This window comes from Rattus rattus, chromosome 4 (genome assembly GCF_011064425.1).
Source record: "Rattus rattus isolate New Zealand chromosome 4, Rrattus_CSIRO_v1, whole genome shotgun sequence".
In the NCBI taxonomy this organism is placed as follows: domain Eukaryota; kingdom Metazoa; phylum Chordata; class Mammalia; order Rodentia; family Muridae; genus Rattus; species Rattus rattus.
In genome coordinates, this window is record NC_046157.1 from 50,987,418 (window position 1) to 51,058,074 (window position 70,657).

Here is a 70,657-nt window from a genome sequence, read left to right on the forward strand (position 1 = left end):
TAGCAGGATCTGTCAGCAGGAATCAGGGTCCAGGTCAGGGATGGTGGGTTAGACAAGACTGCAAACTCATCCTTTTACAATTTTTTTTTTGTGGATAAAATCAGATTTTATATTGCACAGCATAAGTGTGAGGCCACATGAACTGTGGTGGGTGTTTTTGGCTTGTTTGTTCCGGTTTTTGGTTTTGTCTTTTGGGGATTGTCCAGGATGACCTGAGCCACCTTCCTTCATTTTTACCCTAAACTCTGTGGCATCTCTAAAGGTTTGGAGAATTCAACTTTGAATCCATGTGTTCTTGGTCTTTGCCTTGTTGGAGGTTTTTGTGAAAAATTACTTTCTTACCTTGTTGATGGGCTAAACTGTTTAAATCATTTTGATTTACCGTTGGAGGATCATGGGTGTTAAGGCCTAGGTAAAATGTTAAGGCCAAGGGAACTATTACCTGAATAGCCTGCCATTATAGAGAAATTTTCTCATATGTCTTTGCTGTTACTAGGAACCTTTCTAATGCCAAGATTGATTACATATTCAGTTCTGTCCTGTGCCCCTGGAGACCAATCACAGTACAAGTCAGTAGAATAGTCCTGTCTAGTTCCTCACAATAAGATGGATGCAAGCCAACCAGCAGCACAGCACTACCTGTGCCTGTGTAAAAGCTTTTATGGTATAAGCTGTCCCTGGGTTGGACCCCAACATAAGAGAGAGATAAACTATTTGGAATAAGACTTCCAATTTGAGTAGTAAAGTTCAGGTTCCCAAGACCTTTCTGGAACTGACATCCTACTTGGCAGAAAGAGACATGGACGTGTGTACCTGACATCCTAGTTGGCAAGTTAAGACATGAACGTTAGACAAGTCCTAGTCTGTTATATAAGTTAGGACACAAATATTATTAGACAAGGTAAGTCCCCTGTTCACCTTTGATTACCCCAACCAAAGAGAGCAAGGTAAGTGTACAACTAAGTCACTTTCCTAAGGAAATCCCCTATCCCTAAATCCTGATTGGTGGAATAACTAGGCACAGATATGTGTGAAGTTTGGGCTTAAAAACTTTGTAGGATCTTAACTCAGGGTCATGGTTCAGTTTCTGAGTCTGGACCATGGCCCTGATTGGTCAGTCCTGGAGTGGATGCTCAACAAACTCTCTCTGTCTGACTCAGATCTGTGCCCATGGGGTTTGGGAGGCAACTCCTGGACTCCGACAATGGTACTGGGATTTGTCTATTTCATCTGGATTTTCTAGTGTTAGGGAGTACATGTTGTTATAGCATCCCATAATAAGTCTTTGTATTTAATTGGAATCTATAGTAATACTTCTTCTTTGATCCCTGTTTTTTTTTTAAATTTGTTTGAGATTTACTGACTTATGGGTGGGTGTTTGCCGACATGCATGTCTGTGCACCATGTTCCCGCGATGCCCAAGCTGGTGCGAGCCATCTCGTGGGTGCCAGGGATAGAACCTGGGTCCTCTGGAACATCATTCAGTGCTCTTGTCTACGGAGCTATCCCCAGCTCCTTACATCTAATCTTACTGTGCCATCTCTCTTTCTCTGGGAGCTGGCTTGCGTTTTCTCAGTTGTTTAGTTTCTTCATGAACCAAACCTTTGATTGATCCTATCTCTTGTCCTTTTAGTCTTCATTAATTAACTTCTGCTGAAGCAAGTGGTTGTTTTTTTATTTTGGGTTTGCATTGTTCTGGTCTTTATAGGGTCTTGTGGCACACCATTAGGTTATTAATTTGACATCTGTATAATTTTAGTGCCACTTATATATATTTATTTCTCTTCGGACTTCCTTAGCTTTATTTCAAAGGTTTTTACAAGTCCTGATTTCATTCTCATTTGATTCTGTAAGTTTAAGAATTTCCTCCCTCTTTCCTCCTCCTCTTCTTTCTCCTCCTTTTCTTCCTTCTCCACCTCCTCCTCCCTTCTTCTCTTTAACATTGAGTTAGTGCTGCTCGTATGGGCACAAATACGGGGTCATACACTGAGGCATGATCAACACCTCTAAAGAACCCCGACTCCCCTCCCTCAGTAGCTATCCCCTGTCAGCAGCGCCTTGGCTAGGGGTAGGGCTTCAGTCTCAGGATGGCATATTCTCACATGTCTGTTAAGTCCATTTGTTCAGTGCTAGAGTTTAACTCTGAGGTTTCTTGGATCCTTATCAGGCTCATTCAGAGTGGTGACTTTCCCAGGAAGATCTCACAGCACTGCACTTCGATCTGATTCAGTTTGCGACTGCTTCTGACAAGACATGTAAATGCTGCCCTAAGTGCTAGAAATTTATCACTTTGTCTACACCATGGACACACTGATTTTTCTAATGGTTCATACTTTAACTCAGTGTGCCTTTATTCCATGTAAACTTGAACCTTTAATCTATATTTTGACCCACTTCCACATCTGTCTGGAACCCCTTATCATACAAATAATCGTACATGTGTTTAATAGAAGCTCAATCTTGTATGCATGAGTCATAATTTTACGCTTTTCCAAAACTCTCATTTTAGCATTGTGTACCTTACCCTCCGGCCTAAGAAACAGACCTTTAGGAATATTGAATAATTAAACTCCAAGATGAGATGGTTAGTCAAGGATATCCACTTGGAATCCATTCTTTAAAACCTTTGCAATACTAGCTGTTATTAAGGGATGAAGGAAAAATATCTCTGGATCAGAGTATACATTTTCAAACTATCACTAGGAACTCTATGACCATGAGTTTGATCTTGATGTTCTGGTGTCTGTTTACAAAAACCAAAATAACTAAGAGGAAACGAACATCCCTGTTGGAAGAGAAGCCTTGGGCAGTGAACTCCTATGAAAGGCTTTGCTTTCCATTCAGGGATGATCATCCCCCTGCCAGCCTGGAAATCACTGGTCCACAGGGAGATCATGTCGAGGCCTTGAGCAATATGAAGTGTTCCTGACAGAGGGCAGCTCATGGGCAGTTCTTGATGCTCACGGAAGCTTAGACGTTAGTGAATATGTGCTTTTCTTAATACTAGGGATTGTGTCATCCCCAATGGAATCGTGGGATGCCAGCACAGACTATGCATGTCCACACACCTGGCTTGGTTTCTGCACCTAAATGGCGATGTGTATCTTGCTATTACACTGAATTGATAGTCAGTGTGATAGAGATACAGTGACACTTAGCCATCCTGTTTCAGATCATTAAGTAGGTAGGGCCAAGAATTTCTTCCTGCTCATCTTTGTTCTAGGGACTCAAACCCAGGGCTTCAGGCATGCTGGCAGGCACTTTAGGGCTGAGCCCTTTGCCATGGTTGGAAATCTTTCAACAGATTAAAAAGTTAAATATAAAATTAGTAGCTGCCTCCTATCCTGTCCCATGGTTGGAAAGATTTCAGCAGGTTTAAAAATGAAAGGAAAATGTAGTTTAGAAGGTGTCCTGCAGACTGAGAAGTGGGTTAGGTCAGTCAGCGAAGTACTTGCCTTATGAGCTTGAGTCAGAGCCCAGGACTCATGGCATAGGCTTTAACCCCCTGTCTTATTAGGGTTTTACTGCTGTGAACAGACACCATGACCATGGCAAGTTTTACAAAGACAATATTTAATAGGGGCTGGGTCACGGATTTAGAGGTTCAGTCCATTATCATCAAGGTGGGAGCAGGGCAGCATCCAGGCAGGCATGGTGCAGGAGGAGCTGAGAGTTCTACATCTTCATCTGAAGGCAGCTAGTGGAAGACTCACTTCCAGGCAACTAGGACTGGGGTATTAAAGCCCACACCCACAGTGACACACCTATTCCAAAAAGGATACACCTTCTAAAAGTGCCACTGCCTGGCCCATGCATACAAACAATCACACCTAAACTCTGGAGAGGCAGAGACCGCAGATCCCTGGAGCTGGCTCGCTGGCTAGTCTAGCAAGAAACCTATCTTTGAAACAAAATAAAAAACCCAAAATCGATCAGAGCAGGGTCCAGCACCCAAGCAATGACCATTGAGGCTGTCATGTATGTGTACATAAAAGCACACATACACATACACATCATGTATGTGCCCATGAAAGCATACACACAAATCATGTATGTGAACATGAAAACACACACATCATGTATGTAAACATAAAACCACATATACACATCTGCATATGCACATAAAGTCACATACAGATCATATGTGTACATGAAAATACAAATGTATATTTGTATATGCACATGACAGCACACATACACATCACGCAAAAGAAAAACCGTCACACACACACTGTGTGTTTGCTTCCTGTGTGAGCTCACTCTCTTTTCAATCCTTGTGTGGCTTTTCATTGTGAACAAAAATTCGTGACAAGCAGCTGTATCTGGCTGTGAACCAGACTCCTGTAGGAGTCTGTCCCTGAAGGGACTGAAGGACAGGCTGCTGTGGAGAGACTGGAATTCTCTAAGTTCAGAGGTTAATGACTTTATGTTGGACTAGGTTTAACTGGAACAGCTCCCCCTTGCCAAACTCTGAAGTAATGAAAAAACTTCTCAGAAGCAACTAACTCAGCGGACAACTAGCTTCCATCAACCCCTTGATCTAAAAGATTGTCATGAGGCAGTATCTTGGGTCTACAGAACAACTCCATCTCGTTGTACCTGCCTCTGCTGTGCCCATCAGTGGATTTCAAAGTTGCCTTCCTTTACGATGTTCTTAGCTCTGGAAGACTAGAACACTTTCCTGGAAGTGCTTCTGAGTTGGAACACGGGATCGAGGTAACCTGATTCTGTATTCTTGCACCACAGCCACTCAGAATGGCTTCAGAATAAATTATCTTATTCTCTTGAAGATGAGAGCTGTGTCTTTTACGTAGACCATCATGGCACCACAACCTGGGGCTCCAAGAAAGATCTGTTTTGAATGGAGGAATCAAGTCTGGCTGCCAGATGCCTGCTTGGAGGCACTGAGTCCGGGCCATTGGGTGTTGTTTCTTCTGTCTGGGGCTCCCCATAGTCTTTGGTTCCGATATAGCACATTGGGTTTATTATGAGCTTGCTAAGAAGGATCCTACTTCAGTAGACACCATTTCTGTCTGTTTTCGAAGCATTTGGATTTAGTATCTGGTTTGCATGTTGGCTTTGAAAGAGCTTTGGTCTAGGCGTTTGTTTTGTTTGCTGGCTTGCTTTTGGATCTCTAAAGGCATTGAGGAGGAATCTGGCTGGTAGCTGTTTTCAGTGCATTGTGCTTTGAAACTTTGAAGACATTTGGGTTTGGTTTTGTTCGTTTTGGTTTTCCTCGTCTTTATAATGTTTTAATCTACTCTCATTTGGTTTTGTCTCCTGACTTCCCTCCTCAAATGCTTGATTCTACGTTTTTATGTTGCTTGTCTTATGACCCTGCCAAGCCTTTAGCCAAGGAGTTTTAGGAACACCGGATGATAACTAAAAACACCTTTAAGCCCAGCACTCATGAGGCAGAGGCAGAAGGGCACCTAGAATTCACAGCCAGCCTGTTTTTAAAGTGCATGAAGGTAGTTAGTGCAGTTAGTATAACAAAAGTTACATTTTTGCTATGCTGAGGGTCATCACGGGCTGTTCAGACTCTAAGCTCCTAACTACAGTCCTAAGCCTATCTCCCCAGGCCGCTCCTCAGTGTGATGTGTCTTAGCTGAGGGTTGGGTTTTATCCCTGACAGAAGTCTCTGCTTCCAGGGCAGAGATCCTGGGGGAGACTCTGCATTCTAAATGATTAAAAAAATACTATGTTGGTTTTAATGAAGGGACAAATGAATACAGAATGTACTTTCGGAGCCCATGCCCTTTTCTTTTGATTATTTGCTTCAAACAGATGTTGGAAAGATTCAAGTGTTTTACATTGTCTTTACAGACATGTTCGTATATCTCACTATCCAGTATAATTTGGGTAAAACAAAGTTTTTAAATTCAACTTTAACTCTATGGGACAGCTATTGTTGGTGGTCAACTTGACTACATCTGGAATCGACCAAACCCCCAATGGCTAGGCACACCCGTGAGAGTTTTACTTGAACTCTCTGACGTGGGAAGGAAGATCCACTTCTAGTCCAGGTCCTTGTGATGGGAAGACACACCTCCAACCTGAGCCAAGCCTTCTGCTGCTGGAGGCCTCAGAGAGACATGGAAGAGGGAGGCTTCCTCCCAGCTTCACTAGGAAGTGCATTTGTTTCCTGGCATTTTAGCCTCCTTCCTTGGGATTTTGGCATATACTGAACATTAGCTAAGACATCAACGACTTGGACTGAACAGTTAGGATTCTTGGAGTAGGCTCAGGCCCTCTGCCTGCAGCTGCTACACTACTGGCGGCTCCTCTGGTAGTTCTGTACTGTGAGCACCAGGTCCCGGGAGAATTTCCTACACAGGTCACAAGTGATTGCCAAGCCGATACTTTGTTACTTCCGGTTACCAGGGCCACGTGGCTGTAGGATTATATGTCTGTGTGTGCGTAGGGAGGCCTTCAGAGAGCACTGAACCTGGGGCAAACTGCAGTTGGAAGCAGTTGGACAGCAGGTCTAAGACAGCGCTTTTCTAGGTGCCTGGAGTTGAAAAGGGGGAGTGGTGGGGAGGGCAGCACGCATGCGCAATCCAAACCAGGCCAACAAGTGGGCCAGACTGTCTCCCGCTGGCTGTTGTCCTTACAAGCTTTTGTGGAAATTGTGTATTTATGAGGTGGTGGCTCATACCCCCATCCCACCCCTGCAGAACTTTGGCTGTTTTATAAAAATTTACCGTGAAAAGAAAGGTGTCAGATGGTCTGTTATTTCTGAGTATGTAGGCCGGTGATTGGGGTTAAAAACCAGCCAGGAAAATGGCAAGGTCCTAAGACTGACATACCAGTCTTTTTTGTTACGGAGTTTTGAAGCCAGCAGTCAGCAAGACTGCAGGAGAAGACTGGTAGGAGGGTGCTCAGCTGTCTGCCTGGCAATCACGCATCCAGCTTGCCCATGCGACTCAGTCTTCTTCAGTGTTTGTATAAATTTTTCATTGTATTCTCATATTTTCAAATTATACCTGTGTACATATTCTTTTTTTTTTTTTTTAAAGATTTATTTATTATTTTTACCGCGTTCTACCTGCATGCACGCCTGCAAGCCAGAAGAGGGCACCAGATCCCATTATAGATGGTTGTGAGCCACCATGTGGTTGCTGGGAATTGAACTCAGGACCTCTGGAAGAGCAGTCAGTGCTCTTAACCTCTGAGTCATCTCTCCAGCCCCCTGTGTACATGTTCTTTATGGTGTTGAAAAAAAATGATGCTTTTGAACCTGAATTGTTGGAGGAGCTGACAGAAAATGACAAGGAATTGAAATTCATGTTGGATTTCACATTAGGATTCTAACACAACTTTATTGCTTGATCCTTGGGCAAGAAACGATCTTTGCTAGTGTGGGGTGTCCCTTTGGATGCTTCTAAGAGCTTTGCTCATTCTCAGGAGGTCAAGCAAGCGCCCTTCCATCTCACTGATCTCTTACAGAGAACCCTTGAGATTTTAAAGCCCCATGGGTAATGGAGCCAGATGCTCTTTCTAAAACAGGGAAGAGAAGTGTATACACGGAGTTAAAGATCTCTGTGTAAGAACCGTCAGTTCTCTCTCCATCCTTCCCTTCCCCAACCTCTCTTAGCATGCTTTCTTTTCCTTTGTTCTTTTGTTTCTCTCCTTTCCTCTCCAGGTTGGGAAAGCCCTGAGCAGCTTTTGGGAGCACAGAGTGCTGTGGGCTCTTGGGCTGGGGTGAGGCTTGGCCTGGCTCTTCTATCCCGCTGCTGTCCAGGAGATGGCAGGGCTGGGCTTTGCTCCAATAGGGATCTCTCTCCTTCCTACCCTGAGTTCTGACATCCCTGAGGAGACCTGAGTCTCATTCCTCTTTGCAATACCAGTGTGTAGGACAGGGCCTGACACACAGTTGGTATTTAATACATACTTACTGACGGATATATTATACAGAGTGTGTGGAAAAAAGAGTTTGGATGATGGTTGAAGAATCCTCCCTCGGGAGACGGCCAGCAGCCACTTCCTAGCCTTTCTGGTAGGGCTTGCACAGGGAGTGTATTTGCAGGATAGGTTAGGGGGTAGGACTCCTTTGGAGAGCAGAGAAAAATTCATTTGTCACCTGGTTCTGAAACACCCTTAGGGTATGCAATGAAGGAGACACAGAATCTAAGCCTGTTTTGTCACACCAGACTCTCCATGGCATGGCATCTTGGGAATTTTGGTGCTGCCTTGTTAGCCCACAGGATGCTGGGAGAAGAGCCTAGACCAGCCTTGCTGTGTCTTCTGTGCTTGAGGTCATTCCTTGCCTCCCCCAGTCCCAACCCCGTGTGTGTGTGTGTGTGTGTGTGTGTGTGTGTGTGTGTGTGTGTGTGTCTGTGTCTGTGTCTGTGTGTCTGCCTGTCTGTCTGTCTCTGGACAGGTGTCTCGACACCTCTAAAGATCCTCGAATCCTCTCCCTCAGCAGCTATCCCCGGTCGTCAGCTCCTTGCTAGGGGTAGGGCTTCTGTCTCTGGATGGCATATTCTCACACATGATCTGTGCTCTGAGGTCTCTTGGTTGATTTTTAGTTCAGATGTCCTAGGTAGAGGTGAGGGTGGACATTAACCTTATCTGCTGTGATGGTATCAGGACCCCTCTGTCCCTGTGTACTCATCAGTTTTGTTTCATTAGATTTAGAGACTCAACAATCCATACACATACGTTTGCAATCATTATTTCATCTTGAAGAGCTTCCTTGATTAATACGTAGTGCTCTTGATCTCCTCTGGCTAGTTTGGGCTGAAGTCTAGGTCATTTGATGAAAAGATATCTATGTTGCCCTGTTCTCTGCCTCCAGTTATTGGTGGATCCTTTGATTCCCTGCTGTGTCTTTACCGGTGATGTGTGCTTCTTGTTGTCAATGCATACTTATGCCTTGTGGGTTTTGCTTGTTTTGTTTTTCTAACCTATCATTCGGCCTGCATCCTTTACAGATGAGCTAACACAGTTACATTAGGGCTGTTGCTGAGTGATGCTCCCCAGCTCCTAGACTTTTGTCTGTGGGGTGGATCATTGTTTGCTCTTTATCTTTATCTTTCCCCTCATTAGTTTCAGGAGCTTCCTGTGCTGGACATGATGTGTTCTTTATCCTTCCAGCTATGTGTCTCAGGAAGTCTGTTCTTTCCCATGTTCTCATGCTGGAGATTACTTTGCTTTCTCCTTGAACCCTTTTAAGCTTCTTCCACAGCAGTGTCTCAACTACAGTTAGTGCTTGTGTAGTATGCCATGGAGAGATTCTTTTCTTTTCTTTTTTTTTTTTCAAAGAATGGAAACACTGTGTATTTTATAAACCTGTTGTGTCTTCTCAAAACTATTCCTTCAACCAGCACCACGCAGAAAACAAAATCCTGCTTTCCTGTGAGTTTTCACACTGTAGATAAACTCTTACCAGGCTGTAACTGCTCACAGCCAGGGTTCTGGTAGTCGCTGCTGCTGCATCAAAGCACAGGCAATTAAACTCTGGAGAAATGGGTCAGAGGTTAAGGCTGCTCTTCCAGAGGACCAGTGTCCATGGTCAGCATCTCCATGGTTGCTCACAACCGCCTTTTAAGCCCAGCCATAGGGCTTTTACATCCTTTTCTAGCCCCCATGATGCACAGGGTGCATACGTACAACACGCGTGCAAATACACACATTAAGAATACAACCTTTGAAAAATAATTCTGGGCTTTTTATATTGTCTTAGAGACAAGGTTTTGTGTAGCCTCAAACTTATGCAGCCCAAGATGACCTTGAACTCCTGGTCCTCCTGTTTCTACCACCCAGGCAAATTACAGGTTTACACAGTGACTGGCAGGGTTAAATGCTGACACACTCTACAAAGTACTCCAGAAGACTAGTTCAGGCTGGCCTCAAACTCTGAGCTGTCCTCCTGCCTCAGCTGAGTAGTACTGAGATCACAGACGTGAGGCACCACCTTGAAAGAGTGAAAAGACTTTCTCCCCGTGTGAAAACAGATTCAGTTCATCAGTCGTGTGAATCTAAATAAATCAACGATGGACAAGGAATGTCGAGGTAGCATTCCCCATCTCTGTGAAAAGCTGAGCTCTGGAAGTAGCCCAGGCTGGCCGTAAACTCCCTAGTTTCTTTCTCTCTCTGGAGGGCTTGGCATCATGCCTGACTGGATTCTTTTTTTCTTTTTGAGCCAAGGTTTCACTAAGTCACCCTAGACTGGCCCTGAACTGTCGAGATTCTAACCTGGGCCTCCCAACTAGCTGGGATGATAGCTACCCCCTCACCTGTGACAGGAAGAAGGTTGTACTTTTGTTTGCTGAGATGACAGCTCAGGCCTGTGATCTCACTCTCTGCCCAGTTCCTGTGAAACTGTTTTTGTTTTGCCTTCCACCACCTGCATGGCTCCCACTTTCAAAGTGAGATGAAGGGCTCAGGGCTGCTGTTGGTGGCCCGACGTTGGGCTCAAGTTCTTTCTGATCTCAGGGGGCTCTGAATAGCATGCAGAGTGAGGTCCCCAGTTCTGACATCCCGAAAGTCGCCGGAAAGCCTGTTCATGCCCCTCAGCTGCTACTCTCCTGCATACACTGCACCCTGCCTGGCCAGATGCCCAGCATTGGGGACTGCATGGCTCTTGTAGGGCATCCTGGGACTTCAGGTCCAAGTGGAGCAGGATCTGGGCCACTCTCTGGTCTTCTCAAGTCCAAGGTGAGGAGACTGCGTCCATGTCCCATCATGAGCACAAGCACCAGAAACCTGGACATCAAGCATGCCCACACGATGCCTGGCACTGGGGAGCATGCTGAGGGAGGGCACACTGGTGGTGTGAGAGTCAACCTTCTCTTCACGTTCCATGGGGGCTTTTAACACGCTGTTCGGTGCAAGTTCATTTTAAGCAGTTCAGTTCTGTGGACATGCAGCCATTTCAAAAGGTTTATAGACAGTAGAGCCCCTGCAGTCGAGCTGGGGGGACCCATGGCTGGCTCTGAATAGCAGAGATGATGGTGTCTACTGGGGTTCTCGATGTCTCTTCTGTTTGGAAATCTATCTGGATTTGGGAAATCGTACGGTGTAATTTCTCAGACCAGATTCTGTATGCTTTCAGTGTTCACCCCAGCTCCTTTTTGAATAGAGAGGTTTGAGGTTTTGCTTGCATTCCAGAGAGGTCTAGGGTGTGGCATTTTAATCACTATTCCTCACTGGTGTTGGGGGACAGTGCTCCGCTGACCTTGTCACCTAGTCTTCCGTCTCTACAGTCTTTCTTCTGCTTGGGGACATCCACTGATGACAATTTCCGGTTCTCCAAAGTTTGATTCATTGAGATTTCATGGCTAATATTTTTGTTCGTTTTCTTTCCTGTAGAAGTTCAATTTTATTAGTGAGATTGCCTGTCATGTTGGAGTTCTCCTTGGTACTGCTGACTTCTTTATTCGTCGCTGAGGAGTTCTCCTCTTACTGACTCTTTCATTTTGGGTTCAAGCCAAATTCCCATGGGATTGTTTTTTGGGTCGATCGCCATTTTGACCAGAAACCTTTTAAAAGTATCCTCTAAAAGGTTACCTATGTCAGTAGTTTTAGCTCAGAACCTGAGGGGTTAGGATCTGGAGGTGTCCTGTAGTGTCTTGTGCCTTCATATTGCAATCTGTAGATCTGACTGTTGGGCGTATCTTGTGGTTTTGTTTGGGAATCTTCCCGTTGTGTGCTCCTGTGACAGCGAGCTTTGGGTGTCAAAGTGACACAGTCTAGGATCACCTGGGAAGAGAGTCTCAGTAAGAGAGTGTCCTCACCAGGTTTCCCGGTGAGTGTGTCTGTGGTGGCCTGTCTTCATTGCTACTTGATGTTGGAAGACAGGGCCCATTGTAGGCAGCACCATTACCTGGGCAGGGGACCTTGGACCATGTAGGACAGTGGAAGCCCTGTGACAGCAGACAGGTAGCCTGGGGCATTCATTTCTTTCTGCTCCTGACTGTGGATGTGAGTTGGGCAGCCATATGCACCCTGCCTTGACTTCCCCTGGATGAAGGGCTGTCAGACCAACAAACCTTCCCTCCTGATGCTGCTTTTGGTCAGGGTCCTTCATCTCAGCAGAAGGAACAAACTGACAAGGCCCCTCTTGAAAGCTCAAACCCATGTTGTTCTGGAGGAGGAATAGACTGGTGTAGTGGCTTCAGCCCAGCATACCGGATACACAACAAGGCGTGAACTCTGCCTGCTAACATGGCACTAGTGGCTGTTAACTGAGACTGGAAAACCAGCCGTGGAATATGCCATGAGTCAGTGTAACAGGCAGGGAAGCTCAGCACCGAGCACTTCCTGGTCGTCCAGAGGACCTGGGCTCGGTTCCCAGCACTCATTTTGGAAGGCACACAACCACCTGAAACTCCAGATCCAGAGAACTCAGTGCTCGCTTCTGGTCTGCTCTCTCCCTCACACAAATATGGTATTTTCACATACACATAAGCAGAAATTAACTCATAACTATTTAGGGCAAGTGTGAAGATAATAAAGGAGAAAGAGGCATGGAGGAGGAAGAAGGGAGATAAAAGAGAAAAAACAAGGAAGGGAAAACACGGAGGGACAGGAGTACCATGGAGAAAGAGGTAGAGGTTAGAAAGAGTATAAGGAAAAGAAACCAGGGAAGGGTTTCCAGGAACAAAACAGCTCAAGGACAAAAGTACAGAAAACAAGAAGTAGAAACATGAGGGTGGTCTTGTTTCTAAACCAATTAGGTAAATCCACAATACTAATGAATGGAGAGGACTGGGTGAGGAGGAAACACAGGAAGTGAAAGAGAGAAGAGGGCCGACGAGAGGGCTCAGCAGGTGCAAGAGCTTGCTGCCAAGTCTGAAGAGCCGAGTTTGATTCCTGGGACCCACATGGTGGAAGGAGAAAAGCAAACTCTTGCAGGTTGACCTCAGAGTTCAACATGGGACCCACGTGCACGTGCACACACATGCAAACAAAATAAAGCATGTGTAATTAAACCTTTTCTTAAAACAAAGAAACTGGAAAAGTCCATCTGAAGAACATTCACCAACACTGAAGAGAAATAACAAATAAAACATTTTAAAAAATACACTAAAGTTTAAAAAGTATTGCTAAGATCAAAATCAAGTGCAAATAAATGGGGAAAAAAAGAGACTTAGGCATAAAAAATCCAGAAGATATTGAGGCAACTTCTGCACAGAGGAGGGAAGGGCCAGATGGAGAGCCCTAGGATTCCTATTGGTGAAATGTCTGCTGCCCCTGGAAGTTTTTCTTCCTGTCCCTGTGCCCTCTGCTGGCCACCCTTAGCGCTGTCATCGGACTGGGCAGGTCCTCTCAGCCTTCTGAGGAGAGTTCCAGATCTGTTTCCCTTGGGTAGCTAATGGCTCACATCACCCAAAAGCATTGGGAGTGGGGAGCGACCTCAGCACTGGGATCTGCAGAATCAAATAGTCTTCATCGAAATCAAACTACATTCCGTGGACAGGACACATTTCTTGGCGTGATTCCCAGCATTCTTCTGCGGGGAGAGTGTGTTTACCAAGTTTCACCTGTGTGAAGGCGTTTTCTGGACTGTGGTGGGTAATCGTGTTTGCCCAAGTTCAGTTAATAAGTTATGTATGGGGTTCTCCCATGCATCCTGTGTCCACCAATCAAATCCCTACTGGATAGGACCTCCCAAAGATGTTTCCAGGAGTCTGGGTGCAATTAGACTCCTCCACCCATTCTGAGGTTTAAGCCAAGGGTGTGTCCCAAGGACAACTTCAGTGTCACCGTGACTCAGGCTTTTCCAAAGGAGTTTGTCCACCTGCCTCTGCTTGTGTCATCCTGTAAAATCAAGTCAATGGTGAGATGAGGAAGGCGAGCAAATGTGTGTGGCTGCCTTTATTTTAATATTTATTATTATGAGAATTTCTTATATGAGTACCGTGTTTATACCATTTCTGCCCCAACTGCTCCCTATTTCTCCTGCTGCCCCATTCTTTCTCAGGTTTATCATCTCTCCTTCTATAATTATCATTTTACACACACACACACACACACACACACACACACACACCAGACACAAGTAACATACATGCACAGACTACTGACCTCTTACTGGTGTTGTGCACGTGCACATATGTTTAGGGCTGATGACTTTGGGTTGGGTATCCCATCATGGCATTGTCCCTGAGGCAGACAAGCCTGTTTCTGTCCATTGAATGCCTGTAGCTCTTTATCCAGATGTTGGACCTTGTGAAATTTCCACATCTGTGTTGACATGTCAACTGATGCTTACCTCAGGCAGGGGTCATTTAGACAATCATTTGTTGAGATGTTGCATGTTCAGTACCCATGTCCTGGTCTACATGTTACATCTGGTTGCAGGCACTCTGGACCTCCGGCTGGAACAGTCTGCCTCCTAGGAGTACAGATGGTGCTGTAATCTATGCTTGGGGCTGGTACCACACGCCCACTTATTCTTTGAATAGCTGTGACTCTCTGCTCATCTTGCTTCAGTGCAAGAAGCAGTTCATTTTAGAGGAGAGTCCTTATGCTTGTCCGTTTTCTTGAGTGTTGTTCAAGGTTTTGGCGTCTCCCTTAGATGCTCCTCCTGTGAGGTGAAGTTGCTCACACAATGCCTTCCTCGTCCTCCATGACTTGTAGAGCTGCGGTCTCTGTAGTGTTGGTATTGAGAATGTCTGCCTTTGCTGTATTTCCCTGACAACCTGGCTGCAGGTCACCTATGTTTTCTGAAGGAATAGGCTCTTGGTTTCATAGGTGTTCTCTCTGTGTTCTCCTGTAGTTGTGTTGGGTTCTTTTCCAAACATGGCGATGTCCTTTCTCTTCCCTTCTCCTCTGTTGTTACTATTGCTGGGAGATCACTGGTGCTTGATTTGAGGTGGTTCTCTCTTCCTCCTAAGAGGTATCAGGTTGTGTAAGTTTGTAATTACTTCTCCAGTGCCATCCCTGGATTTACTGTGAAATGATGTAGCTAAAAAAATACTTCATTTTCCCTGCTTATTAAGGATTTATTTCAAGAGGTGTGTGTGTGTGTGTGTGTGTGTGTGTGTGTGTGTGTGTGTTTGTGGTGTAGTGTGTGTGGTGTCTGTGTTTGTGTACATGCACACATGTGGTCATATATGTGTCCCCTGCATGCCCACATGTATATGTGTGTGTCCGCATGTGTGTAGGTGTGCTGTGTGCATGCCTGCTTGTATTCCGTTGTAGCATGCATAGGCCTACGAAGTTCAGAAGGAAGTTGAAGTCCTCAGTTAGAGGAATTACCTTAGGGAATCTTAGGAAGTGACTTTGTGAAGTAGTTAGCAATGGAGAGCAGGCCAACTGGGACTGTAATTCTCCAGTCCCCCCTCCCCCTCCCCTTTTCCCCAAACCCTGTGTGAGTTTCCTTCCTCCTGGTCTGTACTGGGCATGGTGGATCCTTATCAGGCTCATTCAAGGGTGGTGACTGTTTCCCAGGAAGATCGCAGCACTGCACCTTGACCCTATTCATTCTGTTTGCAACTGCTTCTGGGTTGTAGGGCCTGACAGACATGTAAATGCTGTCCTATTTACGAGGGATTTAAGCTACATTCTCTACACCATGGACACACTGGATTTTGTCCCTGTTTATTCTTTAATAGTGCCTTTATTCCACATCTGTCTGGAACCCCTTATCATACAAATAATCGTACATGTGTTTAATAGAAGCTCAATCCTGTATCATTGAGTCATAATTTTACGCTTTTCCAAAACTCTCATTTTAGCATTGTGTACCTTACCCCCCGGCCTAAGAAACAGACCTTTAGGGATATTGAATAATTAAACTCCAAGATGAGATGGTTAGTGAAGGATATCCACTTGGAATCCATTCTTTAAAACCTTTGCAATGCTAGCTGTTATTAAGGTGTGAAGGAAAAATATCTCTGGATCGGAGTATATATTTTCAGACTATCACTTGGAACTCTATGGCCATGAGTTTGATCTTGATGTTCTGGTGTCTGTTTACAAAAACCAAAATAACTAAGAGGAAATGAACATCCCTGTTGGGAGGGAAGCCTTGTGCAATGCACTATGAAAGGCCTGGCTTTCTGTTCAGGGGTGATCATCCCTCCTCCAGCCCAGAAGTCACTGGTCCACAGGGAGATCATATCAGAGGCCTTGAGTAATATTCAGGGTTCCTGAGAGAGGAAGGGTCATGGATGGTTCCAGATATTGCAAGCTCCCTTGAGCAAGAAAGTGAGCTTGCACTTTTCTTCATTGTGTGGGATGACAGCATAGACTATGCATGTCCACACACCTGGTGAGGTTTGCACACCCACATGTCGACGTGTATCTTATCACGATGACTTGATAGTCAGTGTGAAAGACGCACAGTGAGGCTTACTCATTCAGTTTCATCTCATGCATTACGTTGGTAAAGCTGAGAATTTCTTCCTGCCCCTCTTTGTTCTAGAAACCCAAGCCCGGGGCCTCAGGCATGCTGGCAGACACTTCAGAGCTGAGCAGGATCCAAGCCTTTTGCCCTGGTTGGAAAGTTTTCAAGAGATAAAAGGTAAATATAAAATTAGTAGCTGCCTCCTAGCCTCTCCATGGTTGCAAAGATTTCAGTAGGTTTAAAAGTGAAAGAATAAAAGTAATGTAGAAGGCGTCCTGCAGGCTGAGGAGTGGGTTAGGTCAGCCAGCGAAGTGCTTGCCTTACGAGCGTGAGTTAAGAGCCCAGGACCCATGGCATAGGCTTTAACCCCCACACTAAGGAGGCAGAGACCGCAGATCCCTGGATCTGGTTGGCCAGCTAGTCCAGCAACTAACCTATCTTTGAAAAAGAATGAGAAGCCGAAAGGGATCAGAGCAGGGTCCAGCACCGGAGGGGTGACCCCTGAGGCTGTCATGTATGTGTGCATGAAAGCACACATACATATCATGTATATGAGCATCAAAACACATACACACTGTACATGCACATGACAGCACACATACACATTACAAAAAAGAAAAACCGTCACACACACATATCATGTATGTAAACATAAAATCACATATACACCTCTGCATATGCACATAAAGTCACATACAGATCATATGTGTACATGAATATACAAATGTATATTTGTATATGCACATGACAGCACACATACACATCACGCAAAAGAAAAACCGTCACACACACACTGTGTGTTTGCTTCCTGTGTGAGCTCACTCACTTTTCAATCCTTGTGTGGCTTTTCATTGTGAACAAAAATTCTTGACAAGCAGCTGTGTCTGGCTGTGAACCAGACTCCTGTAGGAGTCTGTCCCTGAAGGGACTGAAGGACAGGCTGCTGTGGAGAGACTGGAATTCTCTAAGTTCAGAGGTTAATGACTTTATGTTGGACTAGGTTTAACTTCTGGAACAGCTCCCCCTTGCCAAACTCTGAAGTAATGAATAAAAACTTCTCAGAAGCAACTAACTCAGCGGACAACTAGCTTCCATCAACCCTTGATCTAAGATTGTCATGAGGCAGCATCTTGGGTCCACAGAACAACTCCATCTCGTTGTACCTGCCTCTGCTGTGCCCATCAGTGGATTTCAAAGTTGCCTTCCTTTACGATGTTCTTAGCTCTGGAAGACTAGAACACTTTCCTGAAAGTGCTTCTGAGTTGGAACACGGGATCGAGGTAACCTGATTCTGTATTCTTGCACCACGGCCACTCAGAATGGCTTCAGAATAAATTATCTTATTCTCTTGAAGATGAGAGCTGTGTCTTTTACGTAGACCATCATGGCACCACAACCTGGGGCTCCAAGAAAGATCCGTTTTGAATGGAGGAATCAAGTCTGGCTGCCAGATGCCTGCTTGGAGGCACTGAGTCCGGGCCATTGGGTGCTGTTTCTTCTGTCTGGGGCTCCCCATTGTCTTTGGTTCCGATATAGCACATTGGGTTTATTTTGAGCTTGCTAAGAAGGATCCTACTTCAGTAGACACCATTTCTGTCTGTTTTCGAAGCATTTGGATTTAGTATCTGGTTTGCATGTTGGCTTTGAAAGAGCTTTGGTCTAGGCGTTTGTTTTGGTTGCTGGCTTGCTTTTGGATCTCTAAAGGCATTGAGGAGGAATCTGGCTGGTAGCTGTTTTCAGTGCATTGTGCTTTGAAACTTTGAAGACATTTGGGTTTGGTTTTGTTCGTTTTGGTTTTCCTCGTCTTTATAATGTTTTAATCTACTCTCATTTGGTTTTGTCTCCCTCCTGACTTCCCTTCTCAAATGCTTGATTGGATGTTTTTATGTTGCTTGTCTTATGACCCTGCCAAGCCTTTAGCCAAGGAGTTTTAGGAACACCGGATGATAACTAAAAACACCTTTAAGCCCAGCACTCATGAGGCAGAGGCAGAAGGGCACCTAGAATTCACAGCCAGCCTGTTTTTAAAGTGCATGAAGGTAGTTAGTGCAGTTAGTATAACAAAAGTTACATTTTTGCTATGCTGAGGGTCATCACGGGCTGTTCAGACTCTAAGCTCCTAACTACAGTCCTAAGCCTATCTCCCCAGGCCGCTCCTCAGTGTGATGTGTCTTAGCTGAGGGTTGGGTCTCATCCCTGACAGAAGTCTCTGCTTCCAGGGCATAGACCCTGGGAGAGACTCTGCAGATCAAGATGGTGTCTCTCCAGATGTGCAGAGCTGAGCATTGCTCATGGTTTCCGCTTATACACTGTCCAGAGGGCATCCTGGGGTTCTAGCACTGTGTCTCATTATCTTGACTGAGTTATGTCAATGAGTTCTAGTTATCAGGAGCAGCCTTGGGTGTACAGGGCATTGTGACTCAGCTATTTTTATGTCTCAGAGGCACCTCTTAATATTCCCGTTACGGCTTCTTAATTATTTTTTGTAACTAGATGTTAAATTCCCCCTTGTATTTTAAGATATATTTATTTATTTTATGTATGTGAGTAGCTTCAGACACACCAGAAGAGGGCATCAGATCTCATTACAGATGGTTGTGAGCCACCATGTGGTTTCTGGGGATTGAACTCAGGACCTCCGGAAGAGCAGTCAGTGCTCTTAACCACTGAGCCATCTCTCCAGGCCCCCCCCCTTGTATTTTAAATGATAAGAAAACACTATTTTGGTTTTAATGAAGGGACAAATAAACCTGATGCACTTTCGGAGCCCATGCCCTTTTCTTTTGACTATTTGCTTCAAACAGATGTTGGAAAGATTCAAGTGTTTTACATTGTCTTTACAGAAATGTTCGTATATCTCACTATCCAGTGTAATTTGGGTGAACAAAGTTTTTAAATTCAACCTTAACTCTATGGGACAGCTACTGTTGGTGGTCAACTTGACTACATCTGGAATCGACCAAACCCCCAATGGCTAGGCACACCCGTGAGAGTTTTACTTGAACTCTCTGACGTGGGGGAAGATCCACTTCTAGTCCAGGTCCTTGTGATGGGAAGACACACCTCCAACCTGAGCCAAGCCTTCTGCTGCTGGAGGCCTCCAGAGAGACATGGAAGAGGGAGGCTTCCTCTGTTGCTGGCTTCCTCCCAGCTTCACTAGGAAGTGCACTAACTTACCGGTATGTTTAGCCTCCTTCCTTGGGATTCCGGCATTTACTGAAGATCAGCTTCTGGATCTTGGAATTTTCATACATAGATAGCCATGGGAACACACACACACACATGTTCATTCTTTCTATAAATTCTGTTACTCAAGAGAACAGTGAATAAAATATTTACTCTGGCTAGAGACACCCAAAGAATTACATAGTAATTCTTACTATGGAAATTGCACAAAAGACATGAATGCATCCTGGCATTCTTGACATTTTATACTTCAAATACTGACGTTTCTCGCTTTAATTACTGTCTAAAAGGTTCTATAGTTCGATTCGCTGGAATTTAAAAAAATGAATTAATCAATGCTTCAGCAGTGAAAGAGCCAACATTAGAGTAACTGAGTTGACAGTTCCATTTCTAACCATTTAAAAAAGTGAGTAAAATTCATCAACTAAAAAGAAAACAGGGATATGCGGTGGGTCCCATAAACTTTGCTCATTTTAGAAATCTATATTCTTGGTTATTTAATTTTAGTAACCTATGCCCCATGTAAATGTAATGTTAGATATAGAGTGTAAATATAACATGTCAGATGTGGCTTTATCAGTATTCCTCTCCTGCAGACTGCTGTCCTGCCCACTACCCAGCCCCGCTCAGTATCAGATCCTAGGAACGAGTCCTAGCTATGAGACTTTAACATCGTCACTGTGGCCTATGCCTGCACGGAACGTGACCCTTGGCCATGAGGGAATCTGTGAATGAGAATTCCTGAAAAGCAGCTGTGTGTGGCCGTGAGCCAGATTCCTGGAAGGAGGTATATACCTGAGAAGACCGAAGGACAGGCTACTGTGGGGAGACTAGAAATCTGTAGGGTCAGAGGTTAATGACTTTGTAATGGACAATGTTTAGCTTCTAGAACAGTTCCTCCTTGTTAACTAACACCTCGTGACAATGAATAAGAACCTCTTAGAAGCTACCGAATCTGTGGAACACTAGCTTCCACCAACCCAGGATCTAAGAGTGTCATGAGGTAGCATTTTGTGCCTACAGGACAGCTCCATCTCATTGTACCTGCCTCTGAGGCGCCCCTCAATGCATTTCAAAGTGGCCTTGATTTATGAATTTCTTAGTTCTGTAAAACTCTAAAACCTTCATCAAAGTGCTTCCAAGTCAGAACATGGAATGGGGTCACCTAAATATGTTTCCCAGGCCGTGGTCCCTTGAATGCCCCCAGGACAAACGATCCCTTACCTTTGAGAGCTTTGTTTTGTGTCCCCACTGTCATGACTCAGGCTTTCCCCACAGTGTCTATCAAGGACACCCCTGAGCTGTTGGCACAGACTGCAAGGTCAATCTGACTTGGCTCCTTTGATGATAACTGACTGGAGTCACACTGTACCTTCCCCTGGCCTGAGATTTACTTTAATTAAATGCCTGGGTAAACCCAGTTTTGCCTGGAAGGTATCTGTAGAAATGAGGACAGAAGGCATGGGTCAGCAGGGAAGAGCACTGGCTGCTCTTATAGAGGACGGGGCTCCGTTTCCAACACCCATCGCCAGGCTTACGACCATCTTTAACTTCAGTTCCTGGAAATCTCTGCCTCTCTTGGCGCCTAAGAGCACTCTATGGGTGTGGTACCCTTCCAGACACATACTCTAAAGACACTCATATGCACACATTAAAGGACAACTTAAAAAACATTTGCAAACACCTGTTGTGTGCTTAAAGACTTAGTTATGTTTATTTTTCCAGAAGTGATGGTATATTATAAATGTCCCTTGGCTTTCACCAAGTCAGGATAGAAGGGGTGGGGGGTGTGAGAGTTGGATTCACCAGGGTTCAACTTTTTTATCTTGAACAAACTGCCCGTGAGGCCCGTCTGCATCTGGAGGCAAAAGGGCCAAGTACACGGGGGTCTCTGCTCCTTCTTCTGGGCTTTTGGGGGCTTTTGGTCCTGCCATGTCGGTTCTGACCCACCCAGGGCAGCAGGCATTCAGGAGGATCTTGTCCCCTCCCCTTTCCTCATTGAGTTTCCTGGCATAGATTCTGGACAGGACTGTCACCCCAATCTTGGTGACCCCATATGCACTATCGGGCCAGCCTTCTTTCGCATGGACTCCTTTCTTTGCATCCTCTACAAACTTGTTCATGAGCCCCACCAGCTCTTCCTCAGTGATGGTCTCACTTCGAAACTTCTGCTGCAGCTCCGGGCTGCAGCTTTTCAGGGACCGGAGACTCACGCTGCTTGATACATTCACCACTCTGCCTGAAAACACATCATCATGTAGAGATGCGGACACAGGAGCAACACTTTACAAACGGTGAGACATTAGATCCCCAAGATTTCAGTTGAGACAGGGATGCACAGAAAAGGACTCAAATAGCCCAGAATCTGCTGTCTCGCCGTCAAGGTTTGGGTGGGTAGCGAAGCCAGATGACCATGAGGTCTGGTCCAGAGGGCATTCTGGAGAGAGGAGTCCTGGAGAGAGCTATACTTAGTCAACTCTGTACCAGAGACTCACATTTCCAAAGCAGCTCACTTGTCTTCACTGGTGTGTATTTAATGAGCAGTGGTTCATATGCTATCCAGAGATTTGGGGGTGTTACAGCACTTCACGATGAAAGTCAGGTGATAGCTTGTTTTGCAGAAAGGTGAAGCTTGTTGATGGGGCGCTAACATGAGCCCAGAGGAAGGAAGGTCAGATTACAGAGTCCTGTGAACCATGCTAAAGACCTGATCTACTTCCTAAAGGATTTTTAGGAGGGGAAGGGTTCTGTAAGAGGTGTAGAAGCCCAGGAAAAAAGGCTGCTCCAGAAAGGAGGCCCCCTCAGGGTTTGCAGGAGTGCAGCTTGACAGCTGAGACCTGCTGTGAGACTGAGCTGATGGAGGCACTTGGGTCCAACCTGGGGACTTGTGGGGACAGGCTATTGTGAGCAGTGTGATGTTAGTATGTATGTGAAGTGTATTGAGATAATTGGAATCCTAAAACCCCCTCAGGGGTGAGGAGGTGGAACCAAGGGACCTTGGAATCATACTGAAAGGTTAAAGAAGAGCTGGGTATGCAAAGATAGAACAGACACCAAGGAGCAGAGCCACACCTCCAAGTGGCAGAGAGGCAGGTGCAGAGAGGGAGAGGAGCTGGGCCAGACTCACCTTGGGGTTTTATTATAGGGAGTAGCTCCTTGCAGACATCTTGGGTACCAAAAAAGTTGGTTTTCATTGTCACCTCTGCTTGAATGTGGAAGGGGGTGGGGTCAACAACTTTCAGGGGGAAAGAGAACAGAGTTAGCTGGGTGGACAGTTCCAGAGCATTAGAAATCCACTTCCAAGTACTTCTGTGTTTAGTTGCAGCACTGCCCCATTGTGTATCTGACAATGTTCTATTGTTTTTGAAACACACCACCACTGGGGGAGGCTGAGTGAAGGTTGTGTATCAGGATCGTAATATAACACTTTTTTCCCTGTCTCTCCCCTCAATCTCTTGTTTATTTACCAGATATAATTCCACTTGAGTATCGCTAAGCCCAATTACTCAACAACCGCTTGAGGGGAACCTGGAAATGATGGCGACCATTAAGGCTCTGCTTTCCTGCAGGCCTGCAGCCGCTACCCTGCCGCGTTTCTCCTAGGGGATCTGTTTCAGAGTCCTACATCATAGTACTTCTGATCCTAGTAATGCTCCCCAGAGAGGCACAGTCCACTCTGGTCCCAGGCTTTGGGCAAGTCACCACACCCTGTGGCTTACCTTTGAAGGCGATGCCCGCATTGTTGACTAGCACGTTCAGTCCTCCGTACTCCTGAAGCAGAAAGTCGCGCAGCGTGTGGATGCTCTGCGGGTTGTCGATGTCCAGTTGGTGGAAGCGTGGGCTCAGGCCCTCCGCCTGCAGCTGCTTCACCGCCTCGTGGCCCCGTGACTCGTCCCGCGCCGTGAGCACCACGTCCCCCGAGAATTTACGACACAGATCACGTACGATCGCGAATCCGATTCCTTTGTTAGCACCAGTCACCAGTGCCACGGGTCTGCCGGAAGACATGGCTGCGTGTGCGTAGAAAGGCCGTCGGAGACCAAAGAACCTGGGGTAAACTCTGCAGCTGGGAGGCAGCGGGACAGCTTTTCTAGTCCGGTTTTCCAGGGGGCCAGGATTTGGAATGGAACCAGCACGCACGCGCAGTCCAAGCCCCTCCCCCCTTGGGCGTGGCTCGGCGGGAGACTGGTTGTGTGGTCTCTTGTCAAATTGATGTATATCTTGGAAGTGGCTCACCTTCCCAGAACTCTGGCTGTTTTTATAAAAGTTTACCATGAAAAGAAAGGTGTCAGATGGTCTGTTATCTCTGAGTACGTAGGCCGGTGATGGTGGTTAAAAACCAGCCAGGAAAATTGCAAGGTCATAAGATTGACATCTCAGGCTTTTTCCCAGGGAGTTCTGAAGCCAGCAGCCAGAAGACTGCAGGAGAAGGCTGGTGGGAGGGTGCTCAGCTGTCTGACGGTAATCATGCATTTAGCTTGCCCATGCAACACGGTCTTCTTCAGTTTTGTATGAATTTTGCACCATTTTCCCCAACTTGCAAATTGGAACTCTTTCTGGTGTTTAAAAAAAGTTCCACTTAAGTCGTAGGAACTTGAATTGTAGGACAAACTGGAAGAAATTGCTGAGGAATCGGAATTTGTATTGAATTTCCCTCTTAGGACACCAAAACGAAGCTATTGGGTGATCTTTGGGCAGGAAACATTCCTTACTAGCCTGGGGTATCCCTTTAGATACTTCTAAGAGCTTTGCCTTACATGAATGTTAGTATTGAAGTGTACAGAGGTGTGGGCCTTCAGAGAAGGCTGCTCTTTTGTGCGCAAAATAGCACCATGATGCACCCTTTAGTCCCTTTTAAAGATAACATGATGCCGCAGGCTCAGAAAATTACATTTGGGAAACAAGTTTTGTCACTGGTTCCTGACACCCTGGAAATAGGCCTCTTGAGGTCAAGTTTCATTTTCTACTGCTATTTGACACAAGTGGCTATTTAGATTAAAATAAGACATATATTAGGAATACAGTAAAATAAAGGAAACAGGTCATTTCTATTTCAAAAGATTCTATCGCCTCATATAGATTGCTTGTAAAGCGCCATTTGAACACCTAGGCAGGTGTCTCACAAGCCTTAATAATCAGGAAGTGCTGCCCAGGGTGGGATGGCTCAGCAGGTGAGGGCAAGCACCTCGACAACCCTGTAACCTGAGTTCAATCCTTGGAACCCATGTAATCACTGGAGGCAAAAACCACGTATGTGTGTTCTGATTGAACGTATGTGCATGCCTAGAGGCCAGAAGAGGGCATCAGGCATCAGATCCCACAGACTGGAGTCACACGAGGTTGTGAGCTGCCATGTAGGTGCTGGGCACCAGAGCATTGCTCCTATCTGTTGAGAAATCCCTAGCATCCCGCCCTTGACATTTTATGAAGGTGCTTGGAGAATCACATGTATTGTAAGAAATAATCCAGAAATTACATGTATTCACAAAGCTATAGCAAAATATCACATATCAACAGCAAGACAAGCTTCCAATTCTATTCGCACTTCCCGTTTGTGATCGCAGGTAATTGTATTTATTCTATATGATTGCATTGGCGTTTTAGGTTTTGTGCCCATCACAGTTAGGACACAAAACACTCCATCAGCACGAGGATCCTTCTTGTTGGTCTTTCTTGAGTAAACAGCCTTCCATTCTCCTCGGTACTCCGCATTGTTACACTGGTGAGGTCAAACCGTGCCTGATTGGATAACTGCTTTGTCATTCAGGATGATTCAGCAGTTTGTGTTTTTCTCTTTTATACCAGTGACTGTTTGGTCTGCAATTTCCATACCTCCAGATACTTTCTCTGTGGCTGCAGTGAGACAGATGCTCATTGAATTATTTCAGTACAAGAGCCACTCAGGGGTAGTTCATGATGTATAAGGAACCTAAAGAGCAGTGAATGATGATTACGGTGCGCCTGGGTCTGGCAGCTGGAAGGCAGGGCAAAGTGGGGACCAGGTAAGCCAGCCAGGCTGGTGGAGGGGGCAGGAAGTCAGAGAAAGAAAGGACACGGTGAGGAAGGAATTCCCGTTGGCTCTTTGGAACAACGGTCAGCAGCTATGCTCATAGCCTTACGGTTTTGGTGTGGAGGCCTTAGAACTGCGCATGCGCGTGGCAGAGGCGCAGGCTCGCCGCACGCAGCCGTTTTCTCCTCCGTTTGGGGAACCGCCTGCATCTGCACTCCTGTTCGCCACGGTACCTAAGTTAAGCAGAGCACTTCCGGTGGGCCTGGCGTTGCCCGGGTAACAGGAGAGGAGTTCCGTTGGCTTTTCTGAGTTCTGTCTGGATCCAGACCCCAATTTCCTGTGCGCGCGAGTAACCTCTCCCTGACCGGAAGTCAGGGCAGGGCGACTACTGCGCAGGCGTGGTGTGTGGCCTGGAGGCCCGGGTTTGCTAGCTGCTGCGGAAGATGTGGAGTGAATGATGTCGGGTTGGTCCTGGGCCGAGACCCTGGGCCGCTCTGTGGCGTGCGGCCATCACTGGGGCCCGGTGGCGAGCAGGGGACAGGGCTGCAGTGGAACTGCGCGTCCTCGTGTGCCACACGTGGGCTCCTGAACGGACTTGGTGTCTCGCTCCAGACTGACTCATAAAGCAAGTCTTTCTGCCGAGGTAGATTAAAACTGCCTGGGCGGCTTGGCAGCGGTCCTTTTCTGCCCTCGATATATATATATATATATATATATATATATATATATGGATTTTTATATATGTGGATTTATATATATGTGGATTTATATATATATGTGGATTTATATATATATATATATGTGTGTGTGTGGATTTTTAAATCATTTCCATTGGTATAGCTCATGTTAAATAGGTGTAAGTTACTTATGTCACTTTAGTATTCGTCTATACGGTACAGGGTAGGATGCAAATAATAAAGGCTCCTTTTATGAATGCTTTCAAATAATGTTTTTTAGGTCGTTTCGTTACAGAGTCATGCCATTCTTTTTTGCTCAGAGACAGGGCCCAAAGGGTTTTATCTTACGTTATGTATATAGGCGTGTTGCCTACCTGTATGTCTGACCACCGCATGCGTGCAGTGGTGGGAGGCTAGAATAAGGCTTTGGATCCCCTGGCAGCGGAGTTACACATGTGGGTGCTAGGAACTGAACCCTGATCTTCCGCAGGAGTCCCATGCGCTCTTAACCACGAAGACATCTCCATCTTTTAAATTTGAATTTTCTTCAACTTTGGTTTTACTCAGTATCTCTTGTATCGTTTTAAATGTTAGCATGTATCTTCCAAGAACGCTCGAATTTGCTTCTGTTAATTTCTACAGTTGGTCTACACTGCTGTGTGTTCTCTGGATCTTTCCTTTTTGGCCTTTGAGAGGCTAACTTGCAATGGAGCAGTCATTTTACATCTTCTGGTCATCTCTGGCTTGCGCTCTCTTTAGTCAACTGCAAATGCTCATTTATACTGACCTTTAGATACTGGTGTCTAAAAATCCAGTTTCACTGGGTGGGGCCTTTTTTTTTTTTATTTCTAGCACTTCTGAGCTGATCGGTGCTTTATAATGACCGTGTATTTTTTGTATTTAAGGTTATTTTATCTGTTTGAATGTTTTGCCTTCATTTTCTTCTGTGTACTGTATGTGTACTGTGGCCTCACCCACTGAGCTGTGTCTCTAGTCCCTGCATGTTCTTAAGCACTGTTAAGTAGCAATGTACTAAATGGTGACTAGCATTGAGCTGTGCAAGTCACCAGAGGATATGTCTAGGAAATCAGCTGTGAGAATTTAGTCAGTAGGGCCTCCAGTTGGTTTTCTTTGGTCTTTTTAGAGCAGTGATTCTCAACTTTCCTGATGATGGGATCCTTAAATACAGTTCCTGATGATATAGTGACCCCATTCATAAAATCATTTTGCTGTTTCATAACTAGTATTTTTGCTACATTATGAATCATAGTGTACATATTTGATAAAAGAATATCTGATAGGTGATCCCAAAGAGGTTGTGACCCACAGGTTGAGAACCACTGTTTTAGAACCCCATCCCTACCCCAATGGGGGACTTGTTACTTCAGGGATCCCGATTGAACACTAGATAAAAAAGTTTAGCATTCAAAGCTTTTAAGAAAGGGATTATTTTTTTTTTCTTCTTAAAAACGAAAACGTGGGGCTGGAGAGATGGCTCAGTGGTTAAGAACACTGACTGCTCTTCCCAGGTCCTGAGTTCAATTCCCAGCAACAACATGGTGGCTCACCACCATCTGTAATGGGATCTGTTGCGTAGAAGAAGGTGTGTCTGAAGACAGTGACAGTGTACATTGTGTGTGTGTGTGTGTGTGTGTGTAAAATAAATATTTTAAAACAACCCTGAAAACATTCACCAAAATAAGTACTTGTGCATTCAAAGGTGCCAAGGTCTTCAATTCTCATCCAGCTGGAAAGTGAGGCAGCTTCTCATTACTCTCTGTTGAGCAGGACACAAGAGGCTCCGTCCTGGGTTAGCATGCAGAGACGGAGAGGAAGAACAGAGAGGGTGAGGAGGCGACGAAGCTCTGGCTCAAGAGGAGGTATAGGCTGCCTGGGAGGGAGCTCTGTGTGAGGGGGGTCTGTTCACACGGTGCTCCTCACAGCAGTTAATGGAGTCCTTGCATGCTGTGAGAGGATGGATGTGTTTGCCTCATTGTTTCTACTATATCCTCTGTGGCTCTTCCCTGGGTTTATGCTTCTGTTTGTCCATCCCTTTGCTCTGTCCTCTCTCTGAGTATAAAGCATCTCCGATTGATGGTCTTGTCCTCGGCCTGGTGGACGCTGCCTTTTATGCCTTGTTTTCTCTGTGTCGAATACCTGCTTTTTGTTCTGGTTCTCCTTTAGTGTTCTCTTTTATATTAAATTGGTATTTTAATTTCTAGTTGTTTTTTCACTATATATTTAATCAATATTAATTAATTAATTTTTATCTTATGTATACTGGTGTTTTGCCTGCATGTATATCTGTATGAGGGTGTTGGGTCCCCTGAAATTGTAGTTATAGACAGTTGTGAGTTGCCCTGTGGGTGCTGGGAATTGAACCTGGAACCTCTAGAAGGGCAGTCAGTGCTCTCAACCACTAAGCCATCTCTCTAACCCGTTCACTGTATATTTTTATATATTTTCTGGAGACAGAGTTTCATTGTGTAGCCTTGGCTGGGCTTCTACTCATTATATAGACCAGGCTAGCCTTAAACTCACAGATGTCTACCTGCCTCTGCCTCCTGAGTGCTGGGGTTAAAGGCGTGTGCTACCACGCCTGTGTTAATAAATATACACGCACACATACCCAATTACTAACATATTGATAGTTTCAAGTCTTTTTTTTTTTTCCGGAGCTGGGCAAGCACTCTACCACTGAGCTAAATCCCCAACCCTGATAGTTTCAAGTCTTAGCTATCCATTCTTTATTAGTTTGAACCATGGTCTCACTATAGCCCAAGCCCTGAATTTACTAGTAGCTGAGGCTAGCCTTGAACTCCTGGTCCTCCTGTCTCCCAAGTGTTGGGGATGAAGGTGTGTGCCACCATGCCGAGTTCATCCATCTTGATCAGAATCTGTTGTTTCGGTTTGAGCTTGGGTTACCTTCACTGAATGGCGTGTACTGACTAGCTTAAATAGAATGACTTGTGGTAGAAAGGTTGAGAAATGTAACATCAAGGTCTGAATAACTTGGTTCCTGGAAGGGGCTGTCTGCCCGGCTTGTGGCTAGCTTGGTTCTCACCCTGTCCTCACGTGGCAAGGAAGTCTCTCTTCTTTCCCCTTTTGTTGGAAAGGGGTGCCAGCAGTCAGGCCTGTGGCCTCATGCACCGTAAGTGCATGCTGCATCACTGAGAAATATCCCCTCCTAAGGCCACCAGTCCCATCATGGAAGGACCACCCTTGTGACTTTAACCCAGGTTATGCACCTCAGGGTCCATTTCCAAATATCCCCAGAGCCTCGACGTATAACGAGAAAACAAAATCTCTATGTCATGTTTATGATATGTCCCTTGTTTTCAGCAGTGCTTATAGCTTTAGATGTATGTATACATTATGGATATACATGCATCATATCCCTAAACATACAAATACATGTTTGGATCTGTGAAGAATTTCACAGTAATAGCATTTTTGGAATTTGAGTTTTTGGTTATTACTAGTATGTGGAAATACAGTTAACTTTTTCCATATTGATTTGTATCTTATTTGCTAAGCCCATTTGTCGTCTTAGTAGCTGTTTTGATGTCTTCTCAGTTCATGATTGTGCTTAACGTCTTCTGAAAATAATTTTGCTTTTCTTCCTATTTGGTGTTTTTATTTATTTCCTGTATTATGCTGGTTAAATAGTTGTTATACCTTGCCCTGCTCTCGATCTTAGGAGGAGGTCACTTAACTTTCACAGTTGATGTGGATTGGAACAGTGCTGGGATTTGAACATAGAGCTACAGACATTCTAGCCCTGGGTTATAGCCCCCCTACCCCGCCCTGCCCCACCCTGCCCCGCCCAACTGCCTTGCCTCACCTCACCTCACCCTGCTCCGCCCACCATGCCCTGCCATTCCCCACCCAACCCCATCCTGCTCCTGTCTGCCATGCCCCCTGGGTTTTCTGTTACATGTTTTTATATGAGTATGGAAGTTTCCTTCTCTGTTCATTTGCTGGTAATGTTTACCAGACCGATATTAGATTTTATCAGATGTTTTGTGCATGCATTGAAGTAATGGTTTAGGGAATGGAGTTTCTGTTTAGCTTGTATCATCTTCAGTTTTATCGAGATTTGTTCCCTTTATGATCTGCCTGTCTGAACCGCTTCAGCAGATCTTTACCTTGAAATGCTGGCCTGCTGATCCAGTGGTGTTAATCGTGCTATACCCTCTTCTCTCCTGATCAGTGAATGAGAGCTGCAGATCTGAATTTATAAAGCTAAGAAAATGGCTGAAAGAGAGGAAGTTTGAAGATACAGGCTTATTAGTACCTGCCTGCTTTCCAGGTGAGAGTCACGGGGAAGGAGGGGCGGGTCATTTCGGGAAACACATCTGTATATTGGGCTTCCTAAGTCACCATTTGTGTGTACTCTACCTGACTGTCTGAAGAGAGGGGGTGCGTGGAAAGACATGGCAAATGAGAAAGAGAAAATCGATGTGAAGAAGGAGGAAGATAAAATAAGGGGAAGCCATGGGCCAGGTGTAGCAGCGGACACCCTTGTCCCCGACACTTGGGAGGCAGAGGCAGGCCAGTCTGTGAGTTTCAGGCAAGCCAGGGCTATGTAAAGAGACCTTGTTTCAAAAAATATAAATAAATATAAAAACAGAGAGGGAAAATATGAGGGAAAGACATAACGTCCTATGCATGGTGGTGTCATCTGAGCCCACACGATCAGCAGGATCGTAACAGTCAGGGAACAGACCTTGGAGAGTGTTCATCTCCATCTGCACTCATCCCGGGTAGGATGGCCACCATCAGCAAAACACCTGGAACGACTGCTAGCGATGACCTGAGGAACAGAGTCCCTGGTTTACGGCTGGCGGGAATGCAGATCCGCCAGCTACTCTGGAAAGCAGCAGGGAGACTCCTCAGAAGTTAACAGTGAGTCCCCATGTCACTGAGCTGTAAATAGCGCTTGGCGTATGTCCAAAGGACTCAACAGAACAGGACTCAGCCTTGTTCACCACTGCTCCATTCACAGTAGCCAGGGAACGAAAACAAATGTCCTTCCCGGATGAGCAGGCAATGAGGTGTGGGCGTGCGTGCGCACAGTGGGGTTCCACTCAGCTGGGAAGGAAATGGAGCGTGTGAAATGTGCAGGACATGGATGACCCTGAAGAGACCCGGTGAGGTGACCCTGACCTGGAAGGATAAACGGTGTGTGCTCTTCTCATCTGTGGACTCCAGCCTCAAATCCTCCCTCATAGAAGAAGCCACTCTTCACAGCAGCCACCACAGAACCCGCAGCCGGACACAGTGCAGAGGTTGACAGATCAGGACAGCCCAGCCCTACAGGAGCATCTACGTCACAGCATCTGCACTCAGGAACATCCCTGAAGGAGGCGTGTAGGAGCTAGTAGACCAGGATATCTGCGGTGAAAGTCTCTCCTAGAGATGGCTGCATAAACAAGACTGGAACAGCAATGCCAGCGTACGTGTTAACAAGGAAGGGGTGGAATGTTGCGGGTCCCACTCTAGACAAAGAACTACAGGCAGCTAAAGATGCTGGGAGGAGACATTGCCTCTCCCAAGGATGTGCTTCCTTACTGCTTAGCCGGTACAAGAGGTAAAGAAGTTACAGAAGCCTGTGTTAACAGCTTAGCAGAAGTTTGGCTATCCCTGGAACCTCGGCCTGAGGGAAAGACCTTGCCTGAGGCCTCCCATGCAAGCGCTGTGTACTGATCGGATGCTCCACCACAGCCCTTGAAGTGGTCGGATTTGGGGGACTGTGCGCACAGTGGGTCTGTCTCAGGCACAGTGTGTAGTTTTCTGAGGATGAGTCACGTGGCAACCAACCAGTTGAGTTACTTTTTCTGTAGAGCATGTGGCTCCAGGAGAGGAACTCGTGGTGGGGGCGTCAGTGAACACTGTCCCTTAGGTAGTTTGGATCTGCTTTTTCATGGAGGAGCAGCTCTGTGGGCTTCCTGGCATCCGCACAGAAGCAGGTTAACATTTCCCTCTGGAATTTGATAGCTTCTTGTGGGGGCTAAATTGAGATTAGTTCTGAATCAGTTTCTTAGGACTCAGGCAGTGTACCAAGGACATGTGTGGCAGACAGGGCCACGGGTGGGTCGAAGGTAACTACAGAACACACCAAGATGCTTTTCCAGAGGACTGGAGCACAGCACGGCATGCCGCATGCAACCATAGCACTAGAAGTACATGCTGTTGGCTCCTCCCTCTGGCCACTCGGTAGCTTCATTTGGAAGACATTAACTTCTTACAGCTCCCAAGGTAAATGGCTTCCCAGTGTCTCTGGCGGCGTGAAATGGTACTCAAGAGGATGAGTTAGTCACACGTGGTGACTGAGCTGCAGGCTGAACATCGATCGACAGAGGGTATTACAGGGGCAGAATGTTTGGCCAGCGTGAACTGTGGATGCATTCGGAGAGGCAGAGGGCTTGCAGGTGACATGGAAGAGTTGCACCGTTGCTCTGGACAGTATCCCCAGGACAAGAGGAAGAGTGTGCACCTAGAGCTCGGCAGATGACTGCTGGGCGGGCATCCTCCCATGATGATTCTGAGGAGTGTTCCGTGTTTGTTCCTATCGTAAGACAGTTACCATGAAGAATCTCCCCTTCCCTGGCTCCCCTTGTCAGGCCCAACACCCATTTTGTTTCTGAGGACATTCACAGGAATGTCACCTGGAATGCCAGCCAAGGGCGGGATCTTCTTTGTGTTTCCACGTACCAAAGGGTGAGCATAATTTACGTTCCTAGGTCAGCACAGGAGTTCTCCACCAGCCATTGGGAGAACAGTGCGAGCATCCTGTGTCACGGTCCTTAGGTCGTGACTGGACCCATCTTCACTCAAGGAGTGTAAACCACACAGAGGCCAGGTCACTGTCCAGAATAGCCTTCTGCTCCCCTGGGAGAGGCCAGGAGACGCTGTTGAGTGTGTAAGGGGTCTCCAGGGTCTGCAAGGTGTAGTGCGTTTACCCTCCATGGTTTGGTTCTTCTAGGAACAGGAAGAGGGCTGATGAGCAAAGCGTCGCTGCAGGTGAGGACTTTTTCTTCATCCCAGAGGCCCAAGCTGGATCCTGCTGCTGTGTGTGTGTGTGTGTGTGTGTGTGTGTGTGTGTGCTGCTGGGTGTGTGTGTGCGCACATGCATGCGTATGCTTGTGTATGCATATGCACAAGCTCGATCACATCAAGTGAGTTAAACCTGTAGCCATTTCTCACTTGACAAACAGGTGTGTTTGGTTAGGATTATGCCTGGAACCTTGAGTTTTCTGTGTGACAGACACTGCAGTCCTGCTGCTGACACAGATTGCAGTTGATGGGACATTAGACAAGCATGGAGAGGACAGACAATCTCTCCTCAGAGAGCCTGTGTGCTTCCAGCTTCCTGTCACTCCCAAAGCCTCTGAGGGAGCCAGGCAGGGGCACGGGCTTCCTGCCTCTCCTAAGGATGGGCCAGCCTCAGTGGCTTTACAGGCTGTTTGCCACCGTACAAACTAGTGCAACACTCACAGCCTTAAAGAAATTCAGACACTTTGAAAGTTTGAAGTCTGGTTAAGATCCCACCTCCAGGTGTGCGCTCCCCTGTTCCCCGGCTGCCTCTCAGCCTTGGCGCTCTTCTCCCTGAGTGCAGGGACTCTGTGGCCTTGGTGTGCAGCCTCGACTCTGGGCATGAAGACCCTCCACAGAGATGTCATCTCTAGTCTCTGGTGGCCCTTACCCTGTGGAACCTTGGCTGGTGGTCATCCTCATCTGCTTGTGGCACTTTGGTTCCCGACTGTGAAGCGGGTCCATACTCTGAGGCAGCTGCAGGAGCAGGGGTGGGCAGGGCACCACGCTGTGATAAGAGGACTAGATGGCTGGACAGCTGGTGGTGAAGGACGGCAGGACCATGTGAGAGCTGGTGGAGAAGGACAGCAGGACGACGTGACAGCTGGCCCTGAGCCTGGCTGCAGCTCTTCAGTTGTCTACCACACCTGCCAGCTAAGGGTGCTGGGCCTCCCTGGTGTGCTGTGTCCACACAGACCACGCAGAGGTGCCGGGATAGTTAAATGGTGTGCAGCAGTGTTACGTTATGGGTGCGTGGTTACGAGCCCTTCCAGCTGCTCCCTGCTGAAGGATACCCGGCAGCCCTTGGACTCAGCAGCTGAGTCCAAGCTTTCTCGAGCTTGCTCAAGTGCAGACCCTTCTTCCAGTGCTCTGGGCAAAGACAACTAGCCCGACAGCTTGTATTGTGAGTGGCGAGTCCTTCACAACTTCTCCATGGTCTCACAGACCTTATGCCTCAGACCTAATACTATGCTTTCCCATGGTGAGAATGCTAACACTGGCAAAGAATTCAAGTACAGCTGCTGTGGAATGAAGAAGTGTTACCCTTGGCGCGCTCACGAGAACCTGGCGCTTCATGTGAGGGTGTGAAGAAGCACTGCGGGACTCTCTTCAGAGCTGGCGTACTTGTGAGGAGTGTGGCCTACCAAAGCTGAACATCACATCCCAGGTGCTCAGAGTTGCTGAACATTCTTAGTTCAGATCTGCCTTTCTGTGGAGGATGACAGGGTCTCTGATGGCAAGTTCAGGAAGCTTCCAGGCTAGGTGTTCCGTGGAGGCAGAGGCAGGTGATTCAGGAGTTAAAGGCCAGTCTGGTCCACACAGTGAGTTTTAGGTCAGCCAGTGCTATCTACATAGTGAGACCCAATCAGAAAAATAAGTAATTAAATAAAATCCTTCAGATTACTTGGTATTTCTGTCTTTTCACAGAAAATAATAGTTTCTTTTAGGGTCTGGACACTTTAGGTAAGAAATGACCCTTCCCTGGAGCAGCTCTATTCAGGAGAAATCCATTCAAGGAAATGGCGCCTCATGCACGAGGTGAGCACTTCTACTGTGCATTAGAAACCTCACTGAGGTAGAATCTCATTTGAAATGACCCTTGCAAAGGTGGATTATCAAAGTACAGTTATGGTGTGTAGGGCTAATGAGCTGAGGGACTCTACCCATCATGCTGAGCTCTTTCTTTTCCTTCAGGCAACACTGCTATAGATCATAGTGTTATAAGTGGGAGTGCAACTTCAGACAGTCTGCAGGCGTCCATGTGATGCAGAGCTGAGGAGAGGGTGAAGCGAGGCAGACATGTTTGCTAATGAGACATGTTTGCTAATAGTATAAGACATTTAAACACATCGTCAATAATTTTCTTTAGCTTCTAGGTAAGCCTTGCAAGACTATTCTGACTCTGCAGACCTGTTTGAGGTGTGCAGTAAGGAAAGGAGAATGTGGTAGATCCAGAGAGTTCTTCCGACTGTTACTTAGTTGTCCCTTTTCGTTGACTTCCATTTTTATATTTGTTGTGAATATATAAAGTGTATCTTTTGGTGGTTTGAATTATTTTTTTTAAAGTACTTTATGCTGGCTGATTTAGTTTAAATCTTTGTTACAGTAAACAGCATTTTTGAGACTGAGAAAAACAAGTTAAATGTTTTCTTACTCCAAAAGAGAAGAACCAAGGCATAAAAACACATCATGCTTAATCCAACCTGTCTTGCATTGTACCTCCCAATTCTGCATCCTTGTCTGGCATCTGGAGCTCACTCGTGATCTGGGCTCTGGCAGCCGTAACACACAGCTTGTCTTGTAGGCTGAGGCAGCTCCACTCTACACCTGCTGCTGTTCTTGGTGGTCACCTCATGGTCCTGACATCTCCAGGAGACCGGGATCTCCTCTGCAGTTGAGGCTGCACCTTCACCAGTGGCCTCTCCTGGCCTCTGACATTGCCAAACCTCAGTTTCTCTTCATGGCCCCTTCAGTCCTGGCATTTCCATTGCAACAGAGGCTGCACCAGTGGCTCTCCTGGGTCTCACAGTGCCAACCCTCCACTGTTCTTCATGATCCTTCAGACCTGACACATTGTTAACCATGTTCTGCTGCCAGCTCGGTGTGCAGCTTGGTTCCCCCACTGGACTGAGTCCCAGAAGATTTCATCTCCTGATGCTGGCCTTTCATAATCAGAGCTAATTTTTAAGCCCGTGCTAATCATCATTGACTGTTCTGGTAAAGCAGAGGTTTCACTTCCACAGATTCTTAATATCTCTCACGTGAATGGTCCTAGTACAGTCTTTGCTTCTCTCTGCAGTGTTGCAAGCCAGAGCTGCATTGTCTGCACTTCGGGGCTCTCGGTATATATAATGATGGGATCCAGTGTCAGGTCGTTTGCAAAGCTGAGGTGTCCTAAACTCTACTTTCTCTTTGGCAAGGAGGGCCAGGTGATTATCTCACTGCCTGAGAGCTGTCTGCTCACCACGGACACTGTGATCCGAAGCTCCGTAGGGCCCTACATTAAGAAGTAAGTGACCACTCCTTGCACTTGGTTCCTGTCAGTGCTGTGCACAGGGCAGGAGGACCCAGCTCTTGGCTAGCCGAGAAGTACTTAGTACGATTGAAAGGCTTATTCTCTTCCAGGTTTGTTCTTGGTTTGGTGTGAACTGTATTGCCAAGGTTTTCTAGGCTGCCTGGGATGTGGGTGTGAGCTCTGTCCCCTATTTACTAGAAAGTAAGCATGGAATGGGGTGGTGTTCATGACAACAGTGTAGCCGTTTCCTTCTACCCTAGAAAGCCTGGCAGATGCTAGTTCACCACCCCAGGTTCACCCTATCGTACCAGCTTGGCTTCTTCAACTTTGAGTGGATTCGACACTAGGGAAGAGTGTTAGTTAGGGATGGAGGAGAGCAGGTGCTGTAGGTGAGAGCCAGGTTGAGAGCCATGTTCTGGGCATGGTAGTGTCCTGAGGGCAGAGTGAGGGAGCGCCTCAGGGGAAATGCTTTCTACATTTGGCTCAGAGGTGGTGCTGATCCTCAACCCAAGTGGATACCCCTCCCCCGGCTCTCTATGAACCCCCTCCCCTGGCTGTCTATGAACCCCCTCCCCCATCTCTCTGTGAACCCCCCCTGCTCTTTATGAACCCCTCCCCCTGGCTCCCTGTGAACCCCCTCTCCCTGGCTCCCTGTGTGCCTGTGCAGATGTGAGGATGCTCGAGATTGCAAGTACAATGTGTGTGGTAACATGGGATTTGGGCTTTGAAGAACTAATGGTCATGTTTCCAAGTCTGTCTGTGCATAGGGACTGAATTGTGAGTAATTATTCAGCAGCTACGTAATCTGCATGAGAACCTGGGAGTTTAGGGATAGAAGCTTGAGGATTCCCTCAGTTCATACTAAGCAGACACAGTTCTGTCCGGGTGGCATTGTCCAGCAGGACGTCCAGCAGCGGTAGGGATGCCTCCTCCTGTATTCAGGAGTCACAGATGCCTAGAGTAACTGGAACGCGCCTTGTGCTACTAAAGAATGCGTCTTAAGCACTGCTTAGCTGTAAAGAGTTTAAATTTAAATAGTTGTGTATTGGATGGTGCGCGCTCTGTCTTTCTACCCTCTGTACCCCTGTGTTACTTATCTTTACAAGGGGAAACCCAGAGGCTTCCTTCCAATAGGAGAACGTGGCTGGAAACAAGTTGGATTTTTTTTTTTCCAATTAGCAACAATCGCGCCTCGGATAAACCTCACTGGCTGTGATACTGCCACTGCGCAAAGCTGTTTTTTTTTTTTTTTTAACCAAAAGTGACTCTTACCTACTAGTCACGGAAGGGGTGGCTCTGGAGAGGTGCAGCCCAGGAAAGGTGCCTGTGTCTTGGTTGGAGAGTTGACAGATTAAACACAGCCTCTCTGATGCAAATCAGACCATTGGAGTCCACACTTTAATTCCCCCAATTTGTCTTTTTATTTTACAAGGTGGAAGCCTCCGGTGTCTCCTCTGCTGGCTTTGTGTACCTTTTTGGTCTCAGAAAGACATGCAGGCAGTCATTCCCTCTGGAAGTCTTACCTGGACATTTTACCCAAGTCATATACCTGCCCGGTGTGCTTGGAGCCAGAAGTGGTGGATCTTCTTCCGGGACCTTTGAGGGCAAAGGCGGAAGAGCAGAGAGCCCGCGTGCAGGACTTGTTTGCCTCCTCTAGAGACTTCTTCTCTACCCTGCAGCCTCTGTTTGCAGAGTCTGTGGAGAGCATTTTCAGCTACCATGCCTTCCTCTGGGCCTGGTGCACAGTGAACACCAGAGCTGTGTACCTGAAGTCTAGGAGGCAGGAGTGCCTTTCCTCAGAGCCAGACACGTGTGCCCTTGCTCCCTTCCTGGATCTGCTGAATCACAGTCCACATGTCCAGGTGAGAGGCTGGCTTGGAGAGGTGTCCGTTGTTACAGGATCCTGCCATGTAGAAACAAGGGTTTTAGTCAAGGGTGGAAGGAATGGTAGTGGAGGTGTAACCTGAGTCAGGTAAATGTGCCGGGCCACTGCGCGTCTGCATGGCGCTACCTTCCAGGCCTGTGGCCCCTGTGCTGATCGCTGTCTTTCACCGACCCAGGCAGTGACACAGGGCACATAGAGGACATGTGAAGCTGGACACTGGGACTCAGTCAGTGTCATCCCTGTCCCCCCTCACCCGCCTTTCCACTTTGATTTTACTGGTGTGTTTGTGGACGTTTGTAACTCAGTGATCTAAAGATGACCATAAAGAACCACAGCTACAGTTGGGGGGAGCCTGAGGGTCCTGAGCTACAAAGACCTTTCTTGTCTTAAAGGACTATAAACAAACAAAAACCTGTGGTCAGGACTGCACAGTTAGAAGCCTTTGTAACTGCTAACAGCTAGTGAGTCTTAGACTGTCGTAGTTTCTTCCCTTAGGCTGTCTGTGACAGATCAACTCCTGTTGATCTTATGTGACCAGAGTCAGATGTCACGCCTGGTCATTTTTAGAGTTCGTGACTAGAGTCCTCCCTCACCAGGGATGAAGGAGGGAACAGGCGGAAGTGCAGGAGTCAGATTCCCTACCCACAGGAGACTCATGGCCAAGCATATCACACTACCTCAGATTGAAATTACTGTGGTAACTTGGTGAGCCTTTCAGACCTGTGTTAAAAAGAGAAATCACATGCCTTTCCCCTGCAGGTAAAAGCAGCATTCAACGAGAAGACCAGGTGCTATGAGATTAGAACAGCCTCTCGCTGTAGGAAGCACCAGGAGGTGTTCATCTGCTACGGTCCCCATGACAACCAGCGGCTGCTCCTGGAGTATGGCTTTGTTGCCTTTGGCAATCCTCACGCATGTGTTCCTGTCTCAGGAGGTTGGAGTGGCCGATGGTTATTTCCTATTGTAATGGGAGTGCCCTCATAGGCAACATTCACTTTTCTCAGGCAGAGCCCGCCTGGCCTTCCTGATTGGAATTTCTGTTGAAGTAAAATCAGCACAACTGATTGATACTGATTGATCAGATCATTGGGTGATGATCAGATGATCAGATGATCAGAGTGATGAACCAGGACGGTGGAGTGGAAGATTGCCGCTTAGCTGATGAGCATGCTGGGAGGAAGCAGACATCTTTGTTCTGAGGTGTCATTGTTGCTGCAGGTGGAATACGCCTGTCAAAAGGAGTAGAAACGTCCTAAGCACTTACGCAGAAGCAGCTAAGCCTTGAGCAAGCCGTTTGTGAGAGATTTCATTGCCCAGCGTGTATCGAGGCATTTGTATAGGCTAGGATGAGTGTAGGCACTCTGATGAGATGCTCTCTACCTTTGTAGGCAGAATACCAACTGTGCTTCTGAGAGTAGAGATAGAAGGGCCAGAACTGGGGCAGTGACGTGCTTCAGGGGGAAAGGTGCTCGCCACAGAGCGTGAGGACCCTACGGGGTGGAAGGAGAGAGCTGGCTTCTGCACTTTGTCCTCTGACCTTCCGTACGTATGTGGCACACTCCTAGCACATCAACGTATGTAGTGACTTCTCTGTAAAGAAAAGTGAGAGTGGGGGCTTATCCAGTGAGTTAGAAAGCCGGCTTTGAGATTGGCCTCATTCAGAGTCCCTGTAGCTGCCATACGGTGGCTCTCACTGTAAGCAGTTGCCGGGTGAACCCATAGAACAACTACTATATTTAAAAATGGGGTAGGGCCTGGGGTGTCTAGCATGTGCAGGCCCTCCCTGAAAGAAAAGGAAGGCTTGCTCTTGTCAGAATTACACCCCAAATCCCTGCTACTTTTTCTTTATAAGACACAAAAACACCTCAAAACACCTATCACCTCAAAAACAAAAGATCCATTGCTTTCTCCAAAACGGTTGGCCAGTCTTCCTGGTTCAGGTTGTGGCTGCGGTCACTGGTGCATGCTGAATCTGGCTTGTAGAGCAGTATTGTCATCCTCCCCACGTTCTGAGGCAGCCTGTTCCTGGCTGTTTCCCAGCGGGGGCTCTGACCTCTTCCTTATAGGCTGCTGGTGTGCTTAGCGGCAGCTGGAGCCTCGCTTCAGTCTTCAGCCTTGGAAACCTCATTGCTTTTCTGGGACCTGAGATCTCAGCGGGTCGCCCTTAAGAGAACACTTGGTGTGAACTAGGAGACACTGATTACCCTGGGAGGCTGGTGGGAGGGAAAGTGGGCTGAAGAAGAGGGGCGTGGGCTTCATCTGGGTCATATCCTAAATCTCTGCTGTTTCTCTCTCTTTAATGTAGAGATGCTGCTCAAGTACCTCCCGCCAGCCGATAAGCAGGTGCACAAGAAGCTGTCCATCTTGGAGGATCATGGCTTCACAGGGTAAGTGCTTTTCTGTCTGGAGTTGTCCCGTCAGGGGATTTCCATGGGAATGCTCCTGCTCTGGTTTCTGTAGGTGTGACCCTCCTGCCTCTGTATTGGCTAACAGGTGAGTGTTTATTAAGATCTTAGGCTGTAGTAAAGTTGTGTTTATTGTCCTAGACACTGAAGGGGTGGAGGACACTTGCTTGAGCTTGTGAGAGTCAAGCCTCATACAGTCCTGTGCGTGACCCAGGCCAGGGTCAGGTGGGGTGGTGCCGCACAGTCACAGGCCATGCTGATCCCTAGCAGAACCCATCGGCAGGCATCATGGTACACATGAGGGAGCGAGCTAGACAAGACTCCCACACTCACCCTTTCACGTCTTCTTTTCTGGATGATAAAATCCGTTTGGGTAAGAGCGACGGTGGCTGCGTTTGCTTGCTCTCCTCATTCATCTCACTGTAAATGTGTGATGTAGTTGTTACCAGGCCTCTTGCTGTGGTCCCTAAACCAAGTTCAGTGTCTTACTGAAAGTGATTGGAAATGGCTTTTAACCTTGTCTAGTTAGGGTTACTAGTGCTGCGGTGAAACACGGTGGCCTTTAAAAGCAAGTCTGGGGCTGGAGAGGTGGCTCAGTGGTTAAGAGCACCGACTGCGCTTCCAGAGGTCCTGAGTTCAATTCCCAGCTACCACATGATGGTGGCTCACAACCATCTGTAAAGAGATCCGATGCCCTCTTCTGGTGTGTCTGAAGACAGCTACAGTGTACTTACATATAATAAATGAATAAATCTTAAAAAAAAAAAAAAAAAAGCAAGTCTGGGAGGAAAGGGTTTGTTTGGCTTGCACTTCCACATCTTAGCCCATTATTGGAGGAGTCAGGACAGGGACTCAAGCAGGGCAGCAGCCTGGTGGCAGGAGCTGATGCAGAGGCCGTGGAGGGTGCTGCTCATGGCTTGCTCCTCGTGGCTTGCTCTGCCTGCTTCTTATAGAACCCAGGACCTCCATCCCAGGGATGACTCCACCCACATGGGCTGGGCCCTCCCCCATTGTTCATTAATTAAGAAAATGCCCTGCAGCTGGATCTTAGGGCGGCGTTTCCTCAATGAGATCCCCTCCTTTCGGGTGACTCTAGCTTGTGTCACATTGACATAAAGTAGGCAGCGGAGCCCTGACAGTCAGAGCAGATAGATAACATTCGTGTAGCACACTGTTGTCACCTCAGCTTCATTTGTAGTAGCCTCACCCCTGTGTGGAGGTGACCTAACATTGTGCCTGTTCAAAGCCACTGCTAGGTTTCTTAGGTGTTTGCCGTGGAGTCATTTCTAAGTGACACATTTGGTGTTGCCTGCTTTTCTCCTGTAGAAATTTGACGTTTGGATGGGATGGACCATCTTGGAGGTTGCTCACAGCTCTCAAGTTGTTGTGTCTGGAAGCCGAGCGGTTGTAAGTTTCCCCCGAGTTACATACAAGCTGTACCTGCTTCTCGATAAAACTGAAGGGCTTTTCTGTAAGATAAGTGGGGCAGAAGAACCCCAGTGGGGCGTGAATTTTGCTGAGGGGCTGCCAATCACGTATATCTCTAAGCTGCCTGTCAGACTGCTCTGGTCAGTACAGGCTCCTCCAGGCCCAGGATGGATTAGGACAGAAGCTTCCAGCTTGTGCTGCTAGGTATGCTGGGCAAGTGTCCCACAGTGTGTATGAACAGGCCCAGCACGCCACCCCCTCGAGATGCCTGCTGTCCTTACAGCATTTCTCACCATTGCCTCTGGGGACTTAGAAGCAAAGTTTCTCCCTGTCCTAATACCAGAAATGGAGTTTACTCTTGGACAGCACAGATTTGCACCAGGCAGGGTCACTTACTTGGGAATTAGATTTTTAAAAAAGAATTGCCCATGATAGAATAGTGTACTGTGCCTCCTTCCTCGTACTGTTCCCTAGAGAGCCCAGGAAGGTCTGTGGTCAGCCTAGCGCACAGCATGGGGGCAGGAAGGGCGTGGCTCCTCACCATTATCTTCCTCCCACTTCTCTTCACCCTGCTGTCCCAGTCACTCACTGTTCATTTGGCTTGCTCTGTGTGGGCCCTGTGGGAACGAGATGTGCATCTCCTTTTCAGGCTAAAGCAGCCACTGCTTATGGAGGTCACCCTAGACTCATGTGAGTGACATGGTGGGTCCTAGCTGACGGGTGTGTGTGGCACCTTTGCCTCTGCTTTGCCTTGTGACCGGGACCTTTACCTTCCCAGTTTTGTTTTTTTGAAAGGGATGGTGTGTTTTATTTGTAGGGAATTATGAAGACTAAATTAGATATTCATTATAGATGACACACTCAAGTACACTGTAACCCTTGGCTTTCTTGTGTGATAAGTCACATCCTGACGTTTGTGCTGTCAGATTTGAGGCAGATGTTTGGCTGTTACCAGAGGTGTCCCATTGGGGATATCTGTCTGCTGTGTACCCTTAATTTGCATATTCAGCAGCTGTTTGACCTCCTGTTTCTAAGCCACTTCCGTGCCCACCCAGATTTCCTGCCTCCAGTCGCTCCTCCGTCCTTTCTTCCAAGTAGAGGGACTTGGCATTGATCCCCTTCTGCTCCAAAATCTTTGTCTCCCTGGTTGTTGTCTTGTCAGTCCTGTGGTCTTTCGACTGCAGAACACTGACTTCATCTTCCCAAAGCCCTCACTTCTGCAAGCTGAGGCACCATAAGTGACTCACTTGGGTGTGAAGAATGGCCTGGCTGCAGACTCCTTCCATTTTCAGGGCATTTGGCAGTGATCTATGTCCCTGTTGTCACCATTTAGGAAGAACTTCCCCTTAAAGGTGCTTGCAGTGCCTTAGCTGCGGCCAGAGCCCGGCTTCCTGATCTGTTTTTCTGCCTCTTCAGTCACCTGTACACCAGACCCAGGGTTGTCATGAAAATAGAGTCCAGTCCTTGCTAACCAAAAGCAGACTAGCTGGCCCTCTGTCTGCTCTTGGCTCCTCCTCTTCTCCTGTGCTGGTGGCGTCCACTCAGGAGCTGAGCGATGGCACAGGGTTGGGAGATGCGCTTCACTGTGCTCAGGAAGACGGGACGTGCTTGTGTGTCACGTTGCAGAGTGAATGCTATCCCTGGTAACCTGGGGACCTGCTGAAATGACCGTATCGAACATTTCTGTTCCAGTACGTCCTGGAAGAAGGTGCTCATTGGTGACGTAATCTCCGATATGAATGAGAAGGCGAGCTTGGGCGTGGCCCAGAAAATATGCTCTGATTTCATTGCGGAGACTCACGCCGAGCTGCGCAAGGTGTGTGTCCTAATGCCCCCTGGGCACAAGGTCCCAGTCCTGAAGCCACTCATCACACATGCTGTGGGGAGTCTGAGGAACCCACAGTGAGCAAATGCCTTATGGTCTCTGTTATCAGATTATAATCTGTGCTAACAGATTTACATTTTACAAGTTAGGTAACTGGTGCTGGGGAGCTGGCCTTGATGGTGACACACTTGCTGTGCAGGTGTGAGGACATGAGTTCGGATCCCCAGCACCCATGTGCAGGCTGGGATGGCAGCCTGCATGCCTGTGCCTGGGTGGGGATAGGCAGAGACCGTGGGTTTAGTGGAACCAGGAGAATTATGAAGGCTCATTGGCTCGCTGGCCTAGTCCAAGTGCTGAGTTCCAGGTGCAGTGAGAGACCTTGACTCAAAGCAGTAGAGGTGGACAGCAATAGAAGCTGGGGGTCAGCACCCCCCTCTGGCTTCTCCGTGTGCACGCACCGACCAGCACACCCCACTGCAGGTTTTACAGACAGTGTACAGCAATGATGCTTCCATGCGTGTACACTGTGGATTGCTTAACCAAGAACGAGAGCTCTTAGAGTATGTTAGAACAAGACACACAGCGTACGTCAAGCTGAGGTCACATGCTGCTGTCCAGAGAGATCGCTCCCCTCTAGCTAAAGTCTGTCTCTTGACAGACATCTCCACAGTCTCACCTCCGTTTTTGTGGTGCCCACCATTCTTTTTTTTTTTTTTTTTTTTGTTTTTTTTTCTGGAGCTGGGGACCGAACCCAGGGCCTTGCCCCTCCTCGGTAAGCGCTCTACCGCTGAGCTAAATCCCCAGCCCGGTGCCCACCATTCTTTCTACAGTCCTAAGTAAGAACACGGAGGCTCTGGCTAATTTCACTTAACTTTGTGTCCTCCTGGCTTGTTCCTGATGTCACACGTAGGGTTTCCTGCTTTTTTTTTGTGTGTGTGTGTGTGACATTGGGATTTGAACCCAGGGCCTCACACCTATGCACATGCTCCAAACCCGAGCTCCATCACCAGCCCTTGACTCTGTTTTAGACTGTACCCCGTGTGTAAGTATACGCACATTTTCTTTATTCACTCATCATCTGGTACTTAGATTCATTATTAATTTTGGCCTCATGTTCTAGGCGATAGAAATCATTGCCTGGTCTCTTAAAATAGCGTTTCAAGAATTTTTTTCTATGTGTGTTTTAATTTCATAATTTTTTGTTTTAACGAGAAATCATTTATAAGAAATATGATTATTAAAATTAAAAATTTTAGTGCACTTTTATGCTAAGTGAAAATAAAAATACAAAAGGACAGGTGCTGTCCACACAGGGGAGGATGGATGCTGTCCACACAGGGTTTCCCAGAGCAGGCTACTCCCAGGGCGTGTGTGTGTGGGGGGCACCTGGCTGGTACGCTCATTCTCAGAGAGTTGTTTTCATTGAACAAGTAATCTTGTAATCTGGAGGTGAATTGCAGCCATGGTTACTCCCTGTGGGGGTGGGGATCCCACTTGGGGGAAGGGCGGGGGCAGGGGACTTATGGACTTTCAGTCTTATGGCCAGTGACTACCTCAAAGCAGTGTACATGGTAAATATTATAATACGTTTCTATTATAATAAAACTTTGAAAATAACTTGCAGGTTTCTGACATGAAGGAAAGGAAAGGATCGCTGATAAGTCAGCTCTGTTTGGTGGAAGCTTTGCGGACGGAAGAGCTGCGGATTCTTCAGGCTTCTGCTGAGATCCTGAGTAGTTCGCTGGCCCCCTTGTCCTGAGCTCGAGGGATCACGTGGCCCCTCCCATGGAGGGTGCTCTGGCTGCATTTTCACTGAGGTTGGAATAAATGGATTATATGACATCATTTGCAGGCTTTGGACGGTTTCTGTTAAGCGGTGACGTGGTTAGTGTTTCTGCCCTGCTTCTCTTACACTAGTGAACTATGGGAGCGTCTCCATGTTCCCTGCCCTGCTTCTCTTACTCTAGTGAACTATGGGAGCATCTCCATGTTCCCAGCCCTGCTTCTCTTACTCTAGTGAACTATGGGAGTGCATGTTCTCCATGCCCTGCTTCCCTGCCCTGCTTCTCTTACACTAGTGAACTATGGGAGCGTCTCCATGTTCCCTGCCCTGCTTCTCTTACACTAGTGAACTATGGGAGCATCTCCATGTTCCCAGCCCTGCTTCTCTTACTCTAGTGAACTATGGGAGCGTCTCCATGTTCCCTGCCCTGCTTCTCTTACACTAGTGAACTATGGGAGCATCTCCATGTTCCCTGCCCTGCTTCTCTTACACTAGTGAACTATGGGAGCGTCTCCATGTTCCCAGCCTAGCATGGGGAGCAGAGGTGGCTTCTAGGCAGTGAGGAGCCTTGGACAGACATGCAGTCTGAGTGACACTGGTCAACCTCTAGGGATAAACAGCAGTGGGAAGGAATGGGTGTCAGTGATGGCTGTGGAGTGGGAAGCTGTAGGGTTTCCCGCCATCTTCCTTTTCAGTTCACTCCTTGGTTGTCAAGCTAGAGGCAGGGAAGGACCTGAGCCACACAAGTCCCTTTCCTGGGTGGCCTTTCCATGTGGGACGCAGACCCTGTTTATTTCATGATTCTAAAGCAGGGTTAGAGCAGGCTTCCTGAGATGGTGGCCAGCCCCTTGCTCCCAGAGACTCTGGGAGGAGAAAGTCAGGAAGGCGCAGGGGCAGGTAGACGGATCCATGTGGAAGGTGGGGACCCAGGGCTATAAATACCCCAGCCAGTTTGTTTAGGGAACTTCTGGCCTCAGGCTTCTCCCATTCCCTGTATAAAATGTCTTCTGCTCCCTGTAGCTTGGCCTCTTGTCTTTCCTGGTGGTTCAGTTCTGTGTTCATTCCAGGGAGGGAACTGGGCAACCCCCTAGGCAACTGCTGACACTTTGTCGGTCCAGGACAGCTAAAGCCACATTTTGTCCCGTGCCTCATTTTTGTCTTTTCTCCCTTTGTCCCTTTAGGGTTCAAGAAAATAGCAGACATTTTAGCAGTCTGCGACCTTCAAGGACCCCGAATGGAATTAAGACTGACAGCTTTGGGGTTCCTCAGGCAGCCAGTGCTGCTGCCCGGAGTCCTCACTCTCTTTGATGTCCCTTCTTCCCCAGAGCTTGAGTTCTCTCTCTCCATGGAGCCCAGCAAGACAGTGGGTGCAAAGCAGGCGGGGTTCAAACAATATTTGACCCTCTTTCCTCGTACATCAGATGTAGAAGCTAACACGAAAATAGTTTGTGTTGGCTCGCCTTTTAAATACATTCGTGTGTGCAACGTGTGCATGAGTGTGAATGTGTGTGTTCATGCCTGTGTGTGTGCGCATGTGCGTGCATGCTGTATGTGTTCTTACCTATGTGTGCATGCCTGTGTCTGTATGTTCCATATGTGCTTATGGCAGTCAGAGGACAACTGGTGGGCATTGTGTCTGTCCTTCTGACATGTGGTCCCTGAGATTAAGCTCAGGATAACAGGCTTGGTGGCAAGTGGCATCCTCCATTGAGCCCTCCTCCATAGCCATACTATTCAGCCCGCACTCCATCCCACCCCCACCCATGAGTGCTGAGGATGGACCCCAGGTCCTTGTGCTTGCACAGCACGTGGTTGTCTGGCCCCCTAACACATGGTTCTGTTTTTAACACCTGCAGTGTATCTCATGATAGATGAGGCCAGAGTTGGGCAAAATTTCTGTAGTGGACCAAATATGAAATATTTTAAGTTTTCAGGCTCTTAATCCTTGCCCTGGGTGTGTTGTAGACAGAATCAAGGCCATAGCAAGTCACCTAGCTTTGTTTTCAAGGACAGGTAGTGGGCTATAGTTTGCCTCTGTGCTACTTGAGAATTTCTTCTTCCGATCCCCCTTGGTACCTTAGTAATTTTTTTTTTTACACCATTCAAAATGAAAGCCCCTCAAACCTCAAAACTTTCACAGACACCATGTGGTTTTACTTGTTTTATTTCTACTTGTATTGTTATTTTTAACTTCTGGTTGAGGGTAGGGCCGCCTTGCAGGCTGGGCCTCTGGGTGCTCTTGTCAGGGTAGAAGTGGCTGTCTAGGCCTGTGGTTCTGAGTCTGAAGGTCACCAGTCTCAGGCTAGAAGGTCTGTAGTTGGCCAGCAGGGATCCTGCCTTACATGGCAGGTTAATGTCTGGTCACTTTGTCCCTAGAGAGAAAGTAGAACAAACACATGTTGGTTTCTTGGCCGGGAGCTACACCTGGGACCTTTGTCAGGAATGCTACAAGTTGGGTCGCATTTGTCCGCAGTTGTCGCATGTACGCATGTGTGTGTGCAGAGTGCAGAGTTCGAAGGAGCTCCCAGGTGATCTCTGCCTGTGCTGAGTTTGAAGACTAGTGATGTGGAATTCTGGAGGAGTCCTGCATGCTACCGAGTCCTTTTCTGAACTATTGACAAGTGACATCCAGCAAACTCCACTTCAGATCCCTGTGTAATTTGCCTTGAGAGTGATATGAAGCAAGTCTTCTCGGTGGATTCTGCTTGTGAGGACCAGGGCTAAATGGGACCTTGGCATTATCTTTCAGAGCCCTCATTTGTGGTGGAAGCCTCAAGAGTTTGAGAAACACTCTCTGGGCATCCATAGGTTTAGGCTCAGAATCCATGTCTTTGCCAGTTTTGATGGGTTTCCCCCTTCCTGCACCTACCTTCAGGCTGTATGGTCTAGATGCCCTTCTTCAGGAGTCCCTGGACCATCTGGAGCCAGGAAGCTGTGGGAGGAGAAAGGGAAGTGGTGCCCTCCACCCAAGAAAGGGGGCTGTCAGTCTGTGCCGTCTCTCAGTTTTCACAGTATGAAGGACCGAGCAGCTTCTTTTAGTGATACAAGCCCAGGCATAAAGTCACAAGTGACCTGGTCCACATCACACTCCGAGATCAAAACACAGCATAAAGTCACAAGTGACCTGGTTCACATCATACTCCGAGATCAAAACCCAGAAATGTCTAGTGTTCTCTCTCTCTCTCTCTCTCTCTCTCTCTCTCTGTTTCTCTGTGTGCGTGTGTGTGTATGTGTGTGTGTATGTGGTATAATGGGCCACACAGAGCCTTCCTCACAGTTACTGGGACAGTAAACAATTTCAGTCCAACTCAGGGAGGCTCTAAACTCCTTCAGAAGGAGGTCAGAATGTGGCTGCAGACAAAGGGGGGTGCTCTGACCGCAGAGGCATCTTTGGTCAGTCTCTGAAACCTGTTTTGTTATTTTGCCTCCAAGGTCTTATCTGTACATCAGATTCCCACTGGCATCCTCTAAGATGACGTAGATCAGTCCTGAAGAGGAGTGCTAGGGTGTGGGGGCCATTAAAGCTCCCAGTGTTTAGCTGTCTGCAGTGTCCTCTCCGAGCCTCTGGGATACAGGAGCAAGCTGCTGTAACTTTCCCAGCTGGACCGTCCTGGTTTCAAAGACCTTCAACTGTGATAGTTTTGGATGAGAGAAGAGAGGGGCTATTGTTACACAATCTCTTAACTAGTAGCATTTGGTGCTGGGTAAAGAGGCTTCCAGTATACAAATAATATACTTGATATTTTCTCAGGAAGAATTTCAGGTGGCCCTCTCGAAGTTCACGGATGCAGTCTTGAGTCATTCCATCTTCGTACACGAGGTGGCGCCAGAGGACTGTTGCACTAAGAAAGCCGCTAGAGCTTTTGGGCTCTTACCAATTCAAGTCACCAAAGGTGTTCCTCCTAGTGCCCCCCATATTAGCAGGACGCAAATGAGGCAAAACGGTTCCGTTTTGCTTTTGGGACAAAAGTCAGATGGTTACGTTCCTTTTGGGAAGCAGTAACTATTTGACCAGCGATGTGTGGGAGCAGATGAAGTTCAATTCACCGATATGAAGCAGGGGCTTGGCCAATGTGAGTGTGGGGTGAGTTCAGGGTGGGGAAGGGGCCAATCTTGTTGCTCTAAAGATGAGCCCTAAGTAAATGAATGATGTCTTCAGCCTGCAGAGAAGGACCAGGCAGACACTACCTTCCTAACAGAATTTAGACACTACCCGAAGGACAGGCAAACACAAGGGGCTTTAAGGGGCTGACTGGACCACCCACACAAAGTCCTCAGGGCCTCAGAGGGCCTCATCTGGTAGATGTTCCTAGAAGGATGCATTTTGTGGAGAGCTGGAAAGACTCTGTTTCTGTGGACAGATGACTTGGCCTTAGTTAGAGGTGCGCTAGATCTGAGGGCCGACCTTCAAGGTGCTCTTGTCTTTTCTGTCTATAGGCAGCTGACAGACTGCAGATCACTGTGGGCTGACTTAGTCCTACCTCACCCCGGCTTCATACCATTAGCCTCAGAAAAAAAACAAAAAACAAAACCCATGGCTGGCCAAGCTTCCTGAACTTCTGTCGTGACCTGCTCTCATGTCCTGGATTTACTGTGCAGAATGGGGAGCTACTGTCATGTTTTTTCCCTCTTGGTCCTCTCCCTTCCCTCTCTTCTGTTGATTTTGGTCCTTGGGCTTTCTGTAGGGTTTGTTTAAAGGCACAGTGATCTGATGAGGCCCTTTTCACAGCACTGGGATTCTAACTAGAAAGGTGTGCGTTACCTCTTCCTGATTGGAGCAGCCTTGCTGGTTGCGTCTGGGAGTCAGCTCTTACTTTAATGGCATTCAGTTGGTGAAGCCAGTGGTTTTGACTGCTTTCATTCTAGCACTGCTTAGCCCGGGTTGGGAGTCCTGGCTCACCCACACACAATTGGTGGGCAGTTTTCAAGGGAGCTCTTTGAAAGAAGACAGTATTTCTGATACCGGTAGGAGGGACACGGTACAGTCAGTGGACACTGCTGGCTCTGTCTTCGTCCTTTGAGTGTACCACAGAAGACTCTTGTGTCTATACAACCTGCCATGCCCAGGAGAGGTAAAAGTCTGAGCTGCAGGCGAGTGACTGGCCCCAGGGGTTTGTGTGTATTGTATGCAGTGCCCAACTGTATCTATGGTTTCTGCATCTGAGATTCAATCAACCTTGCATCGAAAATTATTTTGTTTTGCTTTCTGCCGCTGTGGTAAAAACACTAACCAAAATCAACATATGGGGGGCAAGGGTTTTACTCCACCTTATACTGTCAGGTCACAGAGGATCACTGAGGGACATCAGGACAGGAACCTGAGGCCATTCACAAGCATTGTCTCCAAACTGGGAGCTCACTCCCATCCAAGGGCGCACAGCAGGACACAGGGAGGCATGCTGTATGCTGGCTCCCTGTCTGGCTTATGCCCTGATAACTTTCTTGTACACACAGAATTACCTGCCTAGGGATGGTACAGCCCGTGGTGACCTGGGCCTTCCTACACCAATCAATAACCACGACAGTCTGCACAGGTCAGTCTGATCTAGGCAATGCCTCAATCCCCGCTTTCCTCTCAGATGACTGAGCTGTGTCAGGTCAGCAGTGAGTGGTAACTAAGTCAACAGCACACCTATTTATACAGCGTTAACGCTGCACTAAGCTTTAAATAGCAAAGACGATTTAAAACACACACGTGTGGGCGATTTGCAAATTGTTTGCCATTTTGTGTGAGGGGCTTAGTATCTGCAAGGGGATCCCATGGATGCTGGGGAGTAGCTTTACCAGCCTTGTGGGTCGGTCCGTGTGTCCATCAGTAATCCATTCATACATACTGTGGCGCCCCTAAAGGGGGAGGGGCAGCTCTGCTTAGAGGACTCCGAGTGGTAACAGTTATGTCTTGGGGGCATAACTGATCCCAAATATGGCTGGTAGGATGGGCTGAGGCCTCTGGGCCATCACCCTGCCATGCATGTGCTCAGGAAGTTGGGCTGCAGGTTCACGGACTGCCTAACACAACACTTGAGTTTTACCTCCATCCTCTCACAAGGCTGTCCCTTCTTTGCCCACAGCCGCTGAGTGGAAGGAGATGCACAGGCTTCTTCTTGTTCATCCAGTCTTTCCCCTGGCTGCTCTCTGATGCCCCTGGCTGCTCTCTGATGCCCTTCGGTGCTTGTGGTCAAGTTTCACTGGATTCTTTAAGAGTGAGGGACAGGGAAGATGGTGAGAGCCAGGAGTGGGGCTGGCTTTGTCTTTGTTCTGTCTGTAGGTACTGGGGGCTTCTGGGAAGGAGGGAGGGGAGGAGGGAGGGCCTGAGCACTCTGAGGAACCAGACAGACGCACCTCGAACACTGTTGGGCCTTTTCTTTCTCTGGGCTTCGGTCCACTCTGCGTGTTCTGACATGCCCGCGGCTTGCAAAGGGAGCTGCAGACAGCTGCAGACATGCTGGCTGGCCAACCTCAGGGTATTGTTTTCAGCTATTAGCTCATGGTGCAGAATGAGGGCTTGGTGGCCCTTTTTGTTTGCGAACCTCTTTTTGCTCTGCAAAAGGGGAAGACAGAACACCGTCAAACAAAAGTCAGCTCAGAACCCCAGATCACACGGGGCCTGTCCCAGGCAGGAAGTGAGGCCTCACTGGGAACGTGTAAGTTACAGTAAGTTCTCAGCAGACTGAAAACCCTTTCATCACGTTCTGTCTCCCTGCCTCCCAACTATTTTACTTCATCTATGACATCGCTCAAGCACAAATGGTGTTTGTCAGGGGTAATAGGCCAGCCCCGGAGGCTGTGTTCAAGGCTGCTTGGATGGAACATCTCAAAGCAGTTGTCCATGTTGAAAGAAAACATTACATTTGATCTTCCTGGAAAATGGTTTCTGCAGACACCGTGTGTGTCTGCGCTCTTTAGCCTTCTGAGCCCTTTCTACCTGGGGTGGGGGTGGGGCCCGCAGGAAATGGCAGTTCGAAGTTAATTTTACAGTACGTCTGCAGAAACCAGGGCAATGAGAAGCCATCTGAAACACGACCAAGGTTTGTTTTTATTAGCCGGCTGACGAACCTGAACAGGTGTGCAGGTTGTTAAACGTTGAACGGCAAGCTCACACTTCACTGTGTCCACAGGGATATTTATCCCCCTGGATGAGGTAGTTATAAGGAGGGCTGCAGCCATTCATGAGACGGTGTCTCGCCTACACTTGGTGCCCTCTGTAGACGACCCACCTCTCAGATGCAGGGCATCCAGGATACAGACAGCCAGGGGGACCCATCCGATGCAACTGGGCAAAATGCGACTCTACTGTTCTTGTTTCTGTATTTCTTTTTCATCGAGCTGAAACAGGGTAGAATCATTTTGGAAGAGGAACCCCAGTTGAAGAATTGTTGGCTCCATCAGATTGACCAATAGGCAAGTTTGTGGAGCTGTTGTTTTCTCCATGTATGATGGATGTGGGAGTCCTGCCCACTGAGTAGTGCCACTCCTGAGCAGGGGCTCTTTAGTTGTATAAGCAAGGTAGCCGAGCAAGCCGGGGGGGTAGGCCAATAGCCTCAGCTCAGCTCCTGGCCAGGTTCAGGCCCACTTCCCATTTACAATGTCTGTCAGCTGTAAGTCGAAATAAGCCTTTTCCTCAAGTTGCCTGTATTCATGCACAGGGACTGAGGCTATGGGGTGAGTCGGGACTGGGCCCCTGAAACCTGTGGTCACGTGATCCATTGCATGGAGAGTTTCCTCTGCTCAGGACTGGAGTATGGTTCAAGTCAGAAACCTGAGGTGGAAGTTCACACAAGCAATCCTCCCTCCCCATGTCTGTTTTTTCCTACAGGGACTAGTACCCTTCATTCACCAGTAACCCCAACCCCACCCCCCTCTTGTATCTGTCCTTGTGATATCATATCAGTACAGTTGTTACCAAAGTTTGGGCCCTAAGCAGCCAGGTTCAAACATGCATGCTTGAGAAGCCAATGAAGATAGCCAAACTAATAGTAAAAATAGAAAAGAGAGATACATTCAATGTGGCCACCTTTGGAAGAGAAACAAAGAGATCCGACCTTGTCCTTCTAAGTTCTAGAGAGGAATTCCACTCTCTTGGGATCCATTGTTTGAATAATGTGGTAGTCAGTTTGAGGGGTACAATTTCATCTTTAGAAATTATCCATTTCTATGCCTCTCACACAATTTGTCCCTTTGAGTAGACGTCCCTCTTTCTGAGTAATGATCTTAACATATGTTTGTAACCTGGACGGCCGGATCACTAAGGCTGAGTAAGAGCAGGGTGTTTGGACACACACATTATGCTTGTCCATTGACCGGTAGACACCAGGGTGGCATTGCTAGCATCCGAGTCCTTGTGAATAGCTCTCTGTGTGCACCGGGACTATGAAGGATCGCACACATTTGTTCGTTTGCCAGCATTTGCTTTCATTTTGCAATAGAGTCGGATAGTTGTGGCGGAGGTAGGGTGTTTTATCCCCTGGCCCTTCACAGGAAAAGCTTGCTGGCCTCAGCTAGAATTAGAATGCTATGCACTCTCTGGAATGGCTTTATTGGAGATCTCTTCCTTTGGGTGGGCTCGAGTCAGGTGTTATCTTTCTTTACCTGTACTGAGTACCTACTAGACTATCCCATTGGAGCACACTCCAGCCATTGGCAAACTCTTGCCCCTACGTGAAGTGGCATCCATTCTCTGTGTTTCTAGCCAACACACATGTACTTCCCAGTTCGTTTGGATGTACCTCTGAGCTGCCTGGGAGGATGTGATTGGGTGTGGTTGCTGTCAGTGTAGCGGATGGGACCTCTGTGCATAGCAGTGTGCATAGCAGCAGAAACAGGGGCCTCAGCTGTGTTTTGTAGAAAGGGATCAGAGAAGATAAAGTAATGGGGCGTGTCCCATGTGGAAGGTCACAGAGTACGTGTCAGCTCCAGCATTCTTTGGTTGTGGAGGAAAGGAGGTACCCAGAGGAAAGTGAGGGAACCAATAGCACCCCATCGTTAGAGCTGGGCTTGCTGGAGCGATCTACTGAGAAATAGAGGACAGGGAAGGACAAGGCTGTCCTCAGGCAAGGACCTGTTGTCACCTGTCTTGACATCTGTTGTGTTGTGAATGTGAAATGCTTTTCTGTCTTAGTTAGGGTTTCTATGGCTGTGATGGAACACTATGGCCAAAAGCAGCTCAGGGAGAAAGAGTTTATTCAGCTTACACTTCCACATCACTGTTCATCATCAAAGGACATCAGGATAGGAATTCAAGCAGGACAGGAACCTGGAGGCAGGAACTGATGCAGAGACCATAGAGGGTGCTGTTTACTGCCTTGCTCAGCTTGCTTTTTTTGTAGACCCCAGAACCACCAGTCAAGGGATAACTCCATCCACAATGGCTGAAAAAGCATGAGCTGAACAAACCTTTTCCTCCCTGAGTTGCTTTTGGCCATAGTGTTCCATCACAGCAATAGAACCTCTAACTAAGACAGGCATTTCATATTCACAACACAATGGATGTCAAGACAGGTGATGGTCATGGGTCACTCCTCACCAGAGGACAGCCTTATCCTTTCCCATCCTACCCCATTGATAACTAATTAAGAAAATGCCCTACAGGCTTGCCTACAGCCTGATCTTACAGAGGCGTTTTCTTAATTGGGGTTCCCTCCTCTCGGATAACTTCAGCTTGAGTCAAGTTGTCATAAAGCCAGCCAGCACAGACTCCCATAGGATCATGTGCTTGAACATTTGGTCCTCAGCTGGTGGCATTGTTTTGGAAGGTTATGGAGCCTTTAGGAGGTGGAACTTTCTTGGAGGAGGTAGGTCATAGGGGTGTTGCAATTGTATAGCCTGCCCTGACTTCCTGTCTTTTCTTTGCTTCCTGACTGCAGGTCCAATGTGCTCAATACTTACACTCCTGCAGCCACTCTTGCAGCCGTGCCTTCCCCATCACAATGGGCTGCACGCTCTCAGCAGTAGCCAGGATGAACCCTCCCTTCAGTTGTTTCTTGTGGGGTGGCTCCTCACTACAAGACAGGAAACTAATACAAACCCCCATCTCAACCACATCAAATTTCAAAACGTGTTTCCTCACATTCTAACTTAAAAACAAAACAAAACAAAACAAAACAAAACAAAACACATAGTCTGGATGGGAAGGAAGGAGCTGAAGGATCTTGTTTGAGGAGCAGAGATTTTTATTATTTTTATAACTTCAGCCTCAAAGTTTTCTGCTGCCTTTCAGCCATTTCATTTTCACAGGGCACAACCCCAGAGATGCTTGGGGACAGATGTATATTTGCGTCTCATTAAAAGGTGCCATTTCCATTTGCCAGTGTACAAGAGAAAAGGAAAGAGATGATTCATCACAATGTATGTCTGACAACTACAAAACCCATCTATGACAAAGACACAGAGGTGTAATGTGTGAGCCGAGCTGTGGAAATTCTGGAACCTGTGCAGACAAGATGAATTGACCTCATGGACTGGGTCTAGCCTGATGCCTTTCCTGTGTAGACAAGGTGAACTGTGCTCATGGGCTGGGTCTAGCCTGATGCCTTTCCTGTGCAGACAAGATGAACTGTGCTCATGGGCTGGGTCTAGCCTGATGCCTTTCCTTGTTACTAAGCTTGATGGAAATACAGCTACACTTACTCATCCATCCATTGTCTGATTGTTTTCACAAAGGCAGCAATGAAATCTGATACAGAGAACATCTGACTTTCCACACATCTGGCTAAGGAATGGATATTTTTACAAAACATATTTCGATGAAAAGAGATCTAGCTTGAAAAGAGATACAAGCTTGTAATCTCAGGTGCTTGGAACACTGAGGCAGAAGGATTGCAACAAGTTCAAGGCCTGGTAGGGTACAGACTGTGTTTGAGGTTAGCCTGGTCAATGTAACGAGACCCTGTTTCAGATATAAAAAGTCCAAAGAGTGCTGGGAATATAGTTTATGGTAGAGCCCTTGCCTAACATGACCCTGGCCTCAGTGCCCATAAACAGAGATGGAAGCTAAAGGTAAGCCATAAATTATGGACACACTGAAAACGATGTTGTCAGCACAGTGTAAACATGGTCTCATGTAACAGTAGATAGCACTACATTCCCCAACCCCACTCTACTCCTAGGCGACAGTGAGAGCTAACTGGTCAACCTGCCCAAAGTACACGGTATTGAGTAGATGGTACATAGCTTTGACTTACCGTATTCTTTAATGGGCGGGTGTCCTCACATTTGAGGTCACATCCCATATTTCTCTTTGATACCCAAGCACTGATTCACTTTAATCTGTCCCGAAAATGTTGATAAATACTGACTAATGGATGTTTCCCTCAGTCTCAATGTTTTTGAAAAGCAATCAGTGACACATAATAATGAAGTCATTCATCAATTATGAAGGGCCGTGCTGCATACAAATCTTGTGAATTCTCATCACAGATTCCATGACTTTAAAACAATGCCACACTCACATTTTAATGATGTGGAGTTCGTATTTTGACCGCAGGCAAAAGTTCAGTATCTTGTATCACCTTTAAATTACCTTTGAACTGGAAGATTTGTGAATGTTTTAGAATGCCCAAGAGTCGCAGCCAATATTTTACTCAGCAAATAAAAACAAGATTTTCTGATCTCTCTCTCTCTCTGACTTTCTCTGTCTCTCTGTCTGTCTCTCTTTCTGTCTCTCTGTCTCTGTGTATATGTCCGTGTACATGTATGCAGGTGCCTACACAGGCCAGAAGAGGTTGTCACATATCATAGAGCTGGAGTTACAGGTGGATGTGGGTGCTGGGAACTGAATTCCAGTTTTCCAAAAGAACAGTGAATGCTCTTAACCATCAGACCTTCTCTCCTGTCCATTTACGGTGTAATATTGAAGAAATCGTAGACCTAAACACATTGTATTTAAGATTCAGTAGATTCATATTCATTCAGCCTGTTAGCAACTTTTCTCATTTGTCCCCCTGTTCCCTGAACCCCAAATTCAAAGTACTCTGGTTAGAACCCAGGGCCTGGTACATGCTAGGCAAACGCCATCCCACTGAGCCACAGCCCTCCACTCTCATGTTTGTGTGTGTGTGGTGGTAGATACCTGATATGTCCTGCAAGCGAATGCAAACCTTTCAGCATGGCTTAGGAATAGGAGGCTCCTGGGTACATAGTTCTCTCATTCCTGATGCAAGGTGGGGCACTTTGGAGCAATGTACTGGTTCAGAGGCACAGCCCACGTGGACTTTCGCTCTTTACTTGAATTTTTGTTTTTCTCTGTTAAAAACTTAACCCAGAGCCTCGTGCATGCTGGGCAAGTGTCTTGCCACTGAGCCGAACACTCTTGCTCACAGAGGATTTTGAAATAAAGTGAGCAAACCCAGGACTATAAAGTCATGTATAACATAAAGACCTTTTTTTTTTTATCAATATCAGATCATGTATAGACTGTGGACCCATATAACTATATTGAGGGCTGGGGGTGTAGCTCAGTGGTAGAGCATTCACACAGCATGCAGAGCCCTGGAGTCTGTCCTTACATCACCTGGTGACACTGTAGTCTTGTGTAAATGCACTCTGTGATCTTCAGACAACGACTTAATTGTGTTTGTCAGAACATGCACCTGTCGGCAAGTGACATAAAGTACTTCATGGTGGCAGTCATACTTCTGCCCTGAAAGAACGCTCTCCCAAGCCGTGCCTTTCTATCTGACTTGTGTCTCTTGGCCCACAACATCTCCTCACATCCTTCTCCCTCTGAGGGGTCACAGGGTCTCCCTCTTTCATCACAGATTTCTTATTTCTGTTAAACTCCCCTCCTCTTCTATTCCTTGAGGGTACCCTTCCCTATTTATCCTTGGCCCCCATCTTTTCTTTTCCTTGATTTCTCCTGCCCATCCCACCCCAAAATTCTCAGTCTTTACTTCATAAAAATTACAGAGTTGGAGAGAAGTTCAGATGTCTAAAGATGGTGGAGAGGCAGAAGTGGGAATCAGTTCTTTGGTCTGTTCATGGTAAATCTCCATTGCTGAGATTTTTTTCTTTTTACATTTCTGGGCAGGGAAAGTGGGTCAGTTAATGCAGTACTTCCTGCACACGCCTGAGAACCCAATTTCTGGGTGCCAAGCATCCATCTCAATGGCCCGGGAGGGCTGTGCATGTCTGTAACCCCAGTTCTGTGGAAGCAGAGACTGGAGGAGCTCTGGGGCTTACTGGATACTCACGCCAACAAAGTCAGTGAGCTCCTGGTTACTGAGACATCTTGTCACAAAAAATAAATCGGGAAATGATTGAAGAAGACACATGCACATAAGCATGTACACAAATATCTACCACATGCATACATGTTAAAAAGCTTTTCACACTGCCAACATCACTAGTAGACTGTGGTGGTTTGCACAGGTTTGGGCCTCATAGACTCATGTGTTTGGATGCTTGGCCATAGGGAGTGGTACTATTAGGAGGCGTGGCCTTGTTGGAGGAAGTGTGTCACTGTGGGGGCTGGCCTTAAGGTGTTTTATATATATGCTCAAGCTCCGCCCAAGGAGGAAGATAGTCTTCTCCTGGCTGCCTGCTTAACCAGATACAGAACTCTCAGCTTTTCCAGCACCATGTCTGCCAACACGCTGCCATGCTTCCCACCATGGACTAAACTTCTGAGTCTGAAAGCCAGGCCCAATGAATTGTTGTCCTTTTAAGAGTTGCCTTGGTCATGGTGTCTGTTCACAGCAATGGAATACTAAGACACAGACCGTTAGTGTGTCCCTTCAATGTCACTAAGAGACCACGCCTTTCTTCTTGTGGTGACTAAGGGCTCCCAGCTGCCCTTTGGCTTAGCTTATCAGTTCCAAAGGAGAACCTCTTCTACACACCCCGAAGGTGTACATGATCTAGTTCTGGCTTCAACCCATGAGTCTGTGCTCCATACATCTCCTACTTGTTTATCCTCACAATATTAATTTGAGAATATCCTTGGGAACTCCAGATCCTCAAAGATACAATCCACATCTCATAAAAATTATCATAAATAGATACTTGTAAATAGATACTTGTTCTGGGCAGTGGCGGTGCAGGTTTTTAATTCCAGCCCTCAGGAAGCAGAGGCAGGTAGAGCTCTATGAGTTTGAGGCCAGCATAATCTGCAGAGTGAATTCCAGGACAACTAGGGCTACACAGAGAAATCCTGTTTCAAAAAACATCCACCCCCAAGAGAAAGTAGTTGTGTTTTCGTACACTTATGAGGTTCTTCAGGCATCTCCCCCTGTGTTGGATAGTTCCAGCTGTCTGTTTGGCACAACCGAGAATCAATGCCTAGAGTCTTGTCAAGCAGTTAGCAGATCAGTTTAGCCTGTGTACACATCTTCAGGTAATTGTTTTGATAGTTAATTGAGTGTGGGAAGACCCACCCTGGATGTGGGTGACACTATTACCTAGGCTGGGCTCTAAACACAGTGAAGCCTGCTAGCTGAAAGCAATCACACAGGCAGCGTGGTTGTAAATGTTTCTCTCTGCTCTTGACTGGTTGTGGCCATCAGAGTGGATGTGGTCTAACTGGATGCCTTGACTTGCCCCAGTGATGGACTGTGGCCTGGGATTGTAAACCATGTAAGTCCTTTCCTCCGCTCTGTTCTTTAAAATTCATTTATTTTTATTTTATGCATATGTCTGTGTGCCTACAGAGGCCAGAAGAAGATATCAGATCTTCCTCAACTGGAGTTACAGATGGTCGTGAGCCACCATGTGGGTGCTGGGACTCAAACCCAGGTTCTCTGCATGAGAAGCCAGTGCTCCCAATAGCTGAGCTTGTCTCTAGTTTTCCTTATGTGCAGGGGCAGCCAGTGCTCTCAGGAGCAGACCCTGTCTCTAGCTACTATTTGTCATAGAAGCAGAAATGAAACCAGGACACCCACACCGAAAGAACCTTCCCATTAGGAATCATGGCCCACTGCACCATTCTTCAGTGTCCGGTGATGGCTAATCTAGTCCCATGAGCTTTTCTGTTCTGTTCTGCACCAAGAGTCCTTCCTTCCTGACTGACTCTTGTGCTTGATGTGACGGTTTCAAGTTCATTCACGGTTTGGTCTATTTCAGTACTTGGTTTATTTCTGTGTGGGATGGTTTTCCATTGTACATGCACACACACCACACTTTATTCAGCTCACGAACTGATAGCCCCTCACACTGTTTTTTATTTCTTATCCTTTATGGGCATTGCTGAGCACTTCTATACCAGCTTTGCGTGGCCACATGTTTTCAGTTCTCTGGGGAACATAGCTAGCGTGGTGTGTTGAGGAACCTCAGGCTGTATTAAGGAGTGACTGCATCTGGCCCCATCACATATCCCCCTCGGTGGTGTACAGGCGTTCTGGTTTCTCCACATATCACCGATGCTGCTCTCGTCTGTGGGCATGACGTGACCATCTGACCTTCCTGCCTGACTTCTCAGTGTTGAACGCTAACCTGGAATTGCTGGCTTATACTTTTTTATGTGATAAGATCTCTCACTGAACCTGAGATAACCTGTTTGCCCAGAAATGCTGTTTCTGTCTCCCCAGCTCCAGGATTACAGGCACATGACGCCAAAACCTTCTTTTTTATGTCAGTGCAGGGAATTGAACCTTTGCCCTTGTATGGTAAGCACATTTCTAACTGAGCCATCTCCCAGACCCCTGTGTGAGTGTGTGTGTGTGTGTATGTGTGTGTGTGTGCGCGCACACGTGCACGCGCTGCACATGTATGTATGTATGTGTGTATATGTGTGTTATTTTGTTTATTTATTTTTATTAAGTCAGTATACAAAATAACACATTTCATTATACCATGTTCGTACATATTTGCCAGTTTGCTTTGTTCTTCCTTAACCCAGGATTACTTTGTAATGTTATGGGTTTCTGTAGAGCCATTTTCTTTCTTTTGCTTTGATGGGATGCAGTTGCTGTGAATTCCTGCTTATGAGACAACGGAGAACAAGAGGTAGAGAAATACCATCTCTGGTTGTCGACACACTGACAATGAATGTGAGAACCAGATGGGATTCTTTTTTTTCCCTGCAAATTTGAAAAAAAATGTCCAGTCACTTCAACAAATGGCTTAAAAGCCTCAAGATTTTAAGAATATGTATTTGTAATTACTCTTCTTTAATAATTAATCACTAATATGTATTAATCACTGAGAACACGGTTTTGATCATTAAGAATTTACAATGTAAAGATTATTTCAAGGTCAAACTTCAGCTGTTAATCATCTTAACCTAATGCATGCAGGTCTCTACTGAATTCAGTTTAAAAATAAAAAGTAAATCGCACGTCCGCCAAGCTGTACTTACTGGAAGCTGTCTTTGATCATTCCAGTTCAAGGGCACGTCTTTAACCAAACTTCACAGTTGGACACAGAGAAGAGCATTTCGCATCCTTCTTTGTTCCCCTAAACGTATACCTCTCACAGGAGCCCCCTCTGCCTGGCCTTTCCCTTTCTCATTCCCGCCTCATCTTTATTGACCGCTTTACAAATTTTCATTTTCTTTGAGGGGAGATTGTGTCAATGAGCCCACCATACGCAGACATCATGTATTTTGTTTACTGCTGAGGGACACCGTTGTATACTGAACATTCCAGAGGTTATCTTCATCTTGGTGACCGGGGCAGCTCAGCGGCTCAGGTACTTCAAGCCTTAGCTCTGTTCTGCTTGGGACTGGTGAGAAATGGTTAGAAGACGCTCCTCTGGGTTTAACTCTGAGTGCCCTTGGTACTAGTTCTGCTGGACGTTTCTATCCTGTGTCCCTTCCTCCTGTGTAAATGGGGATCCACAGAGCACCCATGCCAGAGCCATGCCGTAGGGCCAATACCGTGTGGAATTATCAGCTGAACTCACACTAGAGAGAAGATGCACTCCCTTAATTTTGGTCTCTCTCTCTCTCTCTCTCTCTCTCTCTCTCTCTCTCTCTCTCTCTCTCTCTCTCTGTGTCTGTCCTCTGTCCCCCAGGTTTCTGGGTTATCTATGACTCCTGTACCATCCAGTTTATATTAAAAACCTTGGCTTAACTAAAATAATACCTGTAGGCAGCTGTCTAAGGAGAAGTAGGCTTAAATAGCTTCCAGTGTGTCTTTCCCTACCTGGGTTCTGGGTGTGAGAAGGACGTTGGTGTCCATGTGTCTTACGTCCCACGCTGGCTTCCCTGCCTCCAGCTGTTCTCCCTCCCCAACTGCCCATTCCACTATCCTGGAATTATGCGTGCCAACTCCATGTACTCTGTTTTGTTTCTTACATCCATACCTAAGATGACATTTATTTTATAAGTTAAGCACTGTAAGATTAACAGCAGAGACTAACAGAAAGAGAGGACGGTTATCATACACACTGTGAGAGAACTTATGGTAATGTGGTTTCTGTCAAAATAAAACTAATTAGTACATCACTAGGAAAGCTGTTTTATGTGTACAAGTCTACATGTGCACACGTTCAGGTGTGTGTGCATATGTGAGTAAACGTGCAGGTGTGTGCAAGTGTGCATGTGCGTGTGTGTGCATGTGCAGGTGTGTGTGGATACATGCGCCTATGTGTGAGTTTGCGTGTTTGTATGTGCATGTGATTGTGCAGCTGTGGGCATATGTGTGCACACATGCTGGTTGTGTATGCTCATATGCACATGTAGGTGTGTGTGTGTATGTGTTGCATGTGCAGGTGTGTGTGTGCATATGTGTGCACACATGCAGGTATGTGTATATGTGTGTGCATGTGCAGGTATGTGTGCATATTTTTGTATATGTGCAGGTGTGTGTGGTGCATATGTGTGTACACATGCAGGTATGTGCACATATATGTGTACATGTGCAGGTGTGTGCACATATATGTGTACATGTGCAGGTGTGTGCATGTGCAAGTGTGTGGAGGTTAGACGTTGATGTTTGTGTTTTCTTCAACTGCTTCTCTACTTTTTGAGACAGAGTCTCTCTCTGCACCTGGAACTCAACAGTCAGCTATACCGGCTGGCAACGCCCTGGGATCCCCGCCCCCATCTCCTCAGCACCCAGATTGTAGGCATGCACAGTCACTTTTAGGTGAGTCTTAGAAATCCAGACCCAGGTCCCTGTGTTGGCATGAGAAGTACTCTACCATCTGCCCTTGCCTGGTACTTCATGGTTCCCCCTGGCACTCCCAACGCCAGCGTCAATCCTCTTTACTGTGGGGCCCTTACGAAGGACGATGGGGTTGCCTGGATATCTGCTTTGCTGTAGCTGCTACAGCTGATCTGATAACTGAACTGGGAACTAAATGACCGATGGACAACTACTGTGTCCTGTGTGGACATACTAGATGATTCATGTCCTGGGTGGGTCAGAATGGGATATCAGATTTATTTATGCTACTCCCAATTCATGTACAGCTTAACACGTATGAACTACTTATTTCAGAAATGTTTCATTTAATATCCTCAGGCTGTGATTGATCACAGGTAACTGTATAAGTCAAGATCATGGGTGAGGAGGGATCATTGGAGTCTCTCTCTCTCTCTCTCTTTCTCAGTTCAGATAGTAATTACCTCCAAGGTACCTATGCTGTCTCTCCCTGTGCTATCTCTTCCTTGCTAGTATTTTGTTGCCTGCAGACCTCCGAGACTGTCTCTCACCTAGCCCCAGGCTGGGAACCCATGCTCGTGGAGAGTTACTTTGTCTGCTGGCTCTCGGCCCTAGGGGGTTGGGGGGCTGGCTGCCTGTTGCAGCTGAATCTTAAGGCATTCCATTAGAATGATTATGTTTTGGGAGCTGTCAGAATCACCAGCACATATTCATGCTCGGATGGGCGTGTCTGTCTGGATATCCCTATTTGAAAGTGGGGTGACTGCTGGCTTCTCTTGACCTCCTTGCTCTGTATTTTCTTCTCCTTACCACACTTCACTCAGGGCCAGAAAGGGGCGGGTCTTCCCTTCCAAATACTGCACAGTTTAGTCCCCTATACCTGGCTCTTTATATGCTGCAGAGGGGACGAGCAAGGGCGGTCTTTCTGAGGTCGGCAGCGCAGTGCATCAGTCTGCCGAGTGCTGGGGTTCATCTCCTGTGTTGCTGTGTATCCAAATGCTAAACACTCTTTCCTGACTGCCCAACACCAGTCAGTTCTCTTGCACACCAGCTATTGTTGTACAAACATTGTCCCTCAAGTTATCCCTGATTGGTTAATAAAGATGCCTACAGCCTTCGCTGGGCAGAAGAAAGGGGGCTGGGCAGGGTTCCTGGGCTTGGGGTCATGAGAGTGAGAGAGAAGGAAGTTGCCATGGGTTAGATGGACCAGGAACTTGTTCATGGCCGTGAGGGCTGACCTGATGGGTTAGGAACTGCCCAGGTGCAACATGGTGAGTGATATTTCAGGAATCACCACAGGGAGGTAGACAAAATAGCATAGAGGGTTGATATCTGCCCAACTCTGGTGCTTTTACATTTTTTGTCTTTGTTTTTGTTTTTTGTTTTGTTTTCTTTCTTTTTTTTTTCTCTCGGAGCTGGGGACCGAACCCAGGGCCTTGCGCTTCCTAGGCAAGCGCTCTACCACTGAGCTAAATCCCCAATCCTGTTTTGTTTTTTTTTTTAAAAATAAATCTAAAGGTTTCTGTGTCTTTTATCTGGGAACAATATGATCTGAAGTGGGGTAGAAACCCCTAACAGATATTCAAAGTCAGCAAGGGGTACAGCGACCCCAAGAATACTAATTAACTACTACAGCAGAAACCATCTGTTTCAGTGTACAGACGTGGATGTGCTCTCCATTAACTCCTATGTATCCCATCATCTTCCTTGCTCTTGGCAAGGGCAAACCTCTAAGATCAAGCAGAGAAAGGCAAGGGCAAAAAGCACGCCAATACTCTGCATACTTCTCTCTTTGTAATCTAATCTACCCTGATGCCAGAACAGCCTCTGGTCAAAACACAGTGTCTTAGTTTGGTTTCTTGGTTTCTGTCACTGTGAAGAGACATGGTGGCCACAGGCACTCTCACAGAGGACAACATTTAATTGGGGGTTGGCTCACAGTTCAGAGGTTCAGTCCATTGTCATCAGGGCAGGGAGCATGGTGGCATCCCGGCACACACGGACATGGTGCTGGAGAAGTGGCTGAGCATTCTCTATCCAGATCCAAAGCAGGGGAGGGGGGAGGGAGACAGGGAGTGGGGAGAGAGAGAGAGAGAGAGAGAGAGAGAGAGAGAGAGAGAGAGGAGGAGGAGGGAAGGGGGAGGAGAGGGGCTTGGCTTGAGCATCTGAAACCTCAAGGCCCACCACCAGTGACACATTTTTCTCCAACAAGGTCACACCTCCTAATAGTGCCACCCTTATACAACTATGGGGGCCATTTTCATTCAATCCACGCCACACAGTGAGTATTTGATGAGTGCATGAATGGGTGATAAGGATGACTAGTTCTCCACACAGACTTGTACAGACATATATCCACCCTGGCAATTCTAAAGACAGACACTTACACAGTCCATTTGCCTGTCAGACTCTTGATGTAAGAAACAATGGCTCCCAAGAAATTGGAATTCACCTAAGAATTCTTGCAGAAACAAGGAGCAGGCTGAACCTTGTTGCCAGCCAGAGAGAGAACTTGATCCCCTGGAAGAGATTTTACCCCATTCCAGTAACTGACTGGACCATCTTGCAGGCCAGACCAGAGATGAGACAGAGAATCAGTGGTGGACAGGTCCATGCTGTGACCAAGACCTCTCAGGTGTATATGTTTCCTTCCCTCTGATGAAACCTGAACTTCATGCCAGTGTCCCAGTGCTGAACTTGGGGTCACTAGACCTCTTTATGGGTTCTCCTCCCAAAGTGGCCACGTGGGATAAATCTCCTTTCTGTTCTCTTCACAGGACTCTGCCACCTGGTGACACTGGAGTCTTCAGTGTGCCTAAGCGGTCTCTGTCATGTTCATGTGACAGTGAAGTTGTTAATATCATGGCTCTCACACCCAACATCACTGAGTCACATCTCACTGTTTCCCAAACGGCTCATAACTGGCATGGGCACTTTGCCATGAAGAACTTAAGAATCCTGTGTTCTCGGAGAAATAACTCCTTGGAGCAGCAAGAGAAAAGCTTTCTCCTTTCTCCGTGAAGTACAATGTCATAGGAATAATAAGCTCCTGTTAAAGAGAAAACCGTGCCGAACAAAGCCAAATACATAAGGGAGACTTCATTCAGGGAGCCTTAGCGAAGGAGAAAGGCCAGAGGTTGAGGACAATGACACAGAGTTAGTCTTTCTGATGCCTGTCCAAGCAGGCTGCTACTTTCAAGTGAGACTCGGAGAGGGGGAATTGTCACAATGACTCTGTTTCAAAGGGATGGCTCCCAGGTCCTTCAGAAAGACATTTGCGAGTTGTCAAACTAGAAACATTTTTTTATACATTTCATAAAATCACTTTTTTTTTCAATTATTGAAGTAAGTTTTTGCTATCTAGCTCAGGCTGGCCTTGAACTCACATTCCTCCAGCCTCTGCCTCCCAAGTGCTTGACTACAGACCTGTATACATACCAACATATCAGGTATATAGCTATGAATTTTGAAGTGACTAAGAATTAACCATGATAGATTTTCTAAAAGAAGCAAAGACAGGCCCCTAGAGGTAGGTATAACATGGTCTTAAGTTGAGTAAAGCTGGGAAAACCACAAAGCAAGGGGCAGGTGGTTTCCTCAGGGATTCGGTGAGAGCATCGTGTTTTATAAAGCTCACTGGACAGCCTCCTCAGTGTAAAGTGTCTCTGAGGCAGCAATAGGAGAATACAGCTAGTGTCCATTTCGTTTGGTAGGTCGGCCATCTGGGTCAGCCACCAGGAAAGAGGATGGTTCTTGCCATTCGCTGGGGTCTTGGTATTGGTGATAGGAAGTCCTTGAATATGGTCCTGCCCACCCAAGGGTGTTAGTCAAGAGTGCCTTCCCAACCCAGATGCTGTTATCGGACACAGGTGTGTAAAATACACCACAGGCACCTTTCCATGGTGGAGGAAATGTCCATGGAATGGGAGTACACCTTGAGTAGGGTCTTAGTTAGGGCTTTATTGCTGCGAAGAGACACCATGACCACAGCAACTCTTATAAAGAAAAAAACATTTAATTGGGGCTGGCTTACAGGTCAGAGGTTCAGTCCATTATCATCATGGCAGGAAGCATGGTGGCGTGTAGGCAGATTTGGTGCAGGAGAGGTAGCTGAGAGTTCTACATCCAGGTCAGTAGGCAGCAGGAAGCGACAGTGACACGCTGGCCAGGCAGGAGCTTCTGAGACCTCAAGGCCCACCCTCTAGTGATGCACTTCCTCCAACAAAACCACTCCCACTTCCACAAGGCCACACCTCCTAACAGTGCCACTCCCTTTGGGCCCATGGTGGCCATTTTTATTCAAACCACCAAGAGTACCTAGTGTGCCAAGCTATAGATTCAAAACTAGTCCAGTATTAGAAACAAGGAGAAAGTAACAAAGACCGGAAAGATGCACGGGAACTCCAAACTTAAGGGATTGGTTAAATCAAGAAGGCACAGGTATGTTCTTACCAAGAGTGTAAGCTGTGGGTCAGGTGAGAGCAGTACTGTGAGTGCCTTAGAAAAGCTCGGAGATGTAGAAAAGTCTACCAGTGAAGGTGAATGAAACCTTTCTAACACGCCACGTTCTTGAGATTTTATACAGTCAGGGCTATTTCAGGACCTTTGCCATGGGGCTGCCTCAAGTCTCCACGGTTCTAGTCAGAAAACAGATATTTGGTGATTATAATGGACATTTATAGTCATGCTTTTTTTTTTTAAATGCCAGAGAACATCTGTCCACTGTTCGAAGGTAGCACGTGGCTTGGTACTCTAGCACACAGCATGCTTTGGTGTGTGCGTTCAATTACCCGGCAAATGACTGTTCTCAAGCATCGTTCTCTACCTCCCCAATGCTGCGTGGGACCCTTTAATACAGTTCCTCATGTTGTGGTGACCCCGTTGGTAAAATTGTTTAGTTGCTACATTGTAACTGTAGTCTGCTACTGTTGCGGATTGTGATGTGAACATCTGTGCTTTCCAGCGGTCTTAGGTGACCCTTGTGAAAAGGTTGATTGCCCCCAAAAGGGTCGTACCCCACGGGTTGAGGACCATTGCTCTAGATTTTCACTTTTGGTATCCTTAAAAGTCGTATATGTTTTAGTGACCTTCGTTAAGCTTCACGGGTGACGAAAGGAGTTACTTCAAACACAGCCCTTAACACTGGATTTCTTTTCTTTTCTTTTTCTTTTTTTTTCTTCTTTTTTTTTTTTTTTTTTTTTTTTCGGAGCTGGGGACCGAACCCAGGGCCTTGTGCTTGCTAGGCAAGCACTTTACCACTGAGCTAAACCCCCAACCCCACTGGATTTCTTTTTGGGAATCCCTCTGTGTTTACTTTTCTATGGCAGAGTTGGAGGAAACTAAGTCCTTTTACTTAGAAGAGAGCTGGATAAGACTTCAGACCAGGAGGTTACTCATTGAGAGGATTATTCTGAATTAATACTGTGATTCTAACCACGAGGGGCTTCCAGTTAGGCTGCATCTCAATGGTGGGAGAGAGGAGAGAGGACACAGAGAAAGCAGCTACTCTGAGCAAGCCCCTCATGAAAGCTGACTGGAGCCACCGGCCGGAGCTACCGGCTGACCGGTAAGGGCTTTGGAAACAGGCATCGAGATCATCCCCATGATGCTCCCTGCCCTTGTCTATCCTGCTTCAGCGCCTCTGCTGTGCTTAGCGTTTTGTGGGTGCTGGGCCCCTACTTCATGCTCTCTGACATCCAACTGGACCTTTTCCCTGTGAAGCGTCTACCAGACCCTGACAGTCCCCAGTTGGTCCGTTTACCTGTATCTCTCTGCACAGCCCTTCCCAGCCCCCAGACAACATCTCCTGATATTTAAGAAGCAACCGGATTCTGGGCTATTTTCACTTGGAATTTTGAGCTTTCTCTCTCCCCAAACCCCCTCGGGCTATAAATTAATTTGATCCAAAGCATGCTTTTAAGACGAGGGACTCTAGTGCGGGACAAGGGTTTGCTCTTTTTGAAATTGCATATAATTTAACACGGTATAACCTTGGAAGACGAAATGTGACCTGCTCAGAGCGGTGCAGCGGGATTTACGGAGGCTGGGTGTCTGAGAGCCCTGTCTCAAAGCGGGCAGGTATTGGGTTTCAAATTATCAAAACAGCCTTGTACTCTTCTTGGAGTTATTTTGACATCTAAATAATAGCTCTGGCATTCCTCTCATCGAGTAAGTCAATAACATCGACTCGGTACGTTCCTTCCCTTATTTTCATTCCTTATTCATCTATAACCTTAGATCAAGCATTCATGATTACTTTAAGCCTTGGCTTAGGTTTGGTACTTTGGCACTTGGTGATGCTGGAGACTCCTCCCGTTTCCCTCTATGTTTGCTCAGCGATTCCAGAATGTTCTCTTCCTGAGACAAGGCCTCTGCAAAAGCAGAGAAGTGGGTGGAGCAGTTAGCCAGGATCTTTCATTTCAGCCTCTGTCTGTCCATCCATGTTACAACCTAGACTTCCGGTTCCTCTCCACACCCCGCACTGTCCGTGCCATTGTTTCCCACCAGAGTTTCTGAAGAGCTGTCCCAGAACTGGTGTCTGTTAAGCTGGGACTCTGGGGTCTCACCCCAGGCCCAAAGACTTGGGCTCTCTGGAGAGGAGGTTGCGGAAGGTGCAGTTTTAACCAGAGAGGCTAACAGTGTCAGCCTGAGAAGCTGCTGCTCACGCCTTCCTGAAGTGAGCTCCTGTTAACCTGAGGTGTTTTCTCCTAGTTCAGAGGGCTGGGGAGGTGGCTCAGTGGTTAAGTACTTGCTGTGAGTGTTTGAGGATCCGACTTTGGATACTCAG

At 47.0% G+C, this 70,657-nt stretch overlaps 2 protein-coding genes and 1 pseudogene across 3 annotated transcripts; 1 reads left to right on the forward strand and 2 right to left on the reverse strand.

Moving 5' to 3' along the window:
- Positions 1 to 21,173: 21,173 nt before the first annotated feature.
- On the reverse strand, positions 21,174 to 23,836 carry LOC116898974 (carbonyl reductase [NADPH] 1). 2 transcript variants are annotated; one of them, XM_032900398.1, is made up of 3 exons: positions 23,206 to 23,654; positions 22,614 to 22,721; positions 21,174 to 21,725 (listed from the first exon to the last, which is right to left on the reverse strand). In XM_032900398.1, exons 1-3 carry the CDS (start codon positions 23,492 to 23,494, stop codon positions 21,289 to 21,291), a joined length of 834 nt encoding a protein of 277 aa, XP_032756289.1. In that variant the 5' UTR covers positions 23,495 to 23,654; the 3' UTR covers positions 21,174 to 21,288. The 2 variants fall into 2 exon arrangements, with proteins under 2 accessions (XP_032756289.1, XP_032756290.1); XM_032900399.1 differs by having other exon boundaries at positions 21,174 to 22,721; positions 23,206 to 23,836.
- Positions 23,837 to 27,869: 4,033 nt separating this feature from the next.
- On the forward strand, positions 27,870 to 45,894 carry Setd4 (SET domain containing 4). The gene is made up of 10 exons (XM_032900400.1): positions 27,870 to 28,053; positions 30,387 to 30,485; positions 33,162 to 33,199; positions 36,412 to 36,500; positions 37,939 to 38,368; positions 39,151 to 39,325; positions 40,697 to 40,778; positions 42,123 to 42,203; positions 43,917 to 44,040; positions 45,674 to 45,894. The coding sequence occupies exons 1-10, from the start codon at positions 27,990 to 27,992 to the stop codon at positions 45,806 to 45,808; spliced, it is 1,317 nt and encodes a 438-aa protein (XP_032756291.1). The 5' UTR covers positions 27,870 to 27,989; the 3' UTR covers positions 45,809 to 45,894.
- LOC116899736 lies at positions 37,588 to 37,742 on the reverse strand (annotated as a pseudogene).
- Positions 45,895 to 70,657: the final 24,763 nt, after the last annotated feature.

Excerpts from the sequence above, each read along its gene's own strand:
- LOC116898974 (XM_032900399.1), bottom strand. The coding sequence starts at position 23,761 with ATGGTAAACTTTTATAAAAACAGCCAGAGTTCTGGGAAGGTGAGCCAC. Across the intron at positions 22,722-23,205 it reads TGCGGGCATCGCCTTCAAAG|TTGTTGACCCCACCCCCTTC; the intron begins GTAAGCCACAGG and ends TCCCCCTGAAAG.
- Setd4 (XM_032900400.1), top strand. The coding sequence starts at position 27,990 with ATGCAGAGACGGAGAGGAAGAACAGAGAGGGTGAGGAGGCGACGAAGC. Across the intron at positions 38,369-39,150 it reads ATCACAGTCCACATGTCCAG|GTAAAAGCAGCATTCAACGA; the intron begins GTGAGAGGCTGG and ends TTTCCCCTGCAG. Across the intron at positions 42,204-43,916 it reads TGTCTGGAAGCCGAGCGGTT|TACGTCCTGGAAGAAGGTGC; the intron begins GTAAGTTTCCCC and ends TTTCTGTTCCAG.